The 72089-nt window shown below is 32.1% G+C and overlaps 1 long non-coding RNA gene across 1 annotated transcript; it reads right to left on the minus strand.

Moving 5' to 3' along the window:
• Positions 1-7559: 7559 nt before the first annotated feature.
• On the minus strand, positions 7560-9049 carry LOC139906210 (uncharacterized). The gene is made up of 2 exons (XR_011781572.1): positions 8897-9049; positions 7560-8745 (listed from the first exon to the last, which is right to left on the minus strand). It is a non-coding gene; the product is annotated as an uncharacterized lncRNA (long non-coding RNA).
• Between the last annotated feature and the right edge of the window lie 63040 nt (positions 9050-72089).

Raw genomic sequence — 72089 nt, forward strand, 5'->3', positions numbered from 1 at the left:
CATGAGGTACTATGCAAAAGATTCTGGTTTTCACTCTAAAATGTCCAGAAACCTATCAAAAAGTGGGTGGAAAGAGCCTTGTGTTAGTAGAAAGGCCATTTTTGGAATGCAATGAAAAAAAAAACATCTCTTCCAGATGTGCTGCTCTGGTGAGGCCTTCAAAATGGCGCCCCTACCAAGCAGCGAAACCGATTTCGTTTTAATTTTGGTAGAACATATCTCAATATATGTTCTCAAACATATCCAAAATTTAGAGTGGGATTTTAGTGGGATCACTTCCTATGAGAGCATTAAATAGAGTATATAGGACTGCTTTTACATTGTTTGGATTATTGTTCAGTATTTAAACTCGTATTTTATGTAGTATACAGATTTTCTCTTGATTAATAAAATTAAATAGGATTCTAATTTAGATAAGCACAATAAAATTGAAAATTCAAATATTTTATCAAATAACATTACGATAAAGTAAATAATTTTCATTTTAAACTTAAATTATATAACAGACTCAACTTTTGACTCCTTTCATTCACAATACATGCGAACTCTAAGTGATTGGTCTAATTCGAGAACAAATCAATTAAGTCTTTGTGTACCATAAATGGTTCTTACAAAACTTTACATTATTTAAAAAAAAAAATCCTTTAGATTTTTGATAATCTTTTCCGGTGCCCAACTTTGAGTGGGCCTAGAACGCTCCAGATGAGTCACAGACCCCTAATATTCCACACACTCTCTTCTTTTATATAGAAAAGCCAGCTCACCAAAAATCATCAAAATCGGTCATGATCATGCCGTAAATTTCAAAAAAGTGTCTACACTTGACATGGAATGACCCTTATATCAATTCATATGAGGTGTTCCTTATTCAAGAATGAAATAATAATAAGAGTTTGAGTACTTTAGTCTTAAGAGTGCTCATAAATAAAAACAAACAAAATTCATTTTAACATACCATTGTTCATATTTCATTCCAATCTCAAAGATACAAGCACATAGGTAGAATAATGGTTCTTGTTATACATGTACACGTCTGCATTATTTCATTAAAACGACTACATTATTATTTTTTATATCAAAAATGTTTTTATGATGTACATCAGGGAGCACTATATACGGTGCATCCTTTATAGGCGTTCGATGTTATATTTTCAGACCTATCATATTTTATTAATACGACTACATTATTATTTCTTGGATCAAAATATGTTTATTATATACATCATGGAGAGTATGCAGAGCACCCGGGAACTTGTTGTTTTGCAGGCAGATGGATTAAAACATGATAAAAACTTTCTTGTATTAATATAGATAAAAAGGGGACGAATACATCATGCGATAAAATCTCTAAGAGACGAAAAGGATTGCAGCAAAACAAAGAATCTTATACTTAAACCACTCTAGGGAAGTAGTGGACACACAGTAAAAGAAGAGCTTGTTTTTTTCTTCTCTTGCCGATAGGGTTAAAATTGTCAGCTGCCACAAGGTATATCTTAAAGATATTGAAGGTATTTTATGCACTACATAATGGCTTAATATAATCATTTGTCATAATTAGCCAAATCTGTAGTGCAGTGTTTTGTAATGCAAATATTCCCAAGTTCCTGATAAGATGCACGAAAAAATTCTCAAAAGAGACAAACAAAGGAGTAAAGAGTAATGTTCGGCCTAATAAAAGTTCAATTATGCTTGAAATTGTTTGCCATGTTTAATTATAATTAATTACTTAAATGGATTATTTCATAATAATATTATTTAATTTATATTGTAAAATTAACTTTATACTTTAATGTTTGAAAAGTAAATTCCGTTCATTTATAACTTTATATTTATTTTTGAAAACTAAATTTAAATGGTATTCTTTCATAAAGATAATACAATATTAACAATAAAAAATAACCATTTTATATTATGAACCATGAGAGAATACTACTACATATCAGTTAGTGCAATAGTTGTAAATGAACCCCTTATTTTATTCCTTATAATTTTGTTTTTGTTGTAGATTGTTTGTCTGTCCACCCTTTCACTCTAGGCCTTTACTTATAACCAATTTATCCATATGAATCAGTTAAGTAATGACAATTACGTTATTTGATGAGCAGAATTGTCAAAACGCCTTCTATGTGAGTAACATACCTAGATTATATACACTATAAATGATGTCTAGTTTGATATTATTCATATTTGATCAACTATACAGGGAGTGGGGTTCAGATTGTCGCCTACTTTAAACCTTGATAACTTGAAGACGACATTATCAAATAAAAAACCGGTTACCAAATAGGAAAGCTATTCTCGTCAGCTGACGATACGTAGTTCAGTTAGCATCATGCCGTCATCATATGAGGAGATAAAGAGCTATAAGTGGAAAGAGGAGCTTTCGAGGTCCACCGTAGTCAAAGCATTGATTAATAATGGAGGTGAAATCTCCAATTCAACAATTGCTTCAACCTTAGGAGTGAATTTACGGACTGTTCAGCGTATCCGTAAGAAGCTAGAGGACACCTGGGATGTTGATGCTACCATAAAGAGGGCACCCAAGGAGGAGGGCGCCGACAGGAAGGTCAGGGACACTGACTTTGTCGACAACGTGAAGAAGATGGTTGAGGATGACCCTACCAGGTCCATGAAGGCCATGGCGAAGGCTCTGGGCTGCCATGAGAAAACAATAAGGACTCAGCACCCTGCCATGTCTCCAAAATCTCCATGCAGTGGTTAACCGAGAACTGTGATGACGTCGTAACCAAGGAGTTGTGGCCTCCTAACTCTCCCGACCTTAATCCTTTGGACAATTTTGTATAGGGCTATGTCGAGAGACATACTAACAGACATCCCCATAGCACCAAGGCCAGCCTGATGGACTCCATCAAGGAGGTATTCGGCAACATAGACAATGAGATGGTTAGAAGAGCCTGCAACCGGTTCGGAGGCCGTTATTAATGCCAACGGTGATTATATCAAATGAATGGCTACTCTATACCTATATGCTTGTCACAGTTTTCATTTTCAATAAAAAAGTTAAAAAATGTATATTTTGTGTTGTTTTTTGTAGAAAAATATTTTGGCGACAATTTAATCCCCGCTCCCTGTATATACATTATCTATAGACAAGGATTGCCATGTTAAACACCTAAGTAGTTGTTTTAGCAAAGTTTTTATCAAAAACGGATGCCTTAAAGATTAAATCAGTCAGACCAGCAGTATTTTTATTGAACATAAGCTTTTTGTTATAAATATTTACTCCAATTTGATAGAAATCTTATTTGTCATGTATTTGTATTTTATTCAAACTATAAAAAATATCAATGATGATGAGACAAAATATTATATAATTGTTACTTCAATATGCTTCATGTGGAGTTTATTTTTAGATATTTGTTTGAATGACGGGAAAAAGATTGACATCCTTGAAGCAAGTAATTGTTAAAGGTTTAAAAAAACAATTTGTATGTAAAAGTTGTTTTTTTTTCAAAGTTCATTGGAAAATATATATCTTGATGAATTTCCTTAAATGTCTTTATTATAAGATAACTTTTTGTACCGTCATCTTTGACAATGTTGTTAACAGAGTTGTAGTACTTGGATCCGGATAGTAATTTTTTGATAGACTCGTCTCAGATTATTCACCATGTGGACTCAAAGTTGACTGGGTATCATATGAACTTTAGAATTGCAGTCATTTGGCATTTGGGGAAAGAGTTGTTTGTAAATTGCTCTGATTTGAAGTGTGATTTTTCGCGAGGAATTACGGTTCCCTGGATTATGGTATTTTTCACATATATTTTTGTAATGTCCAGCTTATAATCTTTAAATCGGTATCCCCCCCGTCATCTGGGCATCATAAATGTATTACTCCTAAAATTAAAATTAATTTGATATTAAATAGATGATTTTGGGAAGGTGATTTAATAACAATAATTTATTCACTCATTCATAAATGAATATAAAAGTATTCCTCATTAAACATTTATTTACTCTCAACCCAAAAATTATAATCCAACTTATATATGATTTAGTTTTGAGAGTTGAATGTTAATTTAACCACTTTAACATGAGGTTTATTCGATAAGAAGTAAAGTATAATTAACCAAATGATCACAGAGTGACTATTTGTAAACCATATGAATATTAGATCATGGCGTTAGCTAACTAACACTGAAAAGTACCATAGTTAAGGTTGATTAGTTGAATTAGAATTAACATTCTTGCTAAGTTGTCAGCAATTTCTAACAATATTTTGATAGTTAAGAAGAATTTACAATCTACCCATTCATTTTATGCCTTTTTTCTATTTTTTTTTTTTTTTTTTTGTAAGGAAAGGTTGCGATGTACAATAAAAATAACAACACGAGATAAGAGAACAAAAAGAATTATGGATAAATTATAACAAAGGAGCACTTTGTGTACCTTTTTCGCATTTACTTAAATACAAACGTGATTTGCTGAAAGACTAATCCCATGTCTTATTCAGGTAAAAGAGCTCAACCGAAAATATTTAATTTATAAAATTGAGCAATTTCCTTTACAAATGAAACGTAGAACAATTAATGATCAATAATTATTATGTAAATATTTTATTTATTTGTCACAAGAAAAGATTAGCAGTGTTGCGAAATTTGAATCTATAATTGTAAATTGTTAAATAGTTTTATCAATACAAAAATTAGGATCGAAAACAATTACATCGTAATTAGTACTGGATGAAGATACGATTATTTAATTGGATTTTAAAATAAAAATAGGAAGCCCAGAGTCCATTAGATAAATTAAGAGAATTTAAGCATGTGTTTAAAACAATATGTAGAGAAAATAGTCTCGAAAATTATGATTATCAGCATAATACAAGTAGTAAAGAGACATCCATTATTTTCCAATGGATGACTATATTAATGTGTATCTCACGTAGTATAAGTGCAATAAGTTTACGCTGGATGGCGTTAGAAAAGAAGACTTATAAAACAACTTTGTGATTGGTTGACTTAAGTCTGTTTGAGTGTTCCTCAAATATGAAAAATACGCCATATTTTTACAGTTTTTCTTCGATAAAGGGAAAAACACAAGACAGACGACTAAAAAGGTGAATATTGTTTATGGTTCTGATACTGTTATAGCCAATTATGCACATCTTCGGTTTTGTAAATTCCGTTCCGGTAAATTAATGTCAAAGATGCACCCCACTCTGGAAAACCAATTGTCAAAAATGTGGGTAAAATAATTGAAACCGTATTTTACGGGCGTCATGTAAGCATTGTTTTTGTGGCCAAGGAAATAAAAATTAATGAAAAAAAATTAAAATAATGGTTTAATTTACTCTTCGCATAGATTGCTGTTGTGTATTTGAGATTAATTTGCTTGAAAAGTGTTTTTTTTTCTTTTCGGGTTATTTAGATTTTATTTTAACAACTGAAAGTAACTATATAATTTACTCGTATTCAACGTCACCTTCGTCTTTCGTGACACGCTTGTAAATAGATTGTGCAAGCACCTTGGTGGACCACTTGTTTGATGATTGCTTTGTTAGAAAAGTTCTGTGAGTGCCTTACGAGCAATGGATCTTCTAACTTTAAGTATTTTGCTGACGATTAAGGGAGTGATCGATTTGTAGGTAAATACACCTTCGATGAGTTTGGCATAAGTGGCTTGATAAACAAAACATTATTTTGCAACTTTTAAATTATATTGAGTCTTCTTTAGTAGTTAATTATTTCTAAATATTCATTTTATATATTCTTGATTGTGCTATATTTTATAATAGTCTGTCTAATTTTCGTTTGTGTACATGTTTTAAGGAATTATTGTTCCAATATATTGTATTATATTATTATAAGATTGTAGATGTTTAAATGCATGCCAATAAAGGGCAAGAAAAAAAAAGATGCTGGTTCACATGTATGCATGTACAAATTTATCATATTTGCATTCATCCAAATGTCATATAAGGAATCGTATACCATAACTACAATAGACCAATACACTATTTCTTATCTTTTTTATTTGTTTTTGTTAGTAGAAATGTTGAGGGAACATGTCCAATAATATCCTTTTTGATAAAAAATGAAGAAAGTATAAAGTTTGAGCCATATTGATAATGGCTTAGACGTTTTCCACATCCCTTGAAGTTGTAAATTTCAAATTTTTATGAATAAAATAGATTCTTACCTAAAAATGTAATAATAATAATATTTCCATCTAAAATGGTCATTTCATATGTAGTCATGTCCAATTAATGCTTCAAAATTGAGCTAAATATCCAAATAAAAATAAATAAGAGCCTAGTGTTTTCCAGGAGAGTTATATATCAGTAATGAAAAGAAAAATGGATGCACTTAATATTTATAGAGAAAAAATTGATTATAAAGACCTCTATAGCTTTGGCAAAAAAATGCATAGGATAAACTTGGGTGGGGAAGCTAAGTGACAGAGCTCTCTTGTTTTTGAGGGATAAACATAGAGAGTGTGTAATCAAACCTATATAACGATTGTAATAATACACATTTTACCTAAAAATGCAAATAAAAGTTAAAATGCAAAAAATGTCAATAAAATCCAAAAATGAAAATAAATCTTGTTTAAATTATTTGGACATCACTACAAACTATGGCAAATAAAATACTATCGTACCGTATACAACTTCATATGGGGGAGGTCCCGACCTAACAAAGAGAGCACAACAACTTTGGATGAAAAAAAGATTTATTTTTCAACGAAATGTCCTTCCCGCTCTATAACCTTGAGAAAAAACTGGAAAAAAAAGTCTTTGTTGCTGAGAAACTTCTTCACATCACTGTTTTTGGTCAAGTGTGAGCAAATTAATTTCTCTATTTGGGAATATAGGGACTATTTTTACATGAAATTGTAAAAATTTACGACTTTAAAGGCTGTCAATGACAGATAATCTTGATCATGATGGCTCAAATCTTACATTTAAAAAATACAAAAAAACATTTTTGAACAATGTCTCCCCAACATTTTGAAGGTAAACATTTTCAAAACTAGTATAATCTGCATGGGTACAGAGGATATAAATATGTCGAGTCCTTATTTTTGCATAACTCGTTCATTCTTGGAGTAATGATTATGGGCAGATCACATTTATTTTTAGATAAAACATTAAACCCGTGGTCAAACACACATTATCATAGACCAAAACATGTTGGTTTTTTAGTTGTCATTTTGAAACATTCTTTTTTTTGTAGGAGACATTTTAGAATATAAGAAAGTTTTCAAGATTGGAAAATAAACCCTAGATTTTTACGTAAAATGCTATGCAAACCAAAAAAATATTTTTTTTTAAAATAAAAACTACATTAATTTCAATTTTTGACATTTACGATGGTCAAATTTTGGACAAAATAATATATAAAATTCTATAAAACTGTCAATTTCCGTAAAATCCATAACGTTGAGTACTTATATAAATATAATCAAATGTAAAATACGTTGAGGATCAAACATCAAAATATACATGAGTAATTATCGGAAGATGGCCCAGAGAACTTGGGTATAGCAAGGAAAAAAGTAAGTAAAGAGTACTCAAACCATAATAGCGAAATGAATAAAGTAATATTTTTTATTAATAAGTTCAGCGTAGTAGACTAATACCTAAGTAAGCAAAACTCATATTCTATTAATTTTTTCTATCTTGTCAGGCTCTTCATAAATGTATATAATATCTCAGGAAGAGTAACATACATTTTAAAGCAGGATTTAACAAAAGGATGAAAGGGATATAAAAGAAACCAAAAAAAGAAGAGATACATTTTTAACTTTGAGGCTTTATGGACGAATATTTGTGGCTTTTTTAATCCTATATAGTCTGCTACACAAATATATCTTATTCTTTGCTATAAATCAAAATTTGATAATACATTAATAATTTAAACAGTATTTGAACAAATGAACAGGATATCATTGATGCGTGAAATAATCAAATGAAGTCACCGTAACTCACTTCATATGGCTACTGCAAAATAATTCATTTGAGAGTAACTTATTTATAAAAAATAACAAGTCATAAGTATATACTCACAATCTGGAAATGGTAGTTTATATATATATATATATAATGGTTTTTAATATTTATTATTTTTTACGATGTTGCCTCTTACTTTTTGTAATTCATATAGAACTAAATATGTCGTATGAAATAATAGTTTATGCGTGTTGAATACCTAATGTCCTTAATATGAAACGTAATATCGGTCCCATAGATGATGTCCGTCCTATAAAATGTCACAAATTTTGTAGCACCCGCTACAAACATAATTTTCACTAATGGTGTACATAGTAAATTACATTGGTTCAGAATAACATTAACGATATGTATTTCATGTGGGAGAACAATTTGTCATCATTCTTAATGGCGTCCTAAATAAAGTTTTTTTTTAATAGTTATAAACATTGAGTGCTTATTAGTGTTGAGAATTTTCCGAGACCTATTTTTTAACAATGAGGAGGGTTGCTGGTTTAAATCCTTGTTGGACTGGGAGTAGAATTGAGGATCGACATCGGATTAATTCCAGCCTAAATGGCCTTCATAAATACGGAGTGGGATTTGTGTTTATTTATTTCCTCTCATGGTATTTGGAACTGATCTAATATGACGCCATGATAGCTAAACTTCTCTCCTCCCAAACATTGTTAGGATTGCAAGAGGATCCGCAAGTAATAATCCAAGTTGATTGTTGAAGAAATGTAAGAAACTTCTTCGATAGAAGGAATGGAATGTTTCAACAGTGTCGGCTAGAAGTAAAATTTGAACTTACATCTAATACAAAACATAAAAAACGGCGAATATGCCATGCAGCAAAATCGTCAAGAGGCGAAAATGTATACGGGAAAATAAAAAATACTAGTTGAGTGTAACTTTAATTAGAGTTGTGCAGAACTTCACCTTTTCGCGTGCGATATTTTTTGTCTAGTTGGCAATCTGAGGAGAGTGTATATTAATTTTATAAGCTGTTACCACTTTTTTGAATGTTTCTTTAATTGACTACATGGAGTTGCACTGATTAAATATAAGTAAAGAGTATAGTATTACAATGTCTCTCCATCTGAACTAGGAATTGTGTTTGAAGTACATATACATAATGTATATTTCCTTCTCTTTCTAGCTCGCAGCTAATTTAATAAACGCCATCACAGGTAGTCTACAATTTTTACAAACATTTTCCAAATTGTCATGGTTACAATGTTAATTTTCTTCTTTTTTTTTTGTTTATGTGTTTTTGCTAACCGGCAGATCATATTTTCTACAACTCAATTTATAAATATATGCGTAATAAAAAAATATAATTATATAAGAGTACGTGTTACGTTAATACGTTATATATATTGTTTAAATACAATATATTCTATTCATTCCACTATGTTGAATAAAAAACACAGATGAATCTTCTTGAATGATTGTTGTTTGACTTGGGCGTGTGAAGGAGTTATCAAACAAAGGTACTTATTTTTTGACTATCATCTACAAAGTTCTTAGAATTGATTATTCAATTCCTTTAAAAGCGGATCTTCCATATACACATGTATAACACCGGGTGAAAACTAAAAATTTACAGGTTTGCATATTATTCCTGAATGCTTTATGTGTTTGTTATATGTATTTTACAAAAATATATTTTATATTATCCTGTTCCGAAATTATTGAGAAGGTTTAGTTTGAAAGGAAAGGAGAAGAGTTAGCTACAAAATCCCACCTGCATGGATTTAGTGATGAATTTTATGGTGGAGAACATTCAATAGTTATTCAGAGATTAAATAACTAATGTCTACATACAACATTTGCACATGTTTCTCCATTTGTTACTGAACATGGAGACTCAAAAATTGCACTTGTACTTTTTGAGACACTACTAACTGGGAAAAACAGTGTCTGAGATTAACTCCGACCTCACTATCATTTACCCTGATGCATGCCCTAATTGTGCAACCATCTTTCGATGGGCTGGTGAGATCTGGGATGGCGAAGCTCGAGAAAGCTGTCTCTGAGGACGTCTTGGGAGATAAAGACACACAACAATATTGCCCAAGTCAATAACTTTGAAAAGAATAGAGTCTTAGCGGGGCTTTCCCTACCACCCACAACGATTTTAAGAATCTTGACTGATGATGTCTTCCTCCAAAGCTTCCTCAGCGTCTGGGTACCCCCATTTTATCTCTCAAATCAACAAGGATGAGCGAGTGAAGTGATGTAAGGCCGTGATTAAGCTCTTCCAGTACCATAGGAAGCAGTTTTTGGAGTCCCACCTGCTTGTACAGTACTAGTTGTATTCCGTAAGCTGAAGCACCTGGTGTGGGATTACGATTTTGATAGACAGGAAGACCTCGTACGTGGCGTTCAGCGGGTGATGAAATTATTGAACGAAGAGGAGCTATCCAGGCATTTGTGGGACTCAAATAGCTTTGAAATCTCAGTTGGAGTATGACCCATTATGTTAGAGTTGTGACCTTGAGTCATTTAAACATTAAACATATTCCTCCTTATTTCTTCATTCTATGGGACTACAGATTTCTCGTTCCATTTATTCAAGACAAGAAGTTTCTTCAATTACAATTATCTATTCAACTCTGGCAATGTATAGATTATTTTACAATTCCGTTTTAAAGTTATTTTTCTTCGAATTCTCCAAAAAGTAGGCCAGTGGTAAGCTTGGCTTTGTGTTTGCATATAAGTATAGAAAAGGAAAAAAATGGATTTAGAGTATAGTAGAAATCGTAAATCCCAGTAATTGATATATTAAAGCATGAATGATTTTGACCGTGTACACAGGAGCTCCATCCTTCTAGAAGTTAACATTGCAATAAAGGAATTTATTTGCACTATATTGTTCACGGCAGTTCGAGGTACTCCAAAACATTTTATGATTGTGCATAGACTTGGTGTGGTTAATCCCAATGAAGTTATTAAGATTATCTGCATTGATAATGGAGTTGTTGATGTTGTAACTTTGAAATCTGAGTTGAAGTCTGACCTGCACGAATTAAAGTTGTGCCTTTTAGTCTTGTGTCCCACACTAATGCCATTCTTTGTTGGTTTAAAAAATAATAAATCTTTCAGATACTTTATCAATACTATGTAGCCACAAAAAACCTCATAATTTTGATTTGTAAGAGTTGTTTTTTTAATTTTTCGTCTCCACTCCGTATACCTACATAATATATTAAGATAATATCAACCAAGGATAAAAATATTCATAAGATAAATAAGTACATATAAATTCAAAGTACTCGCTATTGATGTGGCCTCCAATGCAATGAGTGAACACTTTTTGTCTTGGGGATTAAACAAAATGACGTTATAGAATAACTGTAATATACATATATTTAACATATATTATATGTGGGTTACTTAATATATCAAATACATGTATAGAAGGTGGTAATGTCCATCAGTTAAAAATATGAGAATGAAAGATTGCACTTTTTTTTGTATTCAATTAAAGTAATTAAAGAATTTTATTTTTTCCGAACATGTCATTTTTTCAAGAAGTAATCACTAGAACGTCAAATACAATGAGCAAAACTTAAGATTTTTTGCAGAGTTATAAGGAGTGATACATAAAATACGAGGCTAGTTAGAAAAGTCCTTGCTAAGTTCAAGAGGTAGGATTACTAGCGTGTATCGAGCTTAAACCAGGAAGTGGAGTGATTTTGATAAAATGTACGAAAAAGAATTTCATGTGTTGATCAGACATTACTTTATGAAAGGCAGAACGCCTCAAGAGACTTATAATAAGCTTGATAAATATTATGGGGGCTCTACACAGAACAGTTTATAAGTTGTTTCAAAATTTTCGGAGAGGCCATATGGGCACAAGAGACACTGAACTGTTGAGGTTACTACTCCAGAAATCATTGATAAAATCCTTGATATGGTGATGGATGACAGAAGAGTGAAGGTGCATCAGGTTGCTAGTGCTATGTATCTCTCGAGTGGGACCCCTATTTCTATTAATTTTGCGACCACAACTGCAAAGGTGTGAGCAGGTGCATTGCCGTGATGGAAATGACTTTTTTGGAGAGGAATCATTGGTTTTTTTTTCTTGCAGCACGGTTTTCAAACGGTCCAATAACGATGTATAATATACTCTTGAAATAGTTTTACCCTTTTCCGAAAAGTAAATGAGGATAATTCCTTGCAAATCAAAAAGACTGTGGCCATAATATTGTCAGCCAATTCCTCGATACAAACGAATGGCAAACAGAAAAAAATAGACTGATCTGGCTGATGGTTAGTGTGTGTTCTTCCAAGAGATTCTACTAACTAAACATAGTCTCCATACGCACCAGTAGTGTCATCTCTCGGGCTTTGCACGGACTTTTCAAACGACCCTTTTATATACTGGCTGTATGTCAAAATAAAAGCAACCGAAAGCGAACTTAGTAATCCTGCCAATTTGAAGAAATATTTTTGGAGGAAAGTAGCATAATATTTCCGTCCTTTAAAAAAAATTCTGTCTGTATCGGTGTTACAAAAAGCCGTCTAGGTCGGGTTCATGTTCAAATTCGATCTAAACCGATTCCATTGATACGTTGTTGATGATGTCTTCCGTGGTGTAAAACTATGAACATTGGTTAAAGTAATGTTATATGAAGTACAATTGTTATAAATCATAAATCAAAATAGGGGAGAAATTCGGTCTTTAAATTAAGACCAAACCAGGAAAAAGTTCGATCTTCCCCGGAGTTTTAACATGACTATCTACATAAACCATTAAAATATAGATACCCGGGGCTATTCACCCTCCAATAAAAAACCGTGATTAAGACACAACTACAAGAAACTGATTATAACACGAATTATTATAAAATATATCAATTATGATCTATATCACCATATAAGTAATATCAAAAATAGCATTGCAAATTAATCTATTGCACAGGAGGTTTTGTACTATAACTAAGTAAATCTGTTCATATCTTGGAAGATGGAGGAAAGGAAAGGGGCCCGCCACCAATTTATATATTTGTATTTATATATTTGGTATTGAAAATAAGCATGCACTCATCCATGTGTGGGTTTGAAAGTTTACATAGATGGCATTGAAAAAGGCACTCGTCTCTTGTTGTTCAATATTTTACTTTTTCCGTCCATGACTCATGATATAAATCAAGTTTTTTAATTTGATTTTAATAAAGCCCTTAAGGCAAAAGAGATTTTTTCTATGAAAACGTTGTATCCATTATTTGTGAATACTTATTCCGCATACCTAATAAAAATGACAATTTCATTAAGTATAAAATGATTGACCGTATGCGATAATGTTAAATTTTGAAAGGTTAGGGTAGATTTTATTCACAAATGTGGACGCATACAAAGGTTTTTCTCAAAGGATACTATTTTTCAGATATGTCTCAGGGTTATACACTTACGGGAAATTATGATGGCATCCTGCATTTCAATTTTAATAATATAAGATTAACATAATTATATATAAGTCACTGAACTAAATATTGATGATTTATGAAATGAATGGTATTTGTAATGGACTTTTGCATTCATTAGCGTAAAATGAGCACATTTAATTCAATTTTGATATGATTTAATTAGAAAAATATCACATAGGAATCATGCACCGTTTTATCATGAGTTCGAACCGACTTTTTTATTACTCCTGTACTTCTGATGAAAGAAAAGAGGAAGAGACAATATAAACAAATAAAACATCATGAAATGAAGTCTTATCACATCGACAAGAAGTTCATTGATGTTCTTTGTCTCCTTGACATGTTTAGGGAGTTTTTACCCAGATTGGGAATGACAAAACTCCTAAAACTTGAAGTAGAAGTTCTGACTGTTTATATTCAATTTTTTTTTTTTTCTTTCTTTTTTCTCTCAAGTGCTGAAGTACACCAGTAAAAATACGGTTCGAATTCATTATAATAAGAAATTACATTCATTTATAAATGTTATATATCCAAATTGAATTAAAATGCCCTTATTTTAAGTTATACTATATTTTTTTTAAATGAATTATAAAAACCATCAACTGAAGGAATACCCATTTTAGAATTATAAAATAAGTAGTACAAAGATACATTAATTCTATCATAATTTTTTTTTTTACTTTTAGCCCGTGGATTGGGTTGTGTATTAAAAAAGTATTTTAAAGTCTGGATTGGAAAAAAATTCGGTCTAGATGGGTCTTACAAAAATATAGATGGATCGGTCTAATATAAAATTTAATCTGTAGACAAATTTTTGATGATCCCATGTGTGGTTTAAAATTGTGAACATTGGCATATAACGTCGTATATATATATATATATATGTGTTGCATAAATAAAATCTGAAAACTCATAAATTAGGCGGATCAGGGATAAAATCGTTCCATAGATTTTAGTGTACTTTTTGCAGGTCGGATCAAGTTACATAATTCCAAAAATCATACCCGATTGATGTAAAAACAAACTTGTAAACTTTTGAAGCTTATGATAGATTGAAGAAAAGAATAATTGAGAATATATGGGTAAAACTAAAGTATTCAAGGGAAACAGTGGACACTCAGCAGAAGGAGAGCATGTGTTTGCGTTCTCTTTCCTGATTGGCTTAACATTGTCAGCTTCCATATATTCCAAATTGAATGATCTTGGATGTTTTCTATTCAACAGACATAAGACTAAATAAATTAATTTGTATAATTAATATGGTCGTTCAGGTAGATCAGACCATCTTTAATTACATCCTGAACAATAAGGAATTCATTTTACTAGGTTATTTCAATAATAAAGTGAGAGGCTGAGCCTTAGCTTGAAGTTAATTGCTCAACTTTTAATTCAAAATATGTATTTACAATGTAGGAGACCTGAAGGAACACTGTTATTGAATTTACTTGAGCGGGGCACTGGAGAGCGTACGTCAAGAAGAGGCTCTGATATCCAAAGAGCACAGTCTATGACGCCTACAAACACTGGAAGGAGTACGGGGAATACATTACAAACTCCTACAAGTCTTGTAGTGTTAAAAAAAAACACTCCCATATACCTCGTAGGCCTGGAAAGTTTCTTGAAGTCCTCTCCTGGGACTCTGACTAACGCTTTTCTCAAAAAGGGCCAAGTAAGCCGTTCAACAGTCTCCAGGGTCATCCCCACTGTGCTGAGGTCATACCGCCTCTACAATAGACATATCCTTACAAAAATAAATGAAGGCCACCCTACTGCCTACAGAAAAAAATTGTTGTACGATTTGAAGTCCTATGTTAACCGAATCATCTTTTATTCAGATGAGAAACAAAAGACTTTTGACAGATCCCACAACCTCCAGAATGACAGATAGTTGGCCACAGAGATAGCTAAAGTCTCCCACATCTTTTAAACTAAGTTTAAGGTCAGCATCATACCCTTGAGGTCATTGGGAGAAATGACAGTGTCATGCCTCCCATCTTCTTCGAATCAAAGGAGAGGGTGGGTACCAACAGTTACTATGAACTCCTGTCTGACCAAGTTATACTTTGGATGTAGGCTGAGGCCAATGGTGTCCCGTTCATGTTCCTGCAAGATTCTTCCCCATCTCAGAAGGAACAAACTAGTTTTAAGAGGAGGTGGTGTCATTTTTACACCTCCACACCTAGAAATCTAACGTTCCCTTTATGAATTTTCAAAATGGTCATTTTAGTATTGTCAAAATTGATCATCTACGGTTAAAAAGTCTTTAGGCTTTTCGTCCACGAAAATGTTTAGCTATCCGAAAGACATAAAGGAAAGCCAAGGAAATTGCAGATCCATGCTATCAAATGTGCAAAATTAAAATTAATAACTCGGAATAATTTATTTTGTTTATTCATTATTTTTTGGTAAAATTCAAGCATTAGCCTACATTCTTAAACCCTTTTTTATTTGATGAAAATAAAGATATAGTATTTTCGATTTTACATATTTATTATTATTGACAAGATAAATTATGTTGAAACATGCTTCCTTTGAAATCCCACAATTATTACGTTCTATTACAACTTTCTTTTATGTATTATGCTGGATCATTAATTATATTAAAGTGAGAATAGGTGAACATAATAATTATTAATCAGTAATAATACCACTGTTCATAATTGATGTAATTGAAATAGTTATGTAACAATGAGCCTTTGTTTAGGTGTCTTAGGGTAGGAGGGGGCAGCTACTCATTTATTTTTAGCAGAAACTGTCTTCATTATCTTAAAAGCCACTAATACATCTTTCATTAGCATATTACTTCGAACCTAAAAGCTAATAATATTACAAATCGAGGTTGGGAAAGTCCAGAGGAAGAAATTAAAAAACGGTCAAGGGGGAATAGTCTTAGAGAAGCAAGAGTCCGTGGAAGAAGAAAACTTACGGGGTCGAGAAAGCTTTAGATTAAGCAAATCTTCACGTCCAAATAAAAATCGCGTGACAAGAAATATCCAAAATGCAAGCCAGGCAAGTCACCTCCGAGACTGAACGATAAAACAAAGAAAACTAAAAGACCTTTGGAGTCATCTACTGAGGTTTAATCCTTAAATTTTAACTCAATGACGTATGTTTCAAATAAACATCCATCATGAAAAAGCCACAGAAGCTGAACTGCGTCTGTGTGACCCTAATTATGAAATTGCTCTCCTCCAGGAACCTCTGCTTGGACTTAATTCAAACTTTCTCTTTTCCAGTAGTCCAACTAAATTTGTTTTAGGAAAACCAGGTGGAGGGCATGCATACGAGTTGACAAGCGAGTCCCAATTTGGGGTGCTGAAGAATTCACAAGGATGATACTGACACAATTTTTATTCAACAAACTTGTAATGTCCATTACAGTCGAGTTGTTCATACACAAAAGCTGAATGTATACTACTGTTCGGCATATTTTGATATCTCTCTTAATATGAGAACCCAAAATAAATTATTTGCATTAGTTACATACTGTAAATAACGCCATTGACACTTGTGATTGGATGTTACTCCAAAGCTCATAGACCCCTTTGGGAATCTCCTAGTTCAAATGCTCGACATGAGGCTCTTGAGGAGGTGGTTGAGGAACTTAACTTAATCATCTAAAATATTGGAACTAGACCTACTTTTCTAACTGAATGTGGCTAAACTTATATTGACATCATGATTACAAACAATATCTTCAACCAACGTATGCAGATTAATAATTGGCAGGTGGGCATAAAGTATTCACATAGTGATCACTAATATCTGAAATACTCCACAGATAGCTATGAACCAGTCGTGGAGAAATATTGTAACCTTATTAAAGCCGACTCGCAAAGATTCAACTATTTAATATCGGGAAAATCTAAAGGATCAGCTTAATCCCATGACAGGCGACATTGAGATTTCTTCCGCAGCTTGGACTGGGTTATTCAGGAAGGGATGGATTTGATTATTCCTCTCAAGTCACCAAAGGAGGTCTAGGCCGGTGCCTTAGTGGAACGAAAGACTGGAGCAGTTGAGCGTCTCCAGGACACTGTCTACGCCGTCAGCAAGTCCGAAAAGTTGAAAAGCAAGAAGGGCTTTGTCAAAACCGCCAAAATGGATCCGAAGTATTTACTATACCTTTCGGATATATGTCGAAGAAAGGCATGCAGTGTCTGTCATCCAAACACCGAGGCCCTCAATGCCACTGTCAGCAATTATATCGTATATATCGTTGAAGTTTAAGATTCAATGTGTCCATATTTTAATACCCACTCGGGATATGGCGAAACTATGTAGAATTAATTGTTTAGCGAAATTCAACCGTATAAATACAATTTTTTAGACGATATGTGATTATGGATGAAAACTGACAAAGTAATTACACTCCTGAGTCCAAATGATAGTCAGCCGAGTGTACCTCATGCAATAAACGAATCCAAAGCTCAGTAAGACTCAACAGTTGGTTGACAAAGTTATGGAATCAGTATTCTGGAATGTGCATTGTTTAATATTCATTAATTACCTGGAAAATGCTCAATCCATAAACAACGAGTATTAAATATAACTTTTGCAGCGTTTAGTTAATGAAATCACGGGGGAAAAACCCAGTCCGATTTGAAGAAGAAAAAGATGCTGTTTTTCTCAAAACAATGCACAGTGTGACAAATCCCTGAAAACTATGGAAAAACAGCATGAATTATGCAACAAATTGGTTTTCCAGATCTGTTCCCAACTGTTCCCAACTTTTACTGTTTGTAAACCGCAAAAGAATCATCGATGTAAAAAAATTCAGAAGTAATCGCTGAAAACTGAGACCTATTTTTAAACTAAAGAGAAATAGTACGATCAATATAAGCGGCATTAGAAAATAATCGACTCTATCAATATATATTATAAACTGGTTCTGTATATTTTTATAAAAAGATATCATGAACAACTTTTGATTGGTACAACTCCCCAAATTTAAATTATCTTGCATATGTTCATATTTAAATTGTTCAACGTAATTATAAATTCTACATTCTAGAATTCAGAGTATCCATTTCAAAAATACCCACAAAATATTCGCCAAAAATCTTCAAGGGAGTGGTTTATTGAGATTTTGAAGCTGAGTAATTGATTCATAAGGTAAACTTGTGTTATGAAATGAAGTCCCAACTATCCTTTTGAAAACATATTTCAAACCTGTTTCTTTCGTGCCTACTTCCATACTGGTTTTTTAATATATTATGTACATAAGCACACATTTTTATAAATTGTTATCTTGTCTAGCAAGTGTCTGGTCAGTTAGAAAAAAAAATTGGTTTTTGTCTCACCAATAATTATTGAAAGAAAAAATTAGAATAACAATAACTAATCAATTAATTATAAAGTAATTTCTCCAAACCGGCTTCTGTACAATTTAACTACTGTTTTATTTGGTTTATGTGAGTACATCTGTTGACCGTTGGCAAAAGAATCCATCGAATTTAGGCCAGAGAGCTAGGAATCCTAATATCCACAGTCTAATTCCCATGTGGATTCAAGACTCAGCATTAGCCAATATCTAGTTCCACGTCCTTAGTAAAGCGGATTAGTGGCCTTCCAACAGCCTTTACTATAACTCGTGTGATTACTGGTACTGGTCAAGTTAATCAAGCATTCGCTTGAGATCCTTGAAGCTCTCTAAGAAGAGGAACATCAGCTTCAACCAAAATGATGATGAAATAAAGGCCTGCTCAGCCTTTATGTCCGGCTTACAGTTATTGATCAATGCCGAGAGTGATCATACAAAATGATACAATACCTAATTGTCCTAACAGTGCTCCTGGAACCGATTGAGTCTTTGGTCAAGACCACTATCTTCTTCAACTCTGCAAACCTTTTCTTGTCAATTCCTGTCATCTTTAACACCCAATTATTACTCATAATCAGATTCTTGTTCAGCAAAATCATCACAACAGCACACGTGCATTTCGCCTTTGAAAGTGTAATAGGCTTGAAATCTTCTGTTGTTGACTCCATGGCTGTGTTTTGTATACTAAGTATATATGTATATTTTAACCACAAAAAAGTATTGTACAATTTCGTCATCGTATATGCAGGAAAAATCAGCAATCTAAAGCAACGGATTTCGTTGTTACACCCTGTATAGTTGTTAAATAAAATGAATGATTTTATAATTGACCCCATAACGCCCACAAGATTAATAGTTTGTCCAAATTTTTTAGTTTATTTTTTTAATTAGAGTCCATGTCCATTTTTTAAACAAAAAGGTATTCTTGATTATCTTTCAACAAGAGTTTTAGTTCCTTTATTAATGTAGTCAAACTAAATAATATCCAGATTTTCAAATGACTTACAAATATATTCTTACAAACACAAATTATTATCATACTCACAGATCATTTATTTTACAACTATATGTCATCTATGTCTACGCAAACCAGAATAACGCCTTTTCATATGCTTAATGATTATAACCCACTTCTACATGCTATAATTATGAAACGTGAAAAAATAACTGTTCACCATTAATAAATCCATACAACAAAATTTTAATATATATGTATAATAGTTTTTGAAACAACACATAACCAAGAATATTTTTTTGTTTACTTTCAAGGTTAAGTGATGATAAATCTTAAAAAACTGGTTTTGAGATTCTTCTTTATCAAAATGCAAAATATATGTAAGTATATTAGTGATGTGTGAACGATTCGGTCAAAATGAATTACTCTTTAAAAAAAGTAAAATAATGAGCCTTTAAAATGTTGTTCACCTGGGCAAATAACTACTGACATAGAATCAGTACTTTGAAAGTTCATACGGTGTTATTTCTCACTGCGGATGGGCCTTGGATAAATAAATATATATTACAAAAAACGATTGTTTATGTGAGTATATTGTTTATATATTTATTTGCAGTAGAAACTGGCATTACCTGGAGTAACTAAGCGTGATTAAACAGACAAATTTTGCCATTATAATATAGAAGATAATTCCCCAACAAATCCTCAGTGTTACTCTCTATTTTTCATAAGAACACATAAGTGCTCAATAATTATAACAATTCATATGTTTTCACTCCACAAGAATGAAAAAATATTAATATGAGTTTGAGAAAATAAAAATAAAATGCTGTAATGACTATGAGTACTATAGCCTCTAGAGCGCTCATAAAAATATGCTATATACTAAGCGGTACGCGATATTAATTCCTTTTTACGCACTAGCGTTTATATATCAATAAAATCTTAAAATATACTGAAAATGTATATGAATTATGATATAGAAAGCTGAGCAGAAGTCTCTAGACTATATTTTCAAGTCGATTTATATAATAGCAGATGGCATTTTAAGAGTAAACTTATGACATTTGAAATTGCAATTGAACAATTAGCTGTTGTATCATTCAATATGATCACCCTTGGCATTGATCACCAACTGCAATCATCAGATTAAAACTGAGCAGGTCTTTACTACATCTTTCTTGTTGATAAGGGGCTTCTTCCTCCTCACAGAGAGGTTCTGGGATCTTAAGGGGATGTGTGTTTAACTTCCTCTTCAGCTCTGACCACAACTAGAAATTAAATGGGTTAAGTTCATGGCTGTTTGAAGGTCACTCATCAGCTTATCTAATGATTTTCTAATGTATGACAGTTTTAGCAACATGAGAAGGCGCTGAGTCTTGAATTCGCATGAACCTTGTTTCTGGAGGATATTTGGCTTCCAGCCATGGCATCACATCCTTCTTTAGAAGGTCCAAGTACACTGTGGAGGTCAACTTGAGACTGTTGTCAAAAATGTGAGCCGATCGCTGGTGGTAAAGCAAAACCCTATTACCTTAGAGGAGAACTTGGTCTTCATCACAGGAGGAAAATTACCTGTGTCCTCTGCCAACTAGCGATCATTCTTTAGATGGTAGGCAGTTTCCAAGGTGAAGTTTGACTCATCACTTAATACTTGTATGATGCCTGGATTTGATTTTCAAATTTGGGGAGGTTTCTTACCTCTTTACAACCTGATGTCCAAAATTTTCGTGGTAAAAAGATGACACATTGTCCTGATGTAGGAATTCAAGCAAAGGTCGTCCTTGATGGTCATGGTCACTGGCCTCCTACAGATAACCCTCCTCCGAGCATGAGAAGCCATTGAAATGCCAGCATTTGTTTTGATGGAGCTCTTGTACCCAGCCAGGAAGTGGCCAATCGAGGTTTTTGTCTTTGTATTTACCACATGAGGTATGGGAAAGTTCCTTACTCACAATCAGTCGCTTACAGACGTCAAAGTCGGTGCTCTTGGCATATTTTGTGACTTTTATGATTGCCTTAGCATCGTTGCCGGCCCAAACAATTATACAATTAATTTACGTTTTTGATCTTGCTGCTTCAAGAACTAAAATTTTTAAGTATAAAAACAAAGGTTGTGTGTCAATGGACAATACTTTCAGCTGAAGTCAGAGCTTAGCAAGATAAATACACTAGATTTTAAAAAATAAACAATTAGAAATATGTCCGGATACTTCTGCTCACCCCTGTAAATAAGAGATCAATAAAAAAAACAGTGCCTCCGATGATTCGATTTCAACTTGATGCAATAACAGAACACCATGACCTAGTTTTATTCAACCAGAAAAAAATATTTTAGTTTTTCTCATAATACTCAATTTTTTAGAATGATACTCAACCGTATAAAACCTATTAATTAAATGATTGGTACTGATCATGCACCATCGCTTCTGTTGGTGTTTTGGATTTTTTTTTTTAGATATTAATGTTGAGAGATATTGTTTGTTTCCCTTTTTTTTTTTAGATACAACGTTAATATGCTGATGATATTTCTATTTATCTATAGTATTTACTTGTAAAGCCGGTTTGAACTATACTGATCCATGTTTAGAACTAGTGCATCCGCAAATACTTTGAAATTGCATAAATTGTCAGATAAATATTATCAAATTTTATTATTTTTAAACTTCGAATGATTCATCAAGTCATTTTCATTGTTTTGTTGAGTTATAGAGGGTCTAATACAGTCCTACTAAGTTGGCAATGCACTTATTTAAAAATAAAAAAAACCATTGAAGAACTCATGTAGAATGGCTTTTTTGTGAACGAGAATTCAAAGACTGAGTCAGTAAATAGTGTTGATTTCCCCATCACCATTGAAGGTGTTCAGAGCTTATTCGAGACGGATTTTTTTATTGGTGTTTCAAGTATTTCGTGATGTACTATAGCCTCACGGGACTATGATTCATTTATGAGTATATTTTATTCATTCTCCAAATTAAGCCATAAATCGATTTATTTACCTAATAAGTAAGTGGGTTTATGAATATAATCCCTTTGTATTAATACAGTTTAAGCCTTTTTGATAGCAAAGATGTTTAATCAAGTAATATGTATTGTGTATTCAATTTTTGTACTTTTGAATGAGACAATATTTATATAAGGGTATGTGAATTGTGAATATTGGCTAAATTAGGGAATTCTATAAAAAGCACGTCTTAGAAAATGCTATAACAATATTGTAACTTTGAGAGAATCTCCTGACCAAGGTATGCCCTAAAAACGGGAGTGGTTTTTATATTTGGCAATCCGAACAAAGTTTTCTATTTTCCAATGCTGCTACCTTTATTATTCAATTCTTAAAATAGGAACGCCTAAGTATAAAGTATTAATAGTGCTCGTGCTCATGAAAGCCTGATAGTTACAATGAAGGTTTACTCGGGATTTATAAGTATAAGTCCTTAATGGGCGAGTAGAATTGGGGATCTTCTTCACAATAATTCCAAGCTATATGGCTTTGCTATAAATGGAGCGGAATTTGTGCTCATTCCTCCATCTCACAGCTGCTTCCAGCTGTGAGATGGAGGAATAATTTTCAAAAAATTTAATTCAAATTATAATTTTTTTAAATTGGGAGGAATTACCTAACAAAACACTCATATTTTGCCAACATACAGTTAGTATTATTTTTACACCCACTGGAAATGTAGCCAATATTCACATCCCTAATTTTAAATGAGCAGCGCTTGATTTTGAAGTACTCAAAGTGGCGCTCAAGACTCAATCGTGAGAGCTGTAGCGCATTCACGCTTCTACGTAACAAAATAGATCTTTATCTTACTAAAATTTTAGGGAAAATGTATTTTCTCTACAAATCTCTCAAAAAAATTAGGAAAATAAAATCAACCAAATTGAGGAAGAAACAAAGTCCTCCTGTTATTTCTTGAGTGACACAAATGCTTTATTAATAAACAGTGATGCTAACCTGCAGCATTTTTGGTATGTTAAAAAAAGAAACCGAAAATCAACATGGTACCCCTGGCAATTTCAGCTTAGCTGTCATGATGTTCCATTAGATGAGTTTATACCAACTGTAACGAGAGGAAGATGGAAATAAATAATGACATTTGCAAGAATTACTCCGATATCGATCCTTAATTATACGCTGAGTGCTGCAAGGATTTACAATTACAACTCTGAAACAAATCCTTACTCTCTCTTTGTCCTTTATGAGCACACCACAATGCTCAATACTATTTCATATTCTTCAATGATATGTTGTAGGATAGAAAGCTCACTCCTTAGGAATTAAATAACAATAACAATATCTTGGGAATATCAAATTCATTCTTTAGTAGGGCAGTTTCAAAAAAAAGATAAAAAAGCTAGAAAATACACCCAATTTTTATTACTTTTAATGAGGTTAAATATATTTTGATTTCCAAATAAAATGCACGTGGCCTAATCAGTCACGGGTTCGAGAGTTAAGAAATAATATTATAGAAAATGACGTATTTATTTATTTTTTGAGTGATTTTTTTTTTTTTTAATTAACAATATACTTTTTGATAAAAATATTCTGCAAGAGTTGCTATGTTTTTTTATTGTTATCAACGTATAGAAAAAATAGAAAATTAAAAATGATTCAAATACAAAAGTATAAAGAACACACGAATTAAGATGCATCATATTCATCACATATCTTTAATATCCTTTCTATTCATTCTGAAAATTAATTGAATATAAGTTTATCACATGAATCAAAAAATTATCATGTAATCCATCAATCATTTGTAAACTTTACATTTTTCTTTTGGCATAATTCTACGTATAACATCAATTTTTTTTTTTTTTTCAAAATGTTAAATCATCTTGAATTTGTGTACGTTTATGGGACTCTTTTTCCCTAAGATGCTGCTCCTTACATTGTACTACAAAGAGTTCAGATCTGGCGAAATAGGAGGCCACATTTTCTTTGCCCACAACATTAAGGTATTAATAATCTTTTTTTATTCGGAGTAAATCAGGTTTCATTTACCCGATTTGGACATAATGCACCAATTTAAAATTATTAGATGACACGAAATCAGTTAAAAATTATTTCAGCTCTGCAGCATCAGAATCTATGGAGTCATGTGCGTCGTTTGGCATCCACCCAGCACTGAGGCACACAATATTTGTACAAAGGCAAGGTTAATAGAAGGTTGTAGGTTAAACCATCATGTAATCGGCCTAGCTAGAATTTTCAATTTTATGTACCGTACCAACTGCTTGGCAAGACAGACAGATTTTGACATCATAGAGTATAACAACGGTAATTTATCAGTAATAGTCAAGGAAAGTGATATAAAGCTACTCTTGGTTATAGCTATACTCTATGTCGTCACATGTATTGCGACACTACAGCATCAAATACTGGATATATTACAGCTGTTTATATCACAATTCAGTTAAAAATCTATGTTGCTCTTTTTTACTCATTATGTTAGTGAGATAATTTTGAGTGATTTATTTACAGCATTAAATATTGAAGAATCAAGGTTTCCTGCAGTTTCTCTTTTCAAATTATTTCAAAAGAATTGAGAACGTATATTAAATGCAACAGAAAATGAGATCTCCAAGATAGACATGTCTGAGTATATAAAGATGCAAATAATTTTCTTTCGTCCTTGCATTGCAAATACTCTAGACACAATCCTATAGAATACATTGCAATTAGAAGGAAATTGATCAACTCTGCAAAAATTTCTTATTATACCCCATCTTACAGTGAGGGTACGTTCAATGAAATGACGTCACAGTTGATATTTCAAAAGATACATTTATTTTAATGTACTCATATCATATCCAGTGACGTCTTAGGTTAGAGGCATCATGACTTGGACTTATCTTGGAGCATGAGGAATTGGACTCAGAAACCTGATAACTTCGAATTCGAAAAAATATATGCTATGGACAACTACGTATCTCTATGAGACTGGGAGGACAAGAATGATGTACTTAATGCATTAGGAAGGGATCCATTCGTATGTGAATGGATATTTGTATGTATATTAAGTAAATCAAGACATAAATATGGCCTCAAAGCGTTATAATATAGATTTCAGTCAGTTTTGGGATTTTTAAATTGATGAAATGACTATATGTTGTATTGATATATGATTCATTTAGTCTGTAAAGTGATAGATAATGGTTACTATATGATTAATCAGACTCAACTTGGACAAGATAGTAAAAAGAGACGGTAGCTTAGAGTAGTCTGGGAATCTTTAAAATAACATAAAATTGCGAAAGATAGATTCAACTACGGTACAAAATGAAGGAGTGTTTTGGCCATTTAAGGACTTCTGTGTATTCAGTCAAGAAAATCATCATTATCTTCACCACTCTCATATTTTAAAAGCAACTTTATTATTTATGTTAATGAGGATCACAAGTTTAAGTTAGGAAGAGTATGGAACTGAAATGATTAAGCAAACAACTTTGACGATATGTTTATATATTTATCCATCAAATATTTTAAAGATACCAGCTATTTATTCAAGAGTTTATTTGGACGATTTCTTTACTCGTCATTTGCCAGGTGGTGGTTCATTGTCTGATCTGTAATTCGTGATGGAACTCAACAAAAGAGTCATGACATTAGGATTGAGGTTTCTTTTTTAGTGATTTCATATCTATTATTTGTTTCAGTCACCTTGTCTTGCGTCAATTTAATTTATTTGACTTCCATAATGCTAAATCTTATGAGATTTTGCATTAAATTTGATAGGAACAGCGTTGTATTTTAATTTCCTTAAGATTATCCGATTATTCTTGGGTGTTTAAATGGCTCTCTGGCAATGTGATTAGAGCATACTGCATGATGAAAGGACGACAGGAAGTCCTTAAAATGAACAGCTTTAATCCAGTCATCTGGAATCTCTATTGACTATTAGTATTCAAGGAAACGAAACTTGAAATTGAATTGGGGGCTAGGATTTAATCCAAGCTTTACCTCGATCTCCAGAAAACTTATGGAAACTACGTCGAGATAATAAAGTTTTTCCGAATTAGAGCAAACGTATAAAGCACAAAATTTTACCATTTTAGTAAAAGTATAAAACTATCATTTATGAACAAATACAGAATATGAAGTTTCTTGATAGAGAATCTGTAATCCCAAGTGGAGAAAGTATATTCAAATCTTATCACGTATTAAAAAGTTGAAGAATCAAATTATTCCTGAAGCTGAAGTTGAAAATAACATAGCCCCTCCTTGAGCTGCAGTTCATTCCCGCAAACTGATAATATTAATCTTCTACTGCCTTGCTTTACCAAACTGCCAAAAATCACTTGTCGCCTCTATGTATTTTTTTCTTTATGGGTGTATGTTACTCCGATAGAGGGTGCTCTGAAAATACTTCTTAGGATGTGCCACTTTTTTAAGCAACCACTGACCAAAAAGCTAACGATTGTCACAACATCTTGGAAATAATGTATATTTTTAATTATAGGTATTATAAAAATTGAGAACTTTTCGAGAACAAGCACTGGATTTTACATAAAATATAAAGAAGTTGTACTGGGTTTGCGAATAGATTTATAAAGTACAAGGTTATATATTTGTTTGCAGAGCAGATTTTTAGTCGTAGGGATAACTTATATGTATATGCTGGTCACAGATGTGTTAAAAAGTAAGTTGTGTGTTACTGAAAATAAAAAAATTAGAGTATCAAGTAAACAACTTTAAAATGTCCTCTCTAGTCAAAAAAATTGTATAACAATTTTGATTTCTCAACATAAATCCTTGTTTAATAACGTTTATAATTAATTAATATTTATAAAATGAGTTTTTTTTTTTCTTATTTTTTTTTAATGGATGAAGTATAGAAACGTTATTTGAGTGAAAATATAATTGGGGCAAAAATAAATCATACTATACATCATTTTAACCAATTTGAACAGAATGAGGACCCAAAACGTGCAGTAGTATTTTATTCCCCTTATTTTCCACAGGTCCACAGGATTATATTTATATATATATATCATTTTTTGGGGGGGTCAGGGGTCTAAGTTCTTGAAAAAAAAATTCAAAAAAACTTGAAATTTTTTTTTTTAAATTCAAGCTCTTTTTTGAAAAAAAAAAAATTTTCAAAAATCAAAAAACCACACCTAATAATATTTTTTATTTTTTTTTTTTTTTACACTAAAAATGTTAAAAATATTAATTTTTTTTTTAAATTGAAAAATTCCACAGCTGTTGACGAAAAATTAATAGTTTTGTAAATTTTTTTTAAAAACAAAAAAATAAAAAAATTTTTGGAGAAAAAAGATTTAATTATCATATTTTTGATAGCTATTCACAAAAAACAAAAATTTTCAAAAAATGAATTTTTTTTTTAAATTGAAAAACAGCTGCACAAAAAGAAATTTTCGGAGAAAAAAGATTTAATTATCATATTTTGGCCACAAAAATTTTTTAATTTATTTTTAAATTCTCAAAACTGTAAACAAAAAATAAAATTTCTGTCAAAAAAAGTTATAAATATTAATTTTCACAGCTATTTACAAAATAATAAATTTTAAATTTTTTTTCACAAATTACAAAATGCTAACGAAAAATTAATTGTTTTGTAAATTTTTTTTTAAAAATCATAATCTATTTATAAAAAAACTTCAAAACTTAAAATTGTTTGCAAAAAAATGATTTTTTTGCAAAAACAAAACAAAAACTACATTATAAACATTCAGAAAATTATTTTCAAAATCGATAGCTATTCACAAAAAAAAACAATTTTTAGGGGAAAAAATAGAAAAATTAATTTTTTTGGAAATTTGGATATTTGGGATGGAGGGGCTGTAGCCCCTCCATCCCATCTTTGCTTTCACCCCTGAATGTGTCATTACACAATCAAAAAACATCTTAAAAAGTAAATAATTTTTTTGTCATCCCATGTCTCAAAGTATAAAAATGTCGGAGTAACAACAGAAAGACAAAGCATGCGCAATCTCCTCTGCGCCGGTGTCAGTGTCGAGAAGGCTGCAGAGACCGTTAACATCTCTATCCAGACTGCATACAACATCAAGAACTACACTTAGTCAAGAAAAATCCAAAGTTATGCAGCAACAAGATGACTGACGTCTTTCTGCTTCCAAGTTACCTTCACCCAATCCCTTCCCCAAGTCCCTAGACTTTACAGTTTTGGACATCTTGGAGATAAATGGCGGCAAATTCAAATGTACCAGTCTTACATATTAAATAAAATATTGTAATATTTAAACATATCGGAAATTGGTCTCGAGTTGTTTTTTCTTGATTCCCTAAAAATTACATTTTTAGTCATACCACTATTGAATGTTTTGGATCCCACCTCTGTAGAGTTGTAAATTCTAAGCACGTTTAGTATATATAAATAAAAGAAACCCATTGGAATCTTAAGTCTGTCATAACAAGTCAAGTCTAAATCCTTTATATTTTCATTGAGTAGGATACGAGGCCTTGAATATTTTTATCAAGTCCTCAGATTAAATGTAAAGAATTTAATTAAAAAACTTTTCAGAATAATTAAGTTGTAACAATTAGAGGAGAAGCACCCGAATATTAACAAAGGAACATTTTTTTTTTTTTTTGGTAGAAACAAAACTTTGAAAATAAATGTTTTACCTGTTTTACAGTTTAAATTTTTGATAAAAGCTCAAAACTCTCCATCACAGTCTCTGCCGCCCCCACTGATTAATTACAATTATAAAATAGGGTCAAAGGGTTTCTTAATTTGAGTATAAAGTTGGTTCAAGTTGAATCAAGAGTCTTTAAAATATAGTCAATTAAGCTCAAACACAAGTCAACATTTCTGATGAGGGTTATGTCGGTCTTTATTTATTGGGGCCAGTTCAATCCAGTCTTAGGACCTGTCCTTAAGACTGTCGGTCCTTAGGAATGTCAGTACTATAAATGATTAAACAAAGAAGAAATAACTTTGAGTGACGTCATCAAGGTCCGAACATTTTAAGTTTTTTAGGACGGATATACAAGACTGGACCAAGATTGAACCGGAAGGGACTGGAGTAAGGAAAAACGTTCGTTAGGACGTCTTTTGCATCCATCTCGAACGTGTCCTTCAGATTTAAAACAGAGCTGGGGGATATGTCAAAATTTGGACTAATGTGCAGAAGAATACCTCTTACTAAGTAATGTTTATCAGGAATATCTTTTATGGATAAATTTACGAAACAATAACAAATATGTTGTGTACACAGTACGAGTTGTTATTTATACGTCTGAGTGTATTTCACTTAATCATAATACCGACCACTTTAATTACTGAGATCTATTAATTGATGCTATTGTTTCAATTAAAATAACTTATTTATTATCGTTTTATGAGTTATGGTGCACTTGAATTTTATAATATGCCGCAGAGTACCTCTTAAATAGTCATTTTTATAAGGAAAATTAGACATTAGACCTTGAATATGTATATCGAATAAAAAAATAGAATTTCAATGTTTACATTGAAAGTAACGTAAATTATTTATTTAAATATAAATCCTTCGTCCCATTTTCTGAAATTGTAACTTGTACAGCATGCTTGTATAAAGTACAACTTGTTCACAGAATATAACACTGAAAAATTCTTTCGATGTAGTCTGGCCAGTCATGTGGTTCTCGAGATTGGCTTTTGTCACTATACCCCTTTTTGATGCAATCAGTATGACTCCCCAAAAGTTTTTTTGATCTTGACTTTGTCTAAAGCTCTGTTTACACGGCAAAGTTTTTAAAATGATCATTTATCTCTTTAATTTGGATTCAAAAAGTGTCACGTCCACACGAGACCAAAATTTATTTTGTCAAAGATGTGTCATTAGCAGGAATCTTGATAAATCAGCGATCGAAGTAAATTGTCGGTTGTACTATCAGTGTCGATGTATACAGTGCGTAGAGTTGACATTATTGTCAGGAAAAATCGAGCGCGAGGAGAAGGCGAGAGCGAGACAAATGGTTATTGATGAAAATTATGTGTATTTTGGGAATGTTAAAAAAAGAAATCGAAAATTGATATGGTAACCCTGACAATTGGAAGAATATTTTTAAGGAGCTTAGCTCATGGCGTTTCATTAAATCAGCTGCAATCATATAGGATGACGGAGAAGGAAATAAGAAATGATCTTAGCAAGAATTACTTCGATGTCGATGCTCAATTCTACATTGAGTCCCACAAAGACTTACAATTACAACTGCCCAATAAACATCAAGGTTACTATCCGTATTATACAAGGACGCACGTTTTGAATATAATTGTAGTAGTAGAAACGAGTTAGTCAGGAGTTAATTAATAATGACAATCCCCGATGAGAAGAAAATTCATTATTCATTTTAAAAATTCAAAAAAAAGGAGTCCGAAAAAATTCACACGATTTACATAACTATATATAGTATGGTATTAAGACCCTTGTTAATATGAACTACCTTTTTTATGATTTTCTTAGGGGGGTGGGGGAAGAAAATGCATTAAAGAGAAGAACCTTCTACATCTCCAATAAGCATTAGTGCAGGGAACATTAATTAAATTCGTATATATTTATTTTATTATGTATTTTTAAAACAATTTACACCAAAGATAAGCAATAATTCTTCTTTTAGAGGGAGATGTCTACACAACGAGGACCTATTAAATAATAAACAAAAAAGCAGGAAGAGGACACGCAACAATCTTTTTTCCTTCTTTCATTCTTAAAATTAGTTTTTTCATTAGAAACATGTCAACTCTAACAATGTATTAACGCTGCTATTAAATTACACAACAATAAAAACACTGGACCACAGTTCTAATGTAGATACAAGCCCAAAATGGATAAATATGCCATATTGACAAGGCCTTTGTCTCACTGGTGGGTACGCCTGTTTTTTTACCTGGTTAATTCTTTAATAGACCCATGTGTTGTTAGGTCATCTCTAGAGTTGTATAAAATATGTGCTTCCATTATGTAAAAAAAAAAAAGAAAAAAATGAAAATTGACATCTTCACCTTGACAATTTGAAGAATATTCAGGAGACGAGCAGCTTGGCTGTCATAACATTTCATGAGATTAGCAGCAAGCACCTATAGGAAGGAGGTAATAAAATATAAAGCTCAATTCTTATTTAGTGAAAGCAGGCATTACTCCAATGGCGATTTTCAAATATACTCTGAGTCCAAAAAATTTCCTAACAAATCCACAGCGTTACTCTCCATCATTACATCAATTACTTTATGCTTGATATGTGTTCTATTTTTAAGAGTTAAAGAATAAGAAAATAAAAACACTCATCAGGCTGTCAACGAGAGAAAAATCTCGTACGTGTTTGAGGTCAAATAATAAGTCTGAATATAGCAGTATATACAGTTGTTATAGCCCTTTAAAATTGATACGTTTGGGATTTGTTATAGTACCGAAAGGTCCATTTAAATCTGAAGCACTTTGAATTATAAACTTCAACAATATTTAATTTATTCATTAACAATAGAATTTCAAGAATCTTTCAACTATCAGACATTATTTGGTCATTTGATCAAATTGAAAATATTTAAACGATAATAAATCAATTATGTGCCTTTTGTTTTTGTATCTTAATTATGTAGGTGCAAGAGCATTATACTTTATGAATTATTGCATTATTTTATGATCTATTCAATCTTCTATGTACCAAGTAGGTATATCAGTTTTTAAAATTTGTGTTTATGTATTAAAGTCAACTTACAAAAAAGAAACAATAAAATTTTAACACGATTAATATTATAAATAGATGTATGTCTTAGCTCTCTAAATCATATAGCCTTCCAGGAATGATGGCTTATCCTCCAGTCTTCCAGGCGGTAGATGAAGGCCTGGCACCCGCTGCAGAATTAGTCCTCTGTCATGGCGTCTCAGTGCTGACTGATAGTGGCTTTGAGGGACTCAGTGTTTGGATAGCAGACACTACAGACCTTCTCCTTGTCATGTACCTAAAAGTTGTAGTCAAGGAGTTTGGTATCAGGGCTGTAGAAGGACCAAAAGCGTTTTAAAAAACCTGCAAAAGAGTCTTGCAACTGAGGAGATGGGATTCTTTCATTGCTGGTGTCAAAAGTGGCCTCTCATCCCTCACCAGACTCTTTCCATCGACTTTTTTGATAGCTCTCTACATAGTCTAGTGTGAAACCCAGAGATCTCTTGCATGAGCCCTCATAGACTTGAGGGAATTATCCTGGGTTGTTTTCTTTAATTCCTCCAGATCCAGTACGGCCTTTTTAAGAGAGCCTTTCTTCCTTTCCAACGTTTCAGACTTGCTGATGGCGTAGGCGATAGTCCCGTAGATGCCTAACTGCTTGGAGTGTACGAAAGAAAATTTGTCGATCACGTTCAAGTGGCATTTTCTGGATTTGTATGTAAGCTAGAGAGCTCAGGTGTGTTCTGGTTTGTTACTAATTGTTTATGCTCTAATATATGGAAGTATGAATTAATTTCAATCCCAAAACCCTTTATTAATTATTGAATTAGTAAATGTTTAGATTTGAAGGGACCACACGGTATAAAAATCCTGGACAGATTCGTTTTATAGGTACATTTTAACTGTATAGGTTGCTCTTATATCCAGCTAAATTTCTGGACAGTTTAAAAAAACACTGTAGCTAGACTATTTTCCAATAGAGTCTAATATATAAATGGAAAGGTATTTTTCATAATAGTAGATGTGAAGTGTTCATTGACATTAACAAATGATAAGTTTGATAAAAATTGATATGAGGATTATATTGGAAATATCAGAGCATGATTTAATATATACAATTGTAGGTATTATCTGTCAAATGTCTAAAAACAAATTTCTAAGCCCTCCCAGAAATGAATATTGTATTAAGAACGTATAATTAGATGATAGGCCAATGACAAGTTATAAACATTATATAAATTTGAGGATTACAATGACCTGTCCAAATCCAGTGAAACAAACTTTTAAATTACAAAATTTCAGGAAATAACAAAATCCTGTTATTTAATAGAAATACTGTAACGTTTAGAAAAAAATATATATAAACTTTAAACTAGTTTTACTCATCATATTATCAACTTTTATCATAATTACTTATGTACACGGTTTGTTGTTTATATATAGAGCATATCATGGGGCACACTTGTCTGAATTCCGTTACCTGATCCAACGGGCAAGGAAAAATTTAAAAATGGTAAGTTATGAAAAACTTAATTTTTGATGGAGTTGTATCATTGTGAAATATACATCAGAGTCCACGGGGTAAAAGTTAACTTTTGCTTCAATTATAACTAGAATCATAATAGCTTTAAAATGAAGAAGTTTTTGAAACATTAAATTAATATTTAATGTGTAAGAAATTGAATTATAGGGGCCAATAACTATTCCTTATTTCTGTTCTCATTTTGTTATTACTACAAGGAGATAATATTATATGTAGAGAAACATAGAGAAGGGATTTTCATTGGCAGTTCGGCGTAACAGGGCAGCAGCTGAACTTTGGACAGAAAAAAAGTCATTTAGATTCATTGCAGTCTTTGTAGTTTTTCCACACACACAAAATCATCATTAGCAGTGTTTTTAACGAGCAAAGCTCTACAGTAAAATATTTAGGAATAAATATGTCATAGATATATGCTTTGTTCTTTGGACCTTCCACCTATCACTTTAAACGTTTTTTTAAACGTTAAAATGAGCGAATCCAAGGGACTCAGTGTTTGGGTTCCAAGTTCATAGAGATCTCTTCCTCCACCATCTTAAGGATGGGACAAATTTTTTTACATTTGTAGTATAGATGAATCGAGGTCTCAAAGTTTTAAGTTGACAAACCTTTATAGAATCAAAATCGAATCTGTAGCTCAATCTCGCCTACAAACGAACTAAAACACAAATATTAAGTACAATAGTTGGTCTAATGTATTTAGTGAGCATGATTTTTTGGTATTTTTTAGGAACTGAGAATTAAAACTTCGTACTTCGAAAAAATGCTTCATGAATGTGGTTCTTCTTATGTATTCATATTTAATATTCGTGGATGTGTTAACATCTCCCTCTAAAAAAAGAAATATCGCCTATATCTCCAATAAATTAAGTTAAAAATCCATAATTAATAATTACATATAAAATTAAATACTATTATAATATTTTACCGGCACTAATGCTATTTGAAATGTCTCTTTATAGCAGAAATTCATTTTCTCCTTCCAAAATCATGTATCATGAAGCTAATATTGAGCTGGGGTTTAGTTCAGGCGTACCATATGTCACACTACCGCCTTCTCCTCGCGCTCTTACAAAAAAACTGATAAGTGATTGGGCCTAGAACAAGGAGCCATTGGCCAACCTCAATTCAAATATAATAATTGATCAAATATATATTTATTTATTTTTCTCATCTGCAAGGTCTTTATGAATAAATATTTAGATGTACAAAAATAAAAATAAGAAATATATAATAAGAAATTTTTGTTTGTTTGAAAAACATTATTTAACATCATAATAAAAAATTAATTAATTTTTTAAAAGACCTAAAAACTGAAAACAATCAAACAACTGTCAGATGAGATAAAAGTGGAGTTGCTTAGCCACAACCAGCATCCGTACATTTGACGACAAAAGCCTAAAAACACTACTCCAATAGTGAAACACGGTGGCAGAAGCATTTATGATTTTTGTTTGTTTTGCTACCAATGGAACTGGAGAGCTTAACAAAATTGATGGCATCATAAAAAAGGACGACTACATCGAGATTCTTGAAATGCATCTACATCAATCAGCAAAGATGCTTAAACTTGGAAGAAATTGGTGTTTCCAGCAAGCAAAGCAAAGCAAATACTCAAAAATGGCTCACATAAGTTTTGGGTAACACACTGGACATCCCAAAATCCTGACCTTAATCCTATTGAGAATCTATTGACTACACTCAAAAAAGCAGTGTGAAAAAGACATCCAACAAATCTGGAATACCATTGGAGATTCTGTCAAGAAGAGTGTGCCAAAATCGATTTCAGTTTTTGCCTTAATTTGTTAATGACTTATCCCAAGCGTACTCAATATTTGAAGAAGCCAGAGCCCAAAGTATTAAGTCATTTTGCTCTCGGGTATGAATACTTATGAAACGCCAAAAATGATATTTATTTTGTTAATTTACTCCGAAAAATGAATAAACTATTATAATTTTTTTAGTTAAGAGTAATTTCTGATTGACTAAGAAAATTCTAAATGAGTTTCAGATCCAACATGAATATCTAATTTTGTTTGCTTGGCATTTTTTGAGAGGGTACGAATAGTTTTGGGCTCAACTGTATAGATAATCTAATGTACTTAACAAAAAAACAAACAAAAAAGAGAGAGAGAGAGAAACAGCAAAACAACTCAAACAAATAAAAAAAAAAAAAAGCAAGCCAACTCAATCCAGATTTTTTTGCCTATACTTCTTATACCAACCTAAGAATACATTCATACCGAAGTGATATCGATGGAAAATATCTAATTAATTCGGCGGCATAGTTCCATGATGTGTCTTTCGATCGGAGAATCCTCAAGGATAAAACGATGTATCTAGCTACATCCGATATCAAGATAGTCCTTCGATTTCTACCACCAGTACCACCCCTATCTTCTGTTATCTGTAGAGCAATATAAGCTTTAAAGTTACTGACAGCCACAGTAATTAATTTTTCCTCATCTGAACTTTGATTTCTGTTAGACAGAATAGCAAATAGCACAAAACCTTCCCAATATCTTGCCTCAAAATCTAAATATACTTGGAATTAAATATTATAAAATCCAGTGAAAAAGAAACAAACGCGCAATTTTTTATTTTCTTTTTATTTCACTAAGTGATAAGATATGGAAAAGTTCATAATTTAATTTTAGATACCAAGGTGTAAGAGGAAGATGTTTGTTTCAATTCACAGATATTTTGCCTATCTCAAATATAATCATATCTTACGCCTATTAAAATGGTTGTATTTGTATAATTAATGATATTCTGGAGGGATTAGGTATCAGAAAAGTATGATAATTATAGAAAGAAAATGCCTAACCCTTACAAATGAAATATTAAATTTATGGTCTACACAATGTAAATGTAAATTATTAATGATGTAATAACATATTTTTCAAATACAAATTAGTGTTTAAGAGATATAGATTTTGATTGATGGTGAAGTTTTAAGTCCTTTTAATTAACATTCCCGTTTTGAAATCCAAAAACAGGGGAATAATTCATGAATTTCATTTTTATTTCATCAAAGAAAAACAAGGTTTGCTACAGAATCGTTCTGGTTAATCACGACCATCTTTAACTACATCCTCAACAATTAGAAAAGTATTTTGCAGGGTAATTTCAGTTTTAAAGTGAGATATTGAGCCTTAGCCTTAATTAATTGTGCAACTTATAATTCAAATTAAGTATTTACGATGTAGGAGACCCGGAGGAACACCATCATCGAATTTGCTTGCAGAGAACACAGCCCAGCCAAAGACTCCTTTAAGCAGGACCGGGCACGCGCAAACATGAATTCAAACACGCGTGCAACATGGGTCCATTGAAAAAAAACAATGCAACGTTTTGGTAAGATAATATTCATCCTCATCACAAAACCAAGTGTTGCCCTTTTGAAACTATCCCATGATGAGAAATTGGGCCCCAAGTAGTAGCCAGCATCCAGTTTGAGACAGATTTGTCATTCAAATTGTACCACTCTGGTGTGTTGATTGACACGCATCACCTCAGAAGGCAAGGTCAACACTGTGATTCAAGCCATCAATGTGGCTTCCTTTCTGGGAGAAAAAGAAGAATTGAATCAAATAGAGACCTTGGAAGACATTTTCAACAAGTTAGTGAAGTTTCTCAACTCCTCAGAGATTGAACCTAAGCAAGCTTCTAAGTTCTCTTTCATTCGTGAGCAAATGGCTCTCCTCTTCACCAAACCAACAGCTAGATAATATTCACCTTGTCTTCTTTCAACCGAACTCAGGTGGGAGAATGTGAGCTCAGGACTATGTAAAATATTCTAAACGTCAAGACTCCTGAAGTTGGCTACGAAAAGAGAGATGAGCTTCCGGAACTAAATTCTGAAAAGAACAAACTTGTCCTCTCTTTCTCGAGAGATTTTGTCAACTTTCTCATCGAGTGGCAAAACAGTAAAGCACCTGGCGTCAGAAGCCTTCCTAGCAACAAAGAAGACGTGCTTTGCTGCATCAGATCTGGTAGAGTATCTTCTCCTAGTTGAAGACTTCTCCTATGTACTCCTCGGCATGTTCCAGTCTGATCCCATCGAAAGAAGGTTCGGCTGGTACTGACAACTAAGTGGAAGTATCTACTACATCAGCGTGAGACAGATCCTGGAAGCAGAGGAAAAGATTCGTATTCTTGTCAGATTCTCAGGTAAATAAGATATTTGTTAATAGTAAGCTTCTTTATTTAGGTATTACTTATTTTTACAATATATTTATATCATTACAATATTTTACTTTCTTAAATTTTCAGGTATGACTACTTCAGAAATTAAAGGTCTGCTGGATAAAATTAAGCTCATTTTGACTAGCTGGCAACCAGACGACCTCCGGGAACTAGCTTCCAAAGGGAGAGAAAAATGCTCACTACTTTGTTGCCGGGTATACTGGTTTTTCTTTGAAGAAGAAGATCAGTTGTACATCATGCCAAGAGTTAATGGTCATCAGAGACACAACTCCGGACTCAGTAGCCTTCGATAGCCCAACCAATCAGCATGTATACCTGAAATAATTCATCGACATAATGAGTAGAGGGGGTTGTCAACTCCATCCGACCTTCTCTACCTCTCCTGTCTTTATGCTCACTCCATGTTCTCTTACATCACAGCTACTCCTGAAGAGAAAGACAGTCTATATGGGACCCCAAATCCTAGAGCTTAATTTGTTGCCACATTCCTTGACAAGATGCAGGAAAGTTTAAACTCTGACATTATCGCCGTTGTGGGAGTAAAGTGCGAGGAAAAACCTGGTCAGCTTTGCTTCAAAGAATTTCATTCACTTTGTTTAATGCCATGGGTAACAATTTCAGTGCTAAACTGATTGATGACATCCGATTTTTAACAAAAAAGAAAATGGCAGCTAAGAATGCAGAAACTAATAGCAAAAAAGCTAAATTTCAATCAAAATCATCTGACTTGTAGACTTGGACCAACTTTGTACTTTTTGATAGTGCATTTTCTTTTTTATATATTTTTAATGTTTATTTTGATTTAAGTACTAATTTAAGTATTACCACTTCTATTAGAAATATATAATGCCTCATTTTTATTATTTTGATGACTTTTCCTATCAAAGTACTTTTAAAAACTCTTTATTTTGTAGCAAAACACTTGAAGAGAGACATTCCATGTAGAATAAACAAAGGCCCATATTGGAAACGCGTGAGCGCATTGTCCTGTCCTGGTTAGATGAGTCCTAGGCCCAGCGTACATCAAGAAGATGCTCAGGTATCCAAAGAATATAGTCTATGACGTATACAGCCGCTGGAAGGAGGAAGGAGCACACAAGAGAAAACCCCACAAGTCCAGAAGTATTAAAAATGCAAATACATATTCCTTGTAGGCCTGAAACCTATCCTTAAAAAATCTCCTAAGACTTTGATTAACGCACTTGCCAAGTAAGCCGTGCAACAGTCTCCATGCCAATAAACACTGACCTGAGGATGAGCCATACCGCCTCTACAAAAGTCATATCCTTAAAGAAAAAATGAAGAGCTCCCACAGAAGAAAATTGCTCAATGATTTGAAGTCCCATGATAACAAAATTAGCTTTTATTTGTATGAGAAACAATGGCATTGTCATGCCCCCATCTTCTTTGAGGCAAAGGTGAGGGGAGATGTAGACAGGTACTGTGAACACCTGTCTTAACAAGTCATAACTTGTATTAATCCTGTGGCCAATGGTATTGAGTTCCTTTTTCATCAAGAATCGGGACCTTATCACAAGGCCCGCATGGGCCAAAACTTATTTAAAAAAGAGAAAGTGTCATTTTGACACCCCCATAACTAGACCTCTAACACCTACTTTATTAATCCTATGGATTACTTCTTTTAAGGGGAGTTAGACAGAAAGGTCTCTGCTAATTCACACAACAGCATCGAGCCCTTGAAGGCCTCGTATCAAGTGAATGGTTGGCAAAAAGGCGGACACATTCAATGATTTTTTTCTTTAGTATTATTAGAACATGTAAATAAAATTTCAAGCCTTTACTTGCTTCCCTTATTCATCAAGATGTAGTCAAAAGTAGTCTGGATTTCCCTGACAGCCCCTGTATTACTTGTTGATACCTCATACAAGATTACCAACCTCCCCAGTTATGACGTTAGGTGAAAAAGGTCAATATGATATTAGTGGTATGTCAACACAAAAATAAGCTGGTATGATTTTTTTCGAAAGAGGCTCTGCATTCTATTTTTATTTCCATGCATATACTATTTTGATAAGCCCTTTAGAGGCGTCGTAAATTGTACAAAAAGGTAATGTAGAAAAAAGAATATGACAGATAATATTTAAAAGGTTATATCGGAGCTAAACAAGGTCTTATATATTTAATGAAGGCATTAGTCAACAACTAATATTTCTGGTTATATCAATCCAGCCCAGAAATTTGAATATGTAATTGTAATCCGCTTATATTTATCATGTAAAAGAATACCAGCTGTTTAAAAAAACTTTCATACCTATTCAAGTGCATGTTTGAAGAGTTTAGAGATAATCTATAAAATTATTGCTTGAATAAAAAAATAAAAAGAATCATTCTATCTTCTAAATAAGTATATTTTAAACACATTTTGAAAAAAAAATAAAAGGGTTAACATCTGCTATTTTGATTTATGCTGACAAGAGCACTCGATATATAATCATCAAACAGCTGGGATCAGTTGCTTTACGGTGTACAGTTTTGGTAAAAATGAAAAAACATGAACGAGTGTCTTCATAGAATGACTGGTCAAACTTGATCTTAACCAGGGCTGCTGATTTGGAGTCGGACTCAGGAGTTAGGAAATTTGTACCGACTCCGGGTGCAATAGTCATTAAAATTTATGTAAATAAAACTTATTTAGAAGTTTTGGACTAAACGTTTTTTCCCTAAATGGTTATAAATTATACGCATTATGTATTATTGATTTATTAAATTTATAAGTTAACTCATTTATACGTTTACTTTACAAATTTCAAACGTTCTCTATAGTCTATACAATTACAATCTTCCAACATATCTAAATTCTAAATTATTATGTTGGGTAGAGCATAGCCACTAGCCATGCTAGTTCATTACTAATTCTTGTAAATAGTCAATGTCATCAGAGAAAAGTGTAACGTTGTAGTGACAGATTGCATGTATTGTTGTTCCTTGCTTGTGAGTGCATAAATTATTTTCGGAAAAATAATGAATGTATTAGCAATGGATATATTTTGATCAATTTCATTTGTTGTTCATCTTGTTAAATATCTTATATTCCAAATATTTTCTTTATACCTGACACAATTATTTACTGCATATAACTAATAACTACCTGTAGTTATAAATTAAATCTATATTTATAGTCTCTAGACTTAAATAACTCAATTGTACTTATAGAGGCTATAAAATATATTGTAATCAAAAATATGTAATGGAATCGGAGTCGGTGACATTCAAAATACTCTAATTGGAGTTGCAGTTGGAGTCGAGTATTTATGTAACGACTCCTCATCCCTGATCCCAACACCACAAAAAAGCCTTTAAAGAACATCCCCAAATGTCCAGGTTTGAACATTTTGAAAAGAAGTCCGTGTGCCCTGCGAATTTGTACAATTATGTCTTAGATATATTTAGAGAAACCTTTCATTGGTCAAAGGCACAAGAAACTACGTTTCAAGCATAGTCGGTAACTAGTGAATTTTGTTAACCTTAATGAGCTGTGTTTAATTTTTCTCGGATGTGGAGACATTCAATATTGATTCGGTTCGTAGTAATATTGAAGAACTTTATAAACAAAGGATAGACAAAACAGACGAAGATTATATTTTTAAATACTGTATGAATTTCAAGCCTCGCCTGGAGGTAATTATTGAGATATATTATTTCGAATAACTATAAGCTGAATTAAGATTAACAAATTAATCTGATAATAAAGTGTTAAAATACTTTTTAAAAGCCGCTGAAAATAAGGATATTTTATATTCTGTTTAAGACTATTTTTATATAGATGAACCACATTTCTGAAATTTACTTATTTTGATTGTACTTAAATCGATGTAACTCCTTTCAAATAGGATGTAGTGTCACTTGATTTCACAACTGTGAGTGGCTGCTTTGTTTCAATAAGGATATAGTTATATCCTTATTGAACACACACAGAAGGAATATCAATTATGCTTTTGAGTTTAAACTTTCAATATTTGTTCTTGAGTAGCTCTTCAGGACAAATAATTTAATCCTACGTTTATGTATCCAACATATGTATATATGGATTTACATTAAAACTTGTCCAACCGTCCGGGAGAGGCTAATTCTTCTATGGGACAGGTTAATACCAAGGGCGTCCGAACCCCCAAATTAATGAATTTTTCCTTTTTACTAGAAATTTTTTTCCCATTAGAGCAGAAAGTTTAAAATTTGAATTTTTTTCCCATATATTCTAATACTTGAAATTTAATTTATGTAATTTTAAGAACTCAGTGGCTAGTGGCAGATTTTTCATAGTCACGATATTAGTTCAGGCTTGAAGAGATGTAAGAAACTCTATTGTTAGAAAAAAAAATAATGTTTCAACATTCAAGACTAGATGTAAAGTTCGAGATGGATCCATCACTAATAAGTTACATCTGTTAAATAAAAGTTATGACGTTTTTTTCTAAATCTTAAAGATACATCCAAATCGTGGCCATTAGACGTCTCATGGAATAACATATTTGCTGAATTAGGTCATCATAGATAAGAGCCTTTAACGTCATCATTTCTTCGTTACTAAAATAAAAAACAAAAAGTTTAATTTTTATCTTGATGCCAAATATGTAATATTTTGTGCGAAAAACAACGACTTTAGTAAAAAAATGACTATATGCAGTCAAAGTTTGTACTATTAAAACCCATAATGCCAATTGTAACATCATCAATCTAGGGATTGATGACCTTCATTGATTTGACTGATTAATCATCAATTATTTTTTCTACAAATTTACAATCAAACCCCGATCCCTATGGCAATCAAGTCCATGAGAGTCTATGCAAGAAATATTAGAGTTTCACACCAGACTTTCAAGTGAACTATCAAAAAAATTGCGTGGAAAGAAGCTTGTGAAGGTTTTAAACCAGGACATAAAAGAAACCCATCTCGCCCGTTTCAAGACTCTTTTGAACTCTTTTTTGACACTTTTGGCCTTCTTAAGACCTGAGGGCAACCCCTTGACTACACCTTCTGGCCTCAAGTCCAGGGGAAGCCCTGTAGTGTCCGTCATCTAAACACATCCCCAAATTTTAAACTGTCTCTGTCCCCAGAAAATATTTTGTCACAATATAAAACATGTTAAATAAACGATTTTGTACTTGATTTGAGATATAAATCCTTATTTCACCTGCAGATAACGACTGATTAGTGTACAACATGTTCAATAATATAGATATTAAACAATTTATTATTTAAATTGTATGTATCATAAATAAATAGCAATAATGTACATTAAACATGTCACAGATGCAAGGAACAGAGCAGCTTTAGAAAACAAACACAAATATAAAATAATGAATCAATCAATCCCTTAAAAAGAGGCCTCATTTCTAATTTGAAGTTACTTAGTATATACATTGCATATAAATGTATGTACAATATCTGTACTTAACTCATGAAACGAGGGGCAAGTATCCAAGTGAATAAATAAACATAGTTACAACGAGAAGTATTATTGAAAATATGAAATTGAACGACGACCACGATGATTTTGTGGTTGAACCTGAAGAGTTTTTTTGTTATTTTTCAAAGCATTTATTATTATTATTCTTGAAGTAAAATAGCTAATTATCAAGTAACTACTAATGCCTGAAAGACAGCGAGAAACACTGAGAGTGTGTTGCAGAGTTACAATTGTAATTCTTTGTTCGACTCAGAGTAGAATTGGATAAGTATTGGAGTAATTCTAACCTATGTCCTATCTCCTTCCCCTCTCGTCATAGATGCTTGTAGCTGATCAAATTAAATGTCATCACGACTGATCTGCTCTCTTCTATAACATTCTCTAAATTTCCATGTTGATTTTGGGTTTCTTTTTTAACATGCCCAAAATACTACCAATCTCCAACACTGAGCTTATACCTACCACCCCATATGACAATTCGGCCCTCTCTTATTAAAACATATTATTCATATGTCTTTTAGTTTTTTGCTTTGCCTCCACCGAAAAAAACAATATTTTCCAGATTTTCTTCCTTAAATAAATTAGTTATGAACTCCTTTACTAACAAACAAAGTAACTTGACTTAATTCCAACTTCTTTGCTACTTAGCAAATTAAAATAGATTTTACAATAGCAACGTTAGTACATAATATTTATGCATTGTGCTCCAATAACTTATCAAATGAAGTTAGTTCTTAGCATTGTGATCAGATCTTTGCTTTTTTTTTTTTTTTTGGTTTCTTTTCTTAAAATGCTTAAAATTCTTCAGATTAGCAACACTCTCAATAAGTATAAAGTAATCAATAATGCTTTAAATAAGAAGAGTATCTCTAAGAATTTGTTGTAGAATCATAAGTGTAACTCCTTCTTGGACTCTGAGTAGAATTGAAGATCGACAACAGAGTAATTCTTGTCTATTTCCTTCCTTTATACAGAAAGTGATTTGTCGGTGTCAGGAGTCGGAAAATTTGTACCATCTCCGACTAAAAAATTATTATAATTGATGTACACAAAACTTATTAATAATTTAAGCCTTACATTGAGTATTTATAAAGTTATTTTCTAAATGATTATACATTATAGGTGTTAAGTACTATTAATTTATTAAACTTGTAAGTTAACTCATTTATAAGTTTACATCACAAATTTCCAACATGTTTTATAGTCCATAGAATGACGATTACCAAACACTTCTAAAGTCTAAATTATTATGTTGGGTCGAGCATAGCCACTAGCCGTACTAGTTTATTAACAGACTGTAATATGATCATTAGAAAAAAGTGTAATATTGCAGTGAGATGCTGTGTGGATTGTCGTTCCTCGGTTGCGAGTACATCAATTTTTTCCGAAACTTATTAATGTATTAGCATTAGATAGATTTTGATCTATTTCATATCTTGTACATTTGTAGTGGCTAAATATCCTATATTCCAAATATTTTCTTTATACATAGCACAATTATTTACCACATATATCTAATAACTACCTATCCATCTAAATTTAAAGTATATAGACTCAAATGACTCAATAGTTTTATATTGGCTAAAAAATTTATTATTGAAAAATAATAATTTTGTTTGATGGAGTTAGAGTTGGTGACATTCAAAATACAGGAGTCTGGCATTTTATGTACAGACCCTACATCCCTGGTTGTAAGGGTGGGTCCTTCTTGGACCAACTAAGTGAAGAATTGAGGATCGATATCGGAGTAATTCCTATATATATCTTTAGTAATACGTAGTCGAATTGTGTTTATTTTCTACCTCTCACAACCAGGGTTGTAGACTCGGGGTTTGCTATATTTTCTATGGAATCAAAATCTTCTAAGTTAATTACAGCTAAGCTCCTCCCCTCCAAAAGATTCTTCAAATGGTGAGGGTTACCTTGTTGATTTTCGCTTTTTTTTCTACATGCTAAAAATGCTCTCGATCGGCATCACTGGTTTGTTTTTATTTATGCAGCTGCATTATGCAGAAATGGGTATTGTTCTGTGAACTAATCATTCTTTCATTACAAGCCAGTAACTCATATTTTAAAATTTTATCATATCTCAAGAAAGGTTATGTTAATCGATATTATCATACAATTCAACAATGGACATGGACTCCGAGGGAAAAAAGCCTTTGAACCCATAAATAAAGATTATTCCATGATTTCCTAGGACGTGTGTGTCCTTGATTCGTCACAAGTAATTATCAAACGATTGTTCCCAGCAATGGAATTCATTTTATGTGATCGGAGGCCATCAATGAAGCAGGATCCTCGGGGTGAAATCCTTTTCTTACGAGCTAACTTGGATTATAAAAAAATACGTGTTTTTCATTATATAGTACATATTTGTAAATATACATAATTGAAAAGAAGATAATTATTACCATCCGTATTTATTAAAATCAAAAATCAAGTTCCTATTACTCACATAGTTTTATATGTGCACTGGATTGTAGAGAATGAAAGTGTTTATTACTCATTTGTTGTAGTGTTCATCAAGATTGATAGACAAATATGAGTATGCATATATCCATGGAAGTGGGTTATTTATAGTGACGAAAATCTTGTGTAAAATGTGTAAATTTAATAAAAAAGAAACCGTAAATCAACATTGTAACCCTAACAAGAATTTAAGAATGCTTTGGAGGAGATAAAGAATAATACTTTCATTAAATCAGCTATGATCAGCTTTGACGAAAGAAATAGACAAAAAAAAGGATATTGGAAAGAATTACTTTGATGTCAATCCCCAAATCTACTCTGAGTCCAACTAGGACTTACAGTTGTACCTCTTTCAAAAATACTTAGGGCTACACTCCGTCTTTTATGAGGGCAAACAAACGTTTTAAACAGGTTTGGAATATAATTGAATATATATAGGAAAGGATGTTCTCTATTCAGTAATTAAATAATAATGACAACTACTAAGGAAAATTATATTCATTCTTCAGATTAATAATTCAAAAAAAAAAGCCAGCTACAAAATTCATAGGGTTTATATCACTGGTGATTTACCGGATTCGGGACTTGACCTTGAATTTCATGTCAGACTCAGACTCTCACTTAAAGTTCAACAAAACCATAGCCATGGTCACAGCTGATTGGAGCTAATTCCATAAAATATCCTGAAAGCTAAGCTGTTCTTCACCCAAATATTTTTCAAATTTTCAGGTTGAACACGTTAATGTTCGGTTTTTTTTTTTTTTTTTTAACACACAGACTGATAATATTTTTGTTCAATTAGAGGTAATGCAAGGGATTTGAGTCCTTAACATTTTTTAGAGCACAAGTTTATTTGTTGTTGACTTTGTAAACAGTGTTTGCTTTTTTCTAAAGCCCTTATCATTGTTTTTTTCCATTTTTGAGGAAGAAAAATGTACAAAGTGGGTCCCAAAACTCATGGTAGAATTTAATTACAATTTAATCCCTGATATTTTATGTTAAAAGGTTTTAGTATCCAACGAAACAACAACAAAGCCAACACCTGTGCGACCTCTTCTGGTATCAGTAGCGAGAAGGCTACAGAGACCGTTTTTATCTCCATCTGCGCTGCCTACAACATCAAAAACTAGATTACAGCCAATACAGCCCAGAAAAAAAATAACAAAGGTAAAATCGTAATTAAATACGATTTCACGTTTTGGGTCCCCATTATGTAAACTATATATCATTGAGCACATCTTATACCCCTTGAATTATTAAGGACAACTTGGCCGACTCCATTTGATCCCACAATCATGACTCAGGACTCGCCTACAACACTAAAAATGAATTAGGAGTTTTCACACTTTGGCAAGGTCATTTTTTTTATTGACCTCAGTAATACAGGTCTTTTTTCAAGTAGAAAAAGATATATCAGTTAACGGGACATTCTAACACTCGCACAATTATCCATACGAGTAAAATAATAAGCGTTCAAAAAGTCTTTGACCACCTATATAACGACAATTTAAGAGTTTTTGTAAAGTTCCAATCAAATTTTCCAAATATATCAGTAGAAACTGAAATCTTAGCTTACGAAATAGTGTATAACATTGTTCTTTGTTCATTTTCAATAAAAATGGGAGCAAAAAGGTTAGAGATTGACATATTTGTCCACACCTGCCAAAGCAACTCTGATATTTTTAAAATACTGAAGGTTAACCGTCATACAGTGTACAAGGTTAGAAAGCCTGTGGAGGATGGATAAATCTTCAAGCATCGACTCAGAAGTGGTAGAACAATAAAATTGACCTCAGAGGCTGCTAAACATGCATTTGAGGTGAATCCAACTATGAGCATGTCAAAGTTTGCCAGGAAAATGAAAGTGAGTAAGTCTACAATCTCTAAAGCTGTTCAATGTGCTCGAGGGAGATGTCTAAGGTATGTTGAGAGTTCTCTAATAATTCTAAATTAAATGAATGTCCGTGTAGAACGCTGTAAGAGAATAATAAATGACCTCAAACAATAAAAAAGCAGAATGGGTAATTTGTTTTGAAGATACAAAAGAAGTCTTTTGGAACTTTCCAAGATGAAACATCAAGCCGCAGTGATGATGTTTGGGATCATAGCCTCAAAAGATGACAAAATGTCGCCAATTTAGTATCCAACAGGCTACTACCTAAGAGCAGTTACTACTTAAATATCTTGAAGAACCAATTTTAGCCATATATCCACAATACCTTTAAGAAATCTAGGAAGAATTTGTGGGTATTCCAATAAGATGGAAAGACTTTTAGCCTCCACAGTCCCCTGATCTGAATCCTTTGGAATTTTCAATAGGGTGGCATATAAAGTCAAAATCTTGTAGGGTCCGCTACAAGAACATCACAAAGCTTCTGTAGAGGACTGTTGGAGGAGGAGGTCCAAGACTTACATTGCTCAACTAAGCTATACCTTCTGACCTCCTATAGAGGCTGTAATTGAGTGTAGTGGAAATCAAATTCACAATTCATAATGTATAAATAAAAAAGTATTTTTAAGATGTCCCTGTGTGATCTATTGTACATAGTTAATTGTAGCACATTCAAAGTGGTCAAAGACTTCTCAAACACCCGGTATATATATATATTAATAATGTTAAAACAAGCATGATGGGAAAAGCAGATGCGTTTTTGTTTTATTTGTACAAGTGTTTCAGGATGAAGGGGCCAGGCCTTTTTAAGAAAATATATTTGTTTCATACTGTATAGTTGTAAAACAAGATTTCCTCCAAGTAAATGAACGTACAGGAAAAAAATAATTAAAAAGAACTTAAGACTAAGTAAGTAGTAGCCTTTATGCATTTTAATTAACAAACTTCCAAGTCTCTTAGTCAGCAAATATGAAAACTGTATGAAAGATTTACGATGATGTGAGTTCTCAAGCAAACATTTTAAGTGTACAGTTCTGCATGCATAATGTACACGGATCGATTTTATGGAAATTAAAAAAATACATATATATTTTTTTGTCTGGAAAACATTGGTTATTGATGATGTCTAATTACAATAACAAAAATTTATTATGCAATGATTATTCGTCCTTACATATAATATGGATGAATGTTTTAAATCATGAAACGAAGCACACATGGAGAGTGGCAGGAATATATTATGTAGTTTCCTTTTCAATCTTACATATGAGCCTACTTATAAGTGATGCAAAGGTGGACTTTAAGCCCATGGGTTGTTTACCAATACATTTCGTAATAGACAGTTAATTCTGCACTCTGTTGTAATACCTACAGAGTGCACCATCTATATGTACAACGAAAATGATTTTTTTTCAGACGCAATTTTCTCTCTCATCAGTTATCAGATTGAAAAAAAAGTAAAACCAAATTCTGAAAGCTTGATGGATTTTTATTTAATAAAATCACTGGCAGCCTCAACTACAGTGTCTATACGAGGCCGAAAGCGTGAGCAGGCCTACACCACTTAATCCCTTGGCAAATCCTGGAATTCTGTCTTGATCCGACTGATAAGTTCGTTTTTCATGCTGCAGGGGTTCGGTTAGTTTATAGTTCCATCGCACCCATACACAAAAATTCCATTGAATTTAGATCCAACAATTTAGATCCAACAATTTTGGATACAAAAGTCTTACGAGATGAAGTAGTCAAAATTTTCTTGGAGACATTTCAGACTTTTTTTTTTCGAGGTGTGGCAGGGAGCCAAGTCATTCACCGACCTCAAATTCCCTCCGAACCTTACAAACGAAGTCTCACTGAGTCTCCGAGTTCGAGCAATTGTTATATTGTCACTCCCGTTGCTGATTCCAAGGTGGGCTTTGTGCCTTTTCCAAAAATTTGGACATCGAATTCATTAATTGATTTCATTTTTTTCCAACTGCCTATGTACGTGCATTGGCCCAAAATAATGGCTTTGTATCTTACGCACTGTCTATTATCAACGTATTTTTCAGTTTTTTGCTTCGCATTCACAGAATTCATGAGTTTTTCCAGATTTTCTGGCTTTGATTAATCAGTTATAGTTCCTTCATTAGCGGCAATATTACCCCCAACGATTTTTTCCACAACCTTTTACAACAATCATTTTACAGTTAACTGGGTATATAGATATGTTATATATTCAAAAATAAACTTTTGAATCTTCTCCTCCGTCTTTTCTACCTAGCAACATTGTTTGTTCTACAATCTACTAATAAAAATTAGAAGGGAAGGGAAGATTGCATTAGCCAGTTAATTCGTCTTGGATTGCCGCAATTCAAATGAATACTTATGATTATTCAATCTGTTCAATAATTTTTCATGCAGTTATATTAAGGGGAGATTGCATTTACCAGTTATTTCGTCTTGGATTGCTTCAATTCAAATGAACATTTATTGCTGCAATTCAAATGAATACTTCTGAGAATTTAATATTTTCCATAAAGACAAATAGTGACATTATATAACTAATTTGACATAATACTTTGGAAATATTTTGAAGTACCTATGGCCCATAAGCATTCTATTGAAGCATTGGATATTACTCAGGATACAAATTTATTTGGAGTTAAGTAATTTTAAAGCTGTTTTATAGTTGGTACATGTATTAAGTGATATTCACTTTAGGCAATTTAGGAGTAGGTTAGTTCACATCACACTTTGATTATCATTCCTCATACATCCGTGAAACGGGCAGACTCATACTAGTATAATAAACAAATTTTATTGTTATATGAGTAAAGGCTTGCTCACAAAGCCTACTAACTCCATTTGATAAGTTATTGGAGCACAATGCATAAATTTTATGTAAAAACGTTGCTATTTTAAAATCTATTTAGATTTGCTAAGTAGCAAATAAGTTGGAATTAACTCATGTTACTTTGTTTGCTAGTAAATTTATTAAAGGAAGAAAATCTGCAAAATATTGTTTTTTCGGTGGAGGCAAGGCAAAAAACTGAAAGACATATGGATAATATGTTTTAATAAGAGAGGGCAGAATTGGCATATGGGGTGGTAGGTATAAGCTCAGTGTTGGAAATTGGTTGTATTTTGGGCATGTTAAAAAAAGGAAACCCAAAATCAATCTGGAAATTTGGAGAATGTTATAGAGGAGAGCAGATTGTTGTCATTACATTTAATTTGATCAGCTACAAGCATCTATGACAAGAGGGGAAGGAGATATGGAAATATACAAGTGCATAGGTAGGAATTAATCCGATGCTTACTCAATACTCTGAGTCCAACAAGGACTGAAAATTAAAACTCAGTAACAAATCTTCATAATTACTCCCCTTCTTTAATGAGTACGTCCCCATATTTAATGGTGGAGAGTAAAGAAATGTCGACAATACACTTTTATTTTCCCCATAGTTTCCGCTTCCCCTGATTGGTCAGATGGAGTTTCACCTATAATTGAAAGGGATATGATTTTTGTAGAGTGCGAGAAAAGGTGGCAGCAAGACCCTTGGTATTATTGAATTCATACCCTTGTTAACATCAGCTGTCCGGTATATGATTGTGAGGGGGAAAATAAATTGCTGCTGTTATAAAGAGTAACTAAACCTTCTACATTTAAAATATCATTAGTGCAGGGAAAGTATTGGGTCGATTTTTGGTGGAGTATCGGATTAAGAGGCACTATCGAACTATGAAATCATACTCGGCAAAATCCATCTTATGGACCCTTCCCTATATATAGGGAAGGGTCCATAAAGTATTTAGGCATACTCCTACTTTGCCCGTTGTTCTACAAAAAATCGACCTATCACTGTTTAAATTAATATACATTAACGCCATTATTAAAGAACCAACAAAAAAAAAGGAAAAAAGCACATGCACCAAACGTTTTTTTCCAAAAATCATATCCCAAACTAGACAGTGTAGTTAGGGATGTTAATATTGGCTAAATTGACGTGAGTTTAAAACCCACACCTGTCATAATTTCCTATAAAACTTTGAGGGAAGATAAATCTGCTGACAGAGGTCCCTACAACCTATAGAGTTCTATACTTGCTGATACGTTATAATTTGTAAAATAGGGAAGAATAATTAATATTAGCCTTCATATTATTTATACACTTACAATAGGTGACTGTTGGACAGGGTTTGACTGTTTTTATATAAATTTTTTCATCTTTTTTTTGTGTTATCACATATGGAATCCAAAATAGTCAAACAAGTAAGTCAAAAATTGAGTAATTAAACGTATAGAATAATCAAACATGTTCCTATGATATTTTTTTGGGCCTCCGTGGTCATTAAGAGGCTGATTTTTGACCTAAATAAAACCTACTTTTCCATCTCTCTATATCTCCCTTCCCCCTTAAATGTTTATTTCCTTCTACCTTCACTCTTTGTTTCTACTTCCTTTTTTTAAGCCCTGCAAAAAGGGCACCCCATGATGGTATATATTAAAAAACATCACGTTTAACATTAGTTAAAAGCAGAAAAAAACAAATATTAGTATAAATTTGAGGCTTATATGAATCCTGGAATCAGAAAGAGTTTGTTTGGGAGTTGGTGTATTTGTCTTGCGACTTAGATAAAAGCGATAAAAGTGTTTATTTTTTCACTTCTTTACGGGCCCTATTGAAATTCTAAATAAGATTTTATTAACTATAAGTATACTTTTTTTTTTGCAATACTTGACGGCGGAATTATTCTATTTGTGTTCTAGTAAAATTTGTTCATTATTCACAATTATTAAGATTTTTGATTAATTATGTAGTTACACTATTTAATATTTACCAATGCTGTAAAAATGAATACTTATGTCTTATAATTCAGGTCATATACTATTAACATCATGTACTTTTTCATTTATTGATATAAAATCAAACTTTTGTTTCAATAGTAATGATTTTCTGGGATTCTACAAGAATCCTTAGATAACACTGAAAGTTTCCCAAAATCCGGGGAATCAAGAATAGTATGTACCGAGTAGTGTTAAATTGTGGCTCGTCTAAATTAAAACATCTGTGATTCAGTCGATTTTTTTACTTGATCTTCTAAATACGGATAAATGTATAAAACAAACTCGTATCAGTACTAGATTTGTAACAATTAAGGAAAAATAAGATAAATTATAATTAATCATCCGCATATTAAAGTGAGATAAAATAGATTACTTTATTAATATACTTTGATTTGATTATAATTGATAAATAGAGTCAAATTCATAGAGATGAATCCTCTCTCTCTCTGTGTTGATAATATATAATCTCAAGATCGTATTACGTATTTATTTTGAAAAGGGAAATGAACAGGATTCTTATTTTGAAGAATTTATTACAAGTGATTTTATTGTGAACAAAGAATCAGATAAAGAATTTTAGCTGGATATATAATTTACACATAAAACTACACTCTTCACTTTACTAAACATTTAGAAATCATATACTGAATCTACTATTTTAATGTTTAAATAATTTAAAAAAATCCCTAGCCCTTAGTCTACCAGGTGGATGCAATAAAACGCATATGCCTTATAGGCCCATATCGTTACCAAATCCAAAATGTATGATACTGCTCATGATTTCATAGAAACCTAAGTTCCAATGTTCTTTGTTAGTTAGAAAACTTATGATATACATCTTCTTATATGTATAGATACTTGACTCTGTTTTTGTATTAAATAACAGCAGTTACTAAAGTGGAAGAGTGAACCAACAAAAACAGGGGGGTCGAAGCAGCTATGGCTGCAAGGAGTCAAGACCTAAAAGATAGTTAAGCTCTCTAGGTACAAGCTACAAAAACAGTAACTTCTAGTTGAAAAGACTACTATAGATTTAATAACCCCTCTTAGGAATAGAAAGTTCATTTAAACAAATCTAAGATGATCATAGTCCCTTAATTTAATTGAAATTCCTATCAAAATTATTGGCCCCATGGAGGAAGCTTCTACATGAGCCACCACAGATATGAGTGGAGAGAAAAAATTTGTTTCTTACCAAAAAGGCCAAGATTATCATTAAAAAGATAACTATAGAGGGAAATAGTCCTTGGTTATGTCAAGAATAGTGAAAATTGAGTTAAATAGGAAGGAGAGAGCATATGTAGTAATAAGTAAGCATGTTACTATGATACTTTTTTGGGACCGCCGAAGACATTTAAAGGCTGTTTTTGACCGAAATAAAAAGAGTTGTCCCTTTTCTCTTAACTGTATAATATTTTACCTTCATTCTTTGTTTCTATTCCCCTCTATCTAGCCCTCCAACGGAGGCATCCTCTCCCATTATTATATACTCTTGAAAATTATATTTATCAAAAATATGTCATAAATTCACCATGCAACAGCTGGGATGAACCCATGCAATAACAGCACCCTCAAGTCAAACCTCGTCACTCTATATATTATTTTTGATTTTTACACATGGTTTGTGGCCCTTTTGGCATTATGTGATTGAGGGCATTTACCATGATTTTTCATTACTATTTTTTTTTTTTTTTTTTTTTGACCAAACTTTTACAATTTTGACAGAATATTTTTTGTAAAGCTTTACCATATTCTTTCAATGAAAAATCGTGTTCATCGAACATAGAAGATAGGAAAATGAGAACAATTTGTAGTATTTGCCAATCACATGTTAGTCTCAAAGATTTACAATTAATTTATACTTTTTATTTTAAAAAGTTAATATTATCTTTTTTATTCTTAACATTATCTAACTAATATGCAGTAACAATTATCCTCCTATATAAATTATAAAAAGATAATAATTTACGTAGCACAGCGTCGCAATGTGTCAATAATACACAAATTAGTTATAATTATTATGTGTCTAGTGAACCCCATTTAGTATGAATGATATATAATTTTTTTTGGTAGACTAAGTGCATAAGGCATAAAGACTCAATTTTTAAAACGATACCAGTTCAGGTTATCGTTATTCGGCATATATTTTTTGTATTAAATAAGTTTTAACAGAAGTGCAAAGATTATTTGTATATTCATATAGTGGAAAAAAAACTAAATTTATAGACAACTCAAGGATTTAGAGCAAAAAAAAAGTATCCTATTTCTGGCCAATGCCACAATTGGCTTATTTACGGAAAATTTTGATTATTTTTGACTATATGGAGCTTTAATGGACTTCTGGATGTTGTATGCAGTCCGGATGGAGATGCCAACGGCCTTTGTAGTCTTCTCGGGACTATCACCGTCGTGGAGAAGATTGCACACGCGATACCTTTTTGCTGTTTTACACATAGAGACATGTCATAAATACAAAACTTGTTTATTTTTGTTTCAGCTGTCGTTTGGTACCGTAATGAAACATTGTAATTAAAAATAGCCTGGAGAAAGTCGTAATTAAATGCTACTACAAGTTTTGGGTGCCCATTCTGTATATATCTCTCAGACAGACAGGTATTTATTAATTAATTAATTATTGGATATAAATTGAGATTAACGCTTACTTCAAACAGGATAAAAATTGAATAAGATATACATAAACATATATATATTTAATTTAAATAAAAAAGTCCCAGCATAGATTAAATTTTTTTAATAAAAGAAGTCATCATTTGTTTGGAAGAAAATATATCGTTAAGAATTAATGAATGCCTATGTCCAAAAAAGTTTCCCTAAAAATAGATTATAAAAAATTAAAAGTAATTGTCTGTTCCAAAGTATTCTGGTAAAAATATCAAACAAAAAACGAGCCACGCATTAATATTTCTATTCTATTCCGAATTAAAAATTATTTTCATAAAATAAAAAATTAAAGGAAAAGAGCCTCGCACATTTACCTTTAACCTGACCCCACCCACAGTAAAACTTGCCCTGAGTCCAGCCTAGATAATTAGGAAGGCACAAACTTCATACGGAAAATATTGAAAGAAAGATGATTATCATGCCATGATACAAGGCACCATTTTCATTGGCTAATAAATGGCCCTGAAAATAATTTTTTTTTAATGAGCTACCTTTTATTTATTTCTATTCATAAAAGCCCATATTGAATAAAATGGCAGTTGAATACCTGCAATTATACAATTATTTTATTTTCTTTTAGAATATATTGAACTCTGAGACTTTACCAAAGATATTAATAAAATGAATTACAGGGGCGTTCATGTAAATCCGTACTACATTTAACTGCATCCTGATCAATCAAGGAACTAAGTAGAGGTTTAAAATTTTATTTACAAGTTATAATATTACAAAAAAAAATGTGGTAATCCTGACAATTTAAAGATTTGATTTTTTTTTGTTTAAGCTTTAACAAAAAGTTACAAAATAATATACCATTGCCAACGTTAGACTCTTGCAAAATATTATATCAAAAAGTATATTGTCAAATTTTGTATTAAAAAAAAAGAAAATTTACAAAAACACAAATGAACTAAAATACCTATTTTTCCAAGACTATATTTTTTTCTATATGAAGCATCTTTACTACAAACCTACTCAAGGACTCCAATTTGAGCTATGGTCTATTATGCACTTCTAACGTTTAAAGTTTGATCAAAATTGACTAGTTAATTGTGCTTATATCCTGTTAGCTAACAGATAAGCAGAAAATAAAAACCGTGGCAAAAAAATAACTTCCATTCAACTTTCAAAAAATGTTCTAAAATAGACACTCCTAAGACCGACACTGATTGGGACAAGTGTTCTCTTTTGTTGCCAATCAAATATAGTTCCCTCATTAACCAATTCTTGTTGATCAAGAAATCACGAGAGTGTTCCCATTCTTCCTCAATCGGGGCTCATTATATTTCTGATATTTGTTAATTTGTTTTTTATTTTAATAACGGAAAAATAGGAAATTAGGATGTGAATATTGTCTAAATTACGGTGAGCGTTAATTTTGAAAAAAAAAAGTACATGTTGATAATAGCAAAATATGAATATTCTTTTTAATTATTCCTCTCTATTTTGAGAATTAAAACGTATCAGCGAGCATGGACCGCTAAAGTTTATAGTGATTTTGTCATCGGAGTAATTTCTGACTATGTAATTGCCAAATGTGGAGTAGGGGATTGTGTTTATTGCCTTCATCTCATGGACCCTCGCAGATAACTGAATGATTCGTCATGACAGCCAAGTTACTCTTCTACCAAACATTAAAGAGCAGTTTAGCTGTCATAAAGGATTATGACATCCACCAATAAGCAGTCGTAAGAGAAAAGGAAATAAACACAAATGCAAGTGATATGTCTTGATTTCTCTGCTAACTCCATTTGCCAATAGCCTTGTTTTGCATCCATTGTCGTAAAAAATCTACCCTTTGTGTGTAAACTCAAAGCAACATCTCTTGGAGTCCTCATTGGATGAATTGGTTGATAAACGTGATAATTCAACTTTTTTAAGTCAACGCAAAGTCTAACTTTTCCATTTGGTTTTGAAACTATGTACTACTAATGGGTGACACCATTCAATGGACTTGTCCCCTACTGTTATCACTCCCATTTTCTCCATGTGATCAATTTCTTTCTTTACTTCACCTCTATGGGCAAATGTTATGAGTTTTGTAGAATAAATTGTATTTATGAGGTATATAACAATCATTTAACAATATTTTCATTGGTTCTAACTTTTCTCCATTATAAAAAGCATCATCAAATTCCTTCATCGGTGACTTTTTAATTTGCTTCAACTCTCTATCCATTTCATTTTACAATATTGTAGCAAGGACATATATGCAGGAATGACTCTAATGTCGATCTTTAATTCTACTCCGAGTACTTACACTTAAAACTCCCAAGCAAACCCTCATTGTTACTCTCTGTCTTTCATGGAAACACTTATTAGTGGTTACTTTATACTTTGATGTTCAATCTTCAACTATTAAATCATAATGATGCAGCTATGGAAATAAATAACCACTTACATACTAGAAACAAATCTAGCACGCGTTAAGAATATATTTTATCCCACTCCAATTATGTACATGCCTTTCGGATAAAAATGAGTCATGGATTTGATCTTTCTACAATATGTATAAGTGGGCCGTTGAAAAGTCTTGCACCACAGTGTTGATCATTTTGATTATGTACCTAATTGATTGTTGGGGAGAGTTAAATCTCCCATTTAGATATAAAATAAATTTTATTTGGAGTACAATAACACCCTTAACTTTTGCTAAAAATGGGCATTTTTGAAACTAAGAAAAGCCTCCAATTGGCTAATAAGGTCGAACATGCCTACATTAATGATTTACTTCCAAGTGATCCTCTTCCATTAGGCACCAACCAGAAGCAGGGAAGTCAGTTATTCTGTTGTAGTGAGCTCTACACGCCACCATTTGTTGTAGTCGCAGGGGCTGCAGAAAAGGGGGCCATTATCATATATTTAGCTATGGTGTCCATATTTTGATTTCCAAAAAAGGGCATGTGGCTCAATTAGGGTTGGTTTTCGAAGGAAATGGGTAAAGATTTTGAAATTAGAAAAATTTAGGGATAAATGTTGATTTCTGTTTATTATCTTAAATTTTTAACAAAAAAAAATTGATTTTTATCTCTCTTTATTTTTAAATTGGCTTATATAGTTTATTATTACAGAAAATCCTTATTGTTTACTAAGCAAGGTACACCAACCGTGTTCTTTTGCACGACCATGCCCTCTTTGACATCCTGGAAATCGACTTAACCCATAAAAAACCGGACATTTCACGAAATACCATAGACACTCTGAACAGGATGTGAAAAGAGGCAAATTAGGACTATTGGTCCTAAATTATAGCAGCAAAAAAGAAAAGTTAAATTAAATTGACATTTATTAGCCCCTCCATTTTCAAAAACACTGCATGGAGCCTGCCTAAGTCCAAATGATTTATGTCTGAGATCTGGGGTGTCCAGAAGTGTAAACTTTTATACTTTTACCCATCAATTTTTGGCTAAGTGTTGGGCGTGTGCAGGGGGGGGTCCATACTCTTAAAAGACATATTATGCCTTGTTTACTTTGTTGGTATAAATGGAATCATTTTAGGCTACAATATTTCAAAGTTATCTACTGTACTCAGTCTCAAACCAAATAACGCGTACTCGTAGATGAAGTTATGCTTTATATTTTAAAGTCCAAAGTAGAAACAAAGTAGAGGAAATAAATCCTGATGTGAAGTTTGAAATCTAAGATGATGTTTCTTAGTCGTTAAAACTAATATTTATGTATTTTTCCTTCTTATTAGTTTAATGTTTTGATTTTTTTTTTACTCTAAACAAAAAAAAAATTGATTAATTTGGTCTCTCTTTAAAAAGTAACTTATGTGCCAATGAATTACAAGAATTATGATTAAATTATACAGTAATACAATAACTTTTCCTAAAAAAATTAGAGATTTCACAACATTGAAAGAAATATTTTTATTCTGGAAAAAAAACGTCATTAGATGAAATTCTTTCAAGAAGACCTCTAAAAACTTTTTTGTCTCTTAAAAGAAAGGTATTTTTGGTTTCGAGGGTAACAAAAAAACGTAGTTCTATTGGGGAAAATAGACTCTTTGATGTACCTACAAGAATAGGCACCATATTGCTCCCCATCAAATCAAAATATGACATGATCTCAAACTTTAAAAGCAAGAGAAAGTCAAATTTCTAATCCAAAAAATTCAAATTACTGCGGGACATCATTTTCTTGTGGTATAAGCTTTGATTTCAGTCATAAACATCGTTTAAAATCCTATAGAGTTTTGCTGCGATCCTAACGTCGTACATCTACTTATAAGTTGTTGTTTCAGTCTTATTTAGGACTGAGGACCGCGGGCCAGTTCAGTCCCACTTATCGACCCTTAAAGAAGGTCAAATCAATCCCTCGTGACATCAATGAGGGTGTTTTTCCTCTTTTTAATTATTCTTTTATATAAGAAAATAAATTAATTAAAAAAGTAACAATATATTATGTTCGTATATTGTATTATCATGAAAAATATAATATTTTTTGCAAGATATCTGCAATAATCTTATAACATATTACATATATCTTATTTGACTTTAATGAAAAATTCCAAGGACTGCTCTCAACTACTGACAGTTTTAAGGACCGATAGGGCCGGTCTTAAGACTGAACTGGCCCGAATAAATAAGAACCCGCACAACACTACTTACAAGTAGTCCCGGACGTTGAACAATTCTTATAGAAAGACGTAAGTCCACATGTGAGAGATATGGGTACAAATTTATGTTACAAGGGTATAACGTATTTTATTTTCTCTGAAGATGTTTTTGAGATGATACAAGTCCCGGGAAAAAGTATTTTCGTATTTCCTGCCCTTTTTTAGATCTAAGTATATCCTGTTCATTATTGTCATATCGGATCATACGATATGGGGTTGTAAAGGTGGGATGTATACCACAAACGCTTGTTAGACAGTAACGTTTTATCCTGTTCAGCCGTGAATCATCGTTTCTTGTATACGGAGGTCTAAAACGACGAAATTCGATATATTTTACATTTTTACTACCTGAAAGGAAAAGTGATCAAGAAAATTGACAATGTATACGGGACCGACCCTCTTTCGGTTTATGTTGTACAAAAGTGGTTTGAGCCATTTATTTTTACCCAGCTCAATTTTGCTCTCGATTATGAAGAGAACTCGACTGTTTAAAGCTAGCAATTGAACAGAAGTGGCCAGAATTGGTGAATAGGAGAGGAATTACGTTTCATCAGAACAACGCCAGGCCCCACAACTCTTTATTGACGCGCCAAAAAGCTCCAAAAGCTCGTATGGGACGTTCTTATACATCCATTTCCGAGATCTGAACCTGGCACTAAGTGACTACCACCTGTTTCTGTTTATGGCCAATGAGCTTGGTGGTACAAATTTGGCCTCAATAGAGGCCTGTGAAAATTGGCTCTTCGAGTTTGTTTGTTTTTTAATAGTGACAAGAGATTTTACGAGAAGGCCGTTATGAAGTTTTATTTTCATTGGCAACAAGTTATCCAACAGAACAGTGCATATTTAGTTTAAATCAGATGATTGTAACACTTCTTATAGAAGCATTGAAATAACACCAATATGTTAAATTACTTTTTTTATTTATTATAAGTTCATTCGCTGGAATAATAGATGATTTATTAAAATGAAACTGTGATAGAATTCTACTTAATCTTCTTTTAAATTCAGTGCACTATTAGGCAAAGGTACCCTTGAACAGTCATAAAAAATTATTCCCCAATGATATCTAAGAACAATTACCAACATTTACTTATTCAAATGCTCCGGGATCAAGGATTTTGAATCGTAAACATGATAAGAAAAATGTATGGAGCTCAATGAATCTATTTATATACCTATGTATGTATATTTTTCCTTATTCTCAAGGTTCGAAATGCACATATTCTTACAAGGAGAAAGGGTAGAGTGCTAGTCCAGAATTATCAAGACTTTATAATTAATGAAGTTGTATGCATGTATTATAGGCAATTTTCAAATATATTTTAAGAGTGGCTCTTTCCCTAACTTTTATTTTCTTATTTTTTTTGGAAATTTGTCAAAATGGAATCAGTCACGTCAATAGAATGTGTGAATGAACAAAAAGCGTGTTCATTTTGAAATAATTCGTTCATATGTTGTTGTTTTATATATAATATAGTATTTTATCATAGTTACAATCAAATGATGAATGCCATTCGGTTTAGATAAATAAGAGGTTTTATTCGATGTCCCCAAAGCAATATGGGTAAAGTGAAACAAACAACTCCATGAATCCAGCCGGTCGTCAACTTTATTGTATCTCACAACCTTTCCTCTGAAAAAAAGAAAACGAAATAAGGCCCAAACTCAGTTGGTAGTAAGCCTATTCTTTCCTACGATAGTATATGATTAAATAACTGTTCAGAGTTGCTCACAACTTTAAAAAAGCTAATTCGAATTTAATCAATCAGCACTGATTAGGGAAAGTAATGGAAAAATAAACAGCTGACATCAAAATACAGCATGTCATTACCATTATAGTATCACACAACCTTTTATATGTAAAGAAGTACGAAAAAAATCCAAAAATCCGTAGGTAGTTCTTCACAATTCTTCCCAACCATCAAATTGATGCTCACAGCTTAACAAGAAGAAATTTTACTTTAATCAATCAACGTTCAGAACCCTGAATAGGGAAATAGGATTAGAATCATCGAGAGTTGAGAATAAAGTACACGGTATATTTTTGTGTTATTGAGATAAACCTATGTAAACCAATTGGTGAAAAAAAGATTACGTGATCAATATTTGTCCAAAAAAAGTGATCACCACGACATTTTTTTTTTGTCTGCTAGGATCGTTGTGGTACCATGAATATATCTCTACTAACTACATAATCTCCGTGAATTCATTCTTTAAGCAGAATTAAGAAGATCATTTCTGCTAAGTGAAGAAAAAATGCTTACGTAATAAGAAAAAATGGCTAAGTTTGCGGTAACGTTGTTACCTAAAGGTAACGACGTTGTATCACGCCACCTTTCATAGAAAAAGAAATATAAAAAAGGCACGAGATCATCTCGTAGTTTACCAAATCATTCAATCATACCAACTGTTATTTATCTCTTATGCACTCCTAGACTATAATTGGCACACTATTAAACCACAATTTTTAGAATGAATTACATATATTTAATAATATTAAAATCCTATATACATAGTATTTTACTTGTTTGTTGAGGGTTCAACAAAAATTGTATTCATGTCCTTTTGAAGGTTCGAGGACTTTTGGCCGAAAACATTTTTGCCAAAATACAATTTGCCCTATGTACATTTTGCCGAACGGACATTTGACCGAAACAGAATATTTAATAAATACTTTATTGATATATGAGATTGCATATTTTAATTCAATTAAAAATGATTATATGACAAATTGCCCAATTGTTATTGTTCTTATAAAATATATGTCAAATAAGTAAATTAATTAGTGTTCCTTTCCAGAAAATATTTTTTTTATTAATTAGGTATATTAATTATTGATCATTATTATATATATGAAAACAACACAGTAGCTTGTAGTTCGAATCTTTTGCCGTTCGAGTACTTTAAATAAATTAAATAATAAACAAACACGACAGTGATTCAATCAAATAAGTAATATCCCTAATATATCCATTATCAATTAACAATATAATCTCTTTTAATTTAATTAAAATATCCAATCCCATATATCAGTATTTATTAAATATTATATTTCGGTCAAATGACCCTAATAATCCTTCAGCGAAATGTCCGTTCGGCAAATTGTCATTGGGCAAAAAGTACATTTGGCAAATTGTTCTTTGGCGAATTATTAATTCGGCAAAATGTTTTTCGGTAAATTTTCCTTCGGCAAAAATGTTTTTGGCCAATTGTCTGCTCACGCCTTTTGAAAATGGAGCTTAAATATTTATCAAAAAATAATACATTAGGAAATAGCCATCACGTATAAAATGAAACAAGAGAGACAGCTGACGATAAAATATATCAGGTATTTTTATTCGCCAAAACACCCCCCTCCCCCCCATATTAAGGAATTTTTGGTTTTTGCTAGAAAATATAATATTCGAATTTTTTTTACAAAAAAATTAACTATTTGAAATTTTATTTTTTTCGAAAAAAGTTTTTTGAAAAAATTTTTTTTTTTCAAAAAAAAATCAAAAAAAATCAAATCTATATATATAATTAATAAATGAGGCTTGGGACAAATGAAATTTTGTTTTTGGATAACTTACAAATGAAGCAAATTATATTTATGAACATTGAACATACTTGCAATTTTATGAGCAGTTATTTTTTTACATAAATGAATATATTATCAAATTTAGGGCATTCTTATTAAGTTCAAGGAAAAAAATAATATAATTGCACGTTCATGGGGGGGGTGAGGCAGCCGCAAAAAAAAAAAAAAAAACTAGATTTATCACTACTCCTCAAATGTCACATGTAAGAGTGTTGAACATGCATATTCCAACATTAAATTATGCTTAAATATCATGGAAATATAGTTAAGTACATGTCTGGCCCGTCAACACAAAAAAAAATTAGAATGATTTTCCTAAAAATACAGTGTGGATTAAATTTGTATTCTTCAACGACTTAACGTCAATTTATATCAACAAATCATTCTCATAACCCCTTTGGAGGCACGACAAATTGCACTTAAAGGATCCGTATCCAATCAGATTCTAATTATACTTATTAGCTACTATCAATAGTACCCTGTATTGCCCAGAGTTATTAGTCGGCGTCAAACAGATAAACTTTGCATATAAAACATACAAGATAACTAGCCAATAAATATTCTGTGTTATCCACCGTTTTTCATGAGCACACTCACACGTAGTTACTCAATACATAGATGTACTCTCCTCAAGAATGAAATAATAATAATCACAGCTTGACGTGTTGATGCAGTGAGTACTTTAGTCTGGGCTGCTACCCGGCTGAGCCTTAGCTACGCACGCTTATTATTAAAAAGGAGTCTTCAACACATATATTATGGTAAAGAGTTGAATAAAACAGGAGTTGAACTAAACACCTGAGAGACTTCATTCATGATAACATACTGTTTGATCAAAAATGACTTAACATAGTATACACAAGCAGAAAGGAAGACATACATTCATACAGACAAACTTTGCTCTATTAATATAGATTACCCTAAAGAAGTCTCATACATCATTCTTCGACTTTTACTTCCAAAATACACTAGTATGTACAATCATTATTAAATCCAAATAATATCATCAAGTTTCGAACTACAATAACCTTACCAAAATTTCGTGAATCAAGAATAATATCACCTAGGAAACAATAGACTCACTAGAGAAGTTGTTCTTACCTTAAGATAAATTTATACATTTTTTTTTAAAGTCTAATCAATATATATACATATATATGCCTTGTGCAAGCTCTAACGTGTATAATTAGAAGGTAAAGGTTACTTTCCATTTGTAGGTCTAACATAGGTAACCTTATTTAATTACAACATATCAATTATTTAAGTGAAAAACTATATATACACTGAAAATATCATTACTTTGTTATCTATTAACACTACTTATTTATTATGTATTTAAAAGTAATTTACCTGTGGGCATCTGAACTGTATAATGGTCCAAAGAACATGTCTTTATCAATTAGTATTTTTATTCTTAAAAAAATACACTATTAATAATATATAAACTATTCCTGGAATATTCAATTAAGTAGTTCTGGGTGACGGTTCAAGACCAAACTTTTAAAAGGAACGGATGTCCAAAAAAAGTTATAACAATCTCATACCGGTCTAGGATGGATTGGCATACATTAGCCCAGGACTACATTGTACCCATGATAGTAATTCTACAAAAACTTACAACTCACAAACTACGTTGTGGGCAAATTAAAAACGAATAATTAATAATTACGTATTTTGTCCTTCATCATAGACATGGATATTAATAATAGGAACTAGGTATAAAGGCCTACATATGTATACACAGTATGAATTAATAATTATGATACATACAGAGTATGGGAGGTAATTTGGTCATGCAGTTTAATTTGGTCATGCCGAGGTTGAAAGTGAATTACATTAAGTGTCTCGAGATCCAAGGTATACAGACTATGAAAATCAGAAAAAGTTATTTATGGCTTGGTGTTGTCACGATACCAATATTTTCGTACAGTCTCCGGTAGCAAAATTAAATTAGTATCGCTATTTACTAAAGGAATTGGCAGGATTTTTGTTTCGTGTAGGTAGAGGGTGAAGTTGCTGGTTCAGAAATTTGAAGACTTTTTTAATGGAAGAAAATTTTCATGGCTGTTAATTTGTTTATAAAAAACATTTACTAGTTAAGAAATTTGGGTGTTACGTCATCGATAGTTGTTATAACGTAATCCCACTGCAAGTACTGGAGCCATTTTCCAGCATCGTGGCAGCCCTAATCATTATGATGCAATACAACATAATGAAGTATCATTCTCTAGATTAAATTGAAGGTTTTGATTATTTTATATTCTAATGTCGAATTAAAGTTTATCTATTTCGCATCAACAAATTGATCACAAACTTACTAAAATTATTTATATAGTTTTTTGATAACTGCCATTGTAGCATTTATGTAATCCATTAAATCTCATTTGTGATTTTGTAAGGTATCATGAGGTAACTTTTTTTTCCAGCAAATGGTACAATAAAACGTATTGAAAAAAAACACGAGGTGAAAGATTAAGAATTTATCTACATTAAATATAAGTGACGTTAAATTGATTTCCCCCATTTAAGTAATGAAAATTGATCATTTGTATGGGGAATCCCAAAACATTTCTAGACTTCCACCCACGGCTCCTGCAAGTTTTTTTCGCACCGTAAATCGGACTTTTGTAGCATACCAATATATTGCACCCTCTTTTTAAAATGATTGAATAAAATTATCCACCAACTATATAAAAATATATATACCTCTATAATTACTAATTAGGCCCTAAGTCAAGGCATAGAGCAAAATGAATACTAAGTAGTATAATGCACATATAAATATTTATTTTACCTACTTCTAACTTAAACTTATTTGAAAAGTTCAATAAATTGTAGTTGTAAATATACAAATGTGGTGAATTAACATAAAAACAATATTCTTCTTTTTAAATCATATAATAGCGGTAGGGATTGGCATTCCCCCGGAGTTTTTAGCACCGACAAACAGACCAACTTTGCTAAATAATAAAAAAGACTCCCCAGTAAATTCTCAGTTTTATTCTTCGTTTTTGAAGAGCTACTCAGACGTAGCTACTCGGTATTGACCGGACTATTAAGTATCCGACCTAAAGACAAACTTGGCTTTAATACTATTGATGGAACAATTCTTCTAAAAATTCCCGAGGCTGATTCCGATGCGATTCTTGTAAAAATTCCCGATGCCAATACCGATTCTTTAATATTTTAAATAATAGTAAAAAAATACTATTTTACTATCAGGGACGTCCAAAGGATCATATATATATATACAGGGAGCGGGGATCAGATTGTCGCCTACTTTAAACCTTGATAACTTGAAGACGACATTATCAAATAAAAAACCGGTTACCAAATAGGAAAGCTATTTTCGTCAGCTGACGATACGTAGTTCAGTTAGCATCATGCCGTCATCATATGAGGAGATAAAGAGCTATAAGCGGAACGAGGAGCTTTCGAGGTCCGCCGTAGTCATGGCATTGGTTAATAATGGAGGTGAAATCTCCAATTCAACGATTGCTTCAACCTCGAATTTACGGACTGTTCAGCGTATCCGTAAGAAGCTAGAGGACACCTGGGATGTTGATGCCACCATAAAGAGGGCACCCAAGGAGGAGGGCGCCGACATGAAGGTCAGGGACACCGACTTTGTCGACAAGGTGAAGAAGATGGTTGAGGATGACCCTACCAGGTCCATGAAGGCCGGAGACAGGCTCTGGGTGTGGCAACAGGACTCAGCACTCTGCCATGTGTCCAAAATCTCCATGCAGTGGTTAACCGGGAACTGTTATGACGTCGTAACCAAGGATTTGTGGCCTCCTAACTCTCCCAACCTTAATCCTAGGGGACTATTTTGTCTGGAGCTATGTCGAGAGACATACCAACAGACATCCCCATAGCACCAAGGCCAGCCTGATGGACTCCATCAAGGAGGTATTCGGCAACATGGACAATGAGATGGTCAGAAGAGCCTGCGGCCAGTTCAGAGGCCGTTATTGATGCCAACGGTGATTATATCAAATGAATGGCTACTCTATACCTATATGCTCGTCATAGTTTTGATTTTCAATAAAAAAGTTAAAAAATGTATATTTTGTGTTGTTTTTTGTAGAAAAATATTTTGGCGACAATTTGATCCCCGCTCCCTGTACATATATATATTTTTTTTATTTTTTTTTTTTTGGGGGGTTTTTTTGGAAATTATGAAGCAATAAACATTCCAAAAAATATTTTTTTTTTATCTTAAAATATCAAGTTTATTGTAAAAAAAAATCAATTATACAATTTGATATATAAATTTTTTTCCAAAAATCCACAACAATTCACAAATAATTATACAATTTGATATTTAAATTTTTTCCAAAAATCCACAGCAATTCACAAATACATAATTAAACTTTTTGAAAAAAAGTTTCTAAAATCTACAGTTCTGAAATGAAATGTTTTGGAAATAAATTCCAAAAATTCCCAGCTGTTCTCCACCAAAAAAATCCAAAAATTCCTGGATGATGAGACAAAATGTTTGCAACGTTGGAAGTGTCAAAAAGATGTAATTAACATTCTTTTTTTCTGTTTAATGATCCATTGAATATTATATATTTGTTATTGAATGCATGTAGTTCCGAGCCAAAAAATTGTCAAACTGCTTAAATCAAGGATTCCAAAACTCTTGTACCAGGGGGGGGGATTTTATAATGGTAACGTCATTATGGGAGCCTGTACCTATTATTTTTTTTGGAGGAGGGAGGGGCATTGCTGTGGGGCTTTTTTAGCAACTTTGACAGAATGTTTAAGAATTTTTTTGAAAAATTTAGAGCTTAAAATTTTTGAAAGGGAAATTCAAACGAATAACTCTTATTTTTATTTTGGGAAATGATTATATCTTTTATGTTTTGAGCTTTCGTTTGTTGAACAAAAAAAAATTAAACGTTAGATGTTTCAAAGGAATACAAATTGGACTATAATTGAGGGGTTTCATTCATAAAAAACTTGGACGTTCAGCCTCTCAAAGTGGCTGACGACATCAAAATTGTGACGTGATGTGAAAACGCTCTATAACCTTCCCAATATTCATTTCCTACATTTTTGAAGAGGGGAGGGAGCATCCTTAAACGAGCCACCCTAACATATATACGTGTAAAAATAGGATGTATGTTGTGATAAGTAAAAAAATGAAGTATTTTCGTGCTTGATACTAAAATAAATGAAGGAGAGGAGCCAAGCATTTATTATTTTGTTTCATTTGAAAAGAGAGAGAGAAGAAGAAATGTACAATTTACACACACACAAAAAAAGTAAAAGCCATTCGTAGGAGAACTAATAAAGAACAGCTGATTACTTTCTACTCTATTAGAATAATATAAGAGTAGTAATATAGATAATAGATCTTACATAAACTTTCGCTTCCCCTTCCCTCTCCAATATAATTGAAAAAGAAGGGAAAACACGTGGAAACTTCCTCCAAAATGTAAAAACACATGCAACATTTAATTTTCTTTCCTTGTACGTGAGTGATGACTGATGATGATGGTCAGAGATGAAAAAAATATGATAATGGGAGTCTTTTTTAAGTGACAGCCCTAAATTTCAAATATAATACTTTTTGTATAAAAAAATAATCAAAAATTCACAGCTATTGACAAAAAAAATTCCAAAATTCATAGCTGTTCTTAAGAAATTGAATTTTTGGGGAAAAAAAAAATTCCAAAACCCACTGCTATTTACAAAAAATGGAATTTAAGTATAAAATTATTTTGAAAAGAAATCAAATATTACATTTTCTAGCAAAAATTCCATAATTTGGGGGCTCCAGCCAACCACCTGTGGACCCCTGCCCGAACAAGAAGTATCAATTAATAATTAGTGCTTGAAAGACGAAGAGTAAATCTGAGGATTTGTTGTGGGGTTACAAGTGTACATCCTTCATGGACTCGGAGTATAATTGTTGATCCACATCAGAGTAACTCCTACCAATATCATTGCTAGATATGGAGAAGGAGTTTGTGTTTATTTCCTTCCTACAATGGCTAATAGTAGCTACTCTATAAATCTAGCAATAAAACAAAGTGTTGATGTTGCCATAAAAGGAGAAACCACATTACATCATAAGTGGAATTTTGCAAAAAGCTCAAAACTTAATGTTTCCGAAAATTGGTATATTTACCTAATACGAGATCAACTCAACGTTCATTTTGATTCGAATCCAACACTTTAATTAAGATAATAAATTAATTATACAAATGATGTGTGTCAACAAAAAAAAGTATTACACTAGGATTGGCACTCGGTAGAGTGCGAATCTCCACCTATGTTAATTTTTCCTAAATTTCCAACACAAATATATATATACATTGACGTGCCATTTTGAATTTTCCTAGATATATATACAGATTGAGGACTCAAAAATTAGAAAAATTTAAAAACCGCTTTTACATATTTTTATTTTGTGGCATTCTTATGGTAAACTTTTGAAGCAAAAGTTGATTATTAAACAATTTTCAATACTTTTTATTCAATATATCCCCATCTATTCTGAATGATGGCTTCAATACGGGGACGGACAGAAGCATTCAGGTGAGGAGTCTTTTTCATCTTACCCTGCAAAACGTATCAAGCAGCAAAATCCACACGGGGAGTCTTCAGTCTTAATTAAGGACGAACCCACCACTAGACGACATATCTACTAAAAAAGAACCCTATATAAGGTTCCCTACTTGCTAATATGTTCGAATTAATTTGAGCACTAATATCCCCAACACATTCTTTTCTTAAAGTATCCCCGCGAGGATTTGGACAATTTTCACATCCCAAATTATGCTGTATTTTAAACAGTAAATGACAACTACTAGACAAAAGAAACTAATCCCAAAATCGAATCCGCCACTTTTGTATATAAAAATATATCCATGTACGACTAAATAGTCATGGTTCATCCGCTTATTGCTCTTAATACCTTTTTACACTGCAACTCTGACTCATACTTTGGTATATCGAAATAAATACACAGCTAGAATTTAAATACTTTTTTTTTTATTTTATACTTTTTGAGTTTTTTTTTGTTGGTATATAATATTTGAAATTTTAACATTTTTATATCATTTTTTAAAATATAAGTATATATATATAATTATATAATGATTTTTATAAATATAATAATATTGTTTTAAAAATAATAATAATTTAACTCTTAAAACATAATTAATATGATAATCATATGAAATTCCTGGGCACGTATGGAAACGAGAGGAGAGATTTATCGGTTATGGAGAAAATGTAGGCTCTTAAATAAATATTGTACAACAAAATCAGCCGAACAATATTATGCAGTTTTTTAAATTAAAAAAATGGAATAATAATGAGATGGAATTGAAAGAAACCTTAGAGATGTTGTAGTTGTAATTGCTGTAGAATCACTAACTCCTTATAGAATAATACTACTATTATTAAGTAAGGGGGTGCCACACACACGCACGCATACGTAGCCCTATTGGCCTTTATGGACAATATACATATTTTCCCATCCTTTCACCAAATGAACAGAAAATATATGCAGTAAAGATTGCAATGATCAAATATATGTAGTATATCATTGACATAATTAGACCTTTTATATATATAATATAATATAATAACAGTTAAGAAGTTTGTGGGGTGGAGGAGGGGCCCAGGATTTCTTATTGAACAAAAAAATATAGTCTTTGAAGTGCCACTTCTTCCTAATATGCAAAAAAAAACAAAAACGAATCAGACTTCTTTCAAAGAATTTTTGTAAATATATATCTTTAATATGTATTAAAAATGAAAAACACAACGATTGCAGTGATTTGACAAAGCGATTCAAAAAATATGGCCTTAAATACTTAAAAAAATTAAGGATAACAGTGTCAAGCATAATAGGTAAGTCATAATAATTGAAACTCAATATCACGAAAGAGCAGGGTTCGATATGTAATTTCTTGCTGTTGTCGAACAAATTCCCATCAATAGTAATAACAATGAATGGGGGAATTACTTTTACAACTATTGGATGTACTCTCTCAACTGTGAGCAGCAATTGGATCAATTTTTTTAGTTGTTATTTTAAAAAAAAAATAGATATCCCCCGCCCCCCTCATATCGTAATCACAGTAAGGATAATTATGATAATTGATTGAGAGGGGTTCTAGAGGTACTCTTACATGAAATCATAGTATATATGGGATAAAGTAGAGGACATATTTAATGACATACAACATAATTATGAGAGAGAGAGAGAGAGATGAGGCAAATTTGGATTACAAAAACAGAACAAAGTGGATGGGAATATCGTCATTGAATGCATTGCAAAGTAATAGGGATTATAATAATTGATAATTAGGGTAATAAAAAGAAAGAAATAAAATTCATTTTCTAAAAGGGGTGGGTTGAGGTGGGTCTAAATGTGATTCTCTCCTTCCAACTACTTCAGAAAGTACAGAGCCAGGTACAAACAAAGCGAGATAGATAAATATATATATATGAAAGTATGCGTATGTGTTTATAGGTGTGATGTATG

Source organism: Lepeophtheirus salmonis, chromosome 8 (assembly GCF_016086655.4).
Source record: "Lepeophtheirus salmonis chromosome 8, UVic_Lsal_1.4, whole genome shotgun sequence".
NCBI classification, from domain to species: domain Eukaryota; kingdom Metazoa; phylum Arthropoda; class Copepoda; order Siphonostomatoida; family Caligidae; genus Lepeophtheirus; species Lepeophtheirus salmonis.